The 69,643-nt window shown below is 44.1% G+C and overlaps 2 protein-coding genes across 3 annotated transcripts in view; one reads left to right on the top strand and one right to left on the bottom strand.

Moving 5' to 3' along the window:
* SLC25A18 (solute carrier family 25 member 18) overlaps positions 1-18,377 on the top strand; it is a 49,172-nt gene extending 30,795 nt beyond the window's left edge. Inside the window, exons 5-11 of one of the 2 annotated variants that reach the window (XM_073621564.1) lie at positions 2,085-2,140; positions 4,382-4,472; positions 6,335-6,453; positions 6,758-6,902; positions 6,982-7,136; positions 12,389-12,464; positions 15,487-18,377. In XM_073621564.1, the coding sequence (XP_073477665.1) occupies positions 2,085-2,140; positions 4,382-4,472; positions 6,335-6,453; positions 6,758-6,902; positions 6,982-7,136; positions 12,389-12,464; positions 15,487-15,628 (784 nt within the window). In that variant the 3' untranslated portion in view covers positions 15,629-18,377. The remainder of the gene's footprint in view (positions 1-2,084; positions 2,141-4,381; positions 4,473-6,334; positions 6,454-6,757; positions 6,903-6,981; positions 7,137-12,388; positions 12,465-15,486) is intronic. The other variant, XM_073621565.1, reaches the window with a different exon arrangement.
* Positions 18,378-37,270: 18,893 nt separating this feature from the next.
* ATP6V1E1 (ATPase H+ transporting V1 subunit E1) lies at positions 37,271-61,873 on the bottom strand. Its single transcript, XM_073621563.1, has 9 exons — positions 61,716-61,873; positions 56,618-56,683; positions 56,218-56,327; positions 56,012-56,078; positions 50,871-50,960; positions 50,720-50,788; positions 49,943-50,037; positions 38,323-38,410; positions 37,271-38,126 (listed from the first exon to the last, which is right to left on the bottom strand). Exons 1-9 carry the CDS (start codon positions 61,746-61,748, stop codon positions 38,064-38,066), a joined length of 681 nt encoding a protein of 226 aa, XP_073477664.1. The 5' UTR covers positions 61,749-61,873; the 3' UTR covers positions 37,271-38,063.
* Positions 61,874-69,643: the final 7,770 nt, after the last annotated feature.

Below are 69,643 nucleotides of genomic sequence, written 5' to 3'. Positions count from 1 at the left end.
CTCCCTCCCTCCCTCCTATCCCCCTCACTCTCCCTCTCCCTCCTATCCCCCTCCACTCTCCTCTCCCTCCTATCCCCTCACCCTATCAACTCTCTCCCCCTCCTATCTCCTCACTCCCCTCCTATCTCACTTCTCTCTCTCTCTCTATCTCCTCTCTCTCCCCTCCTATCCTCACTCTCACTCTATCCCTCATCTCTCTCCTCTCCTATCTCCCTCACTCTCCTCTCCTCCCTCCTATCCCTCACTCTCTCTCCTCTCCCTCCCTCTCCCCTCAACCTCTCTCTCCTCCCTCCTATCTCCTCACTCCCCTCTCCCTTCCTATCCCTTCACTTCTCTCTCCCTCCTATCCCCTCACTCCTCCTCTCCCTCCTTCCTATCCCTCACTCTCCCCTCTCCCTCCTATCCCCTCACTTCTCTCTCCCTCCTATCCCCTCACTCCCCTCTCCCTCCTATCCCCTTCACTTCTCTCTCCCTCCTATCCCCTCACTTCTCTCTCCCTCCTATCTCCTCACTCCCCTCTCCCTCCTATCCCCTCACTTCTCTCTCTCCCTCCTATCCCATCACTTCTCTCTCCCTCCTATCTCCTCACTCCCCTCTCCCTCCTATCCCCTCACTCTCTCTCCCTCCTATCCCCTCACTTCTCTCTCTCCCTCCTATCCCTTCACTTCTCTCTCCCTCCTATCTCCTCACTCCCCTCTCCCTCCTATCCCCTCACTTCTCTCTCCCTCCTATCCCCTCACTCCCCTCTCCCTCCTATCCCCTCACTTCTCTCTCCCTCCTATCCCCTCACTCCCCTCTCCCTCCTATCCCCTCACTTCTCTCTCCCTCCTATCCCCTCACTTCTCTCTCTCCCTCCTATCCCTTCACTTCTCTCTCCCTCCTATCTCCTCACTCCCCTCTCCCTCCTATCCCCTCACTTCTCTCTCCCTCCTATCCCCTCACTCCCCTCTCCCTCCTATCCCTCACTTCTCTCTCTCCCTCCTATCCCCTCACTTCTCTCTCCCTCCTATCCCCTCACTTCTCTCTCCCTCCTATCCCCTCACTTCCCTCTCCCTCCTATCCCCTCACTTCTCTCTCTCCCTCCTATCCCCTCACTTCTCTCTCCCTCCTATCCCCTCACTTCTCTCTCCCTCCTATCTCCTCACTCCCCTCTCCCTCCTATCCCCTCACTTCTCTCTCTCCCTCCTATCCCTCACTTCTCTCTCCCTCCTATCCCCTCACTTCCCTCTCCCTCCTATCCCCTCACTTCTCTCTCCCTCCTATCCCCTCACTTCTCTCTCCCTCCTTCCTATCCCCTCACTTCCCTCTCCCTCCTATCCCCTCACTTCCCTCTCCCTCCTATCCCCTCACTTCTCTCTCCCTCCTTCCTATCCCCTCACTCCCCTCTCCCTCCTATTTCCTCACTTCCCTCTCCCTTTATCCCCCCCCCCCCCCCACACACACACACACACACACACACACACACACACACACAACTCTTTACATCTTTGTTTTTATCTCCCATACCCACTCTCTCTTGCATTTCTTCTTCTCCCTCTTACTTTGCTCCCCCTTCTCCCCTCTCTTTTCTCTCTTATTCTTTTGTATCTCCTCGTCCACTCTTTTTTCCCTCTCTCTCTTTTTCTATGACTTTTTCTCCCGCATTCCCCTGCTTATACCTTCTATACCTACTCCCCCATCCTACTTCCTCTCTTTGCTTCATATTCTCTCTCCTATTTTTGTCCCTGTCTCCACTTTTCCCTCTCTCTCCATTCTCCCTCTACCTTCTCCTCCTCTCTCTCCTTTCCTCAATTTCTCTCATCCCCATCCCCCTCTCACTACATCCCCTTTCTCTCTCTCTCTCTCTCTCTCTCTCTCTCTCTCTCTCTCTCTCTCTCTCTCTCTCTCTCTCTCTCTCTCTCTCTCTCTCTCTCTCTCTCTCTCTCTCTCTCTCTCTCTCTCTCTCTCTCTCTCTCTCTCTCTCTCTCTCTCTCTCCTCTTCCTCCTCTTCCTCCTCTTCCTCCTCTTCCTCCTCTTCCTCCTCTTCCTCCTTACTTTCCCTCTCCCCTCTTTACCCCCCTGTCTCTCCTGTCTTTCTCTCACAGGTTTGACTGCCTCATAAAGACAGTTCGCTCAGAAGGATTCTTTGGAATGTATAGAGGTATTGAGTGGGAATCAGATCAAAGTTTTATGATGGAATGTTATTTTACTAAAACAGAGGCCCAGAGGAATCCCACAAGTCCTTGCAGGGCAAACATCAAAGACTGTGATGCAACAGTCAGCAGTTGTGTAATCCCATCTCGCTTGTTATGTGTTATATTCACTGCCGCACAACTTGTGATCCACATTTTCTACTCATAAATATTCATGTTAGTATGACAAAGGGACCCTCCACTTTCCCCAGCCATGGCAAAAGCGAACTGTAGCGGCTGCCAAAGAACTAAAAGTCCCAGCTTTTCTAGGCTGTCAGTGGTTGCCAGGTGGGACATACTGCTGGGACTTATACTTCAACAGCTAGAAGGCTGCACGGGGTAAAAATCTGCAAAATTCTCCAGAATATCAGGAAAAAGATCTCTTCTGTTCAAACACTATATACAACAACCAAATCCACACCCAACTATATCTACATGTACATACAACTATATCCATATATCTGTATACAAATATATCCTTCTATATCTATATATGAGTGTATCCCTATATCTGTATCCAACTACAGTATATCCATATACAACTATATCCTTATATCTACATACATCTACAGTATAGCCACATATCTATATTTAACTATATCCATATATATCTATATACAACTACATCCATCTATCTATAAACAACTACAGTATATCCATCTATCTATATACAACTATATATCCATATAACTATATCCCTATATCTATTCAAAACTATATCCATATATATATCTATATACAACTACAGCATATCCATCTATCTATATACAACTATATCCATATTCAGTATCTCACAAAAGTGAGTACACCCCTCACATTTTTGTAAATATTTTATTATATCTTTTCATGTGACAACACTGAAGAAATGACACTTTTCTACAATGTAAAGTAGTGAGTGTACAGCTTGTATAACAGTGTAAATTTGCTGCCCCCTCAAAATAACAACACACAGCCATTAAAGTGGTTGTACACCTGTAAGTGCTTGAGATATCTCCTAAACCTGCACAGTTTAGGAGATATTTACTAAAAATACGAGCGCCAATGTCAGTGTCATATCCAGAGGTTGTCTTTGGGAAATAGACATATGAGTGCTGCCAGCATTGCTACAGAGATTGAGGGGGTACGGGGTCAGCCTGTCAGTGCTCAGACTATATGCCGCACACTGCGTCAAATTGATCTGCATGGCTGTGGTCCCAGAAAAAAGCCTCTTCTAAAGATGATGCACAAGAAAACCTGCAGTTTGCTGAAGACAAGCAGACTAAGGACATGGATTACTGGAACCATGTCCTGTGGTCTGATGAGACCAAGATAAACTTATTTGGTTCAGATGGTGTCAAGCCTGTGTGGCGGCAACCAGGTGAGGAGTACAAAGACAAGTGTGTCTTGCCTACAGTCAAGCATGGTGGTGGGAGTGTCATGATCTGGGGCTGCATGAGTGCTGCCGGCACTGGGGAGCTACAGTTCATTGAGGGAACCATGAATGCCAACATGTACTGTGACATACTGAAGCAGAGCATGATCCCCTCCCTTCAGAGACTGGGCTGCAGGGCAGTATGATGACATGATAACGACCCCAAACACACCTCCAAGATGACCACTGCCTTGCTAAAGAAGCTGAGTGTAAAGGTGATGGACTGGCCAAGCATGTCTGCAGACCTAAACCCTATTGAGCATCTGTGGGACATCCTCAAATGGAAGGTGGAGGTGCGCAAGGTCTCCAACATCCACCAGCTCCGTGATGTTGTCATGGAGGAGTGGTAGAGGACTCCAGTGGCAACCTATAAAGCTCTGGTGAACTCCATGCCCAAGAGGGTTAAGGCAGTGCTGGAAAATAATGGTGACGACACAAAATATTGACACTTTGGGCCCAATTTGGATATTTTCAATTAGGGATATAGACATTAATGGCTGTGTGTTGAGTTATTTTGAGGGGACAGCAAATTTACACTGTTATACAACTACATCCATAGATCTATATACAACTACAGTAAATCTATATACAACTATACTGTATATCCATATAACTATACATAACTATATCCCTATATCTATTCAAAATTATCTATACACAACTATATGCACATATATACACAGCTATATTTTAGGTGTATGTTATGTTTTCTTCTTTTGTCCTTATTACATGTACAATGTTTAAAAATATGGTGCACAGCCATTTGTGCTAATTGTCACCTTTTATCTATCACTGACAGGTGCGGCTGTAAATCTCACACTTGTGACACCAGAAAAAGCAATCAAACTGGCAGCTAATGACTTCTTTCGAAACATTCTTTCTCAAGAGGGGTATGGTTTCTAATTTCCTCTGCACTGTTCTCCTCTCTTCTGCACTGTTCTGCTCTGTAAAGCTCTATTCTGTCTTAGACTATTTTCTTAGCGCTGTCCTGCTCTCCTGTCCTCTTCTCTGTTCTGCTCCACTTTGCTCTGCTTTCTTTCGCATTGTTGTGCTGTCTTCTGCACTGTGCTGCTCTCTTTTCGTCTGCTCTGATCTGTTGTGTCATGCTCCCCTCTGCTCTTTCCTGCTTCTCTCTGAACTGTCCTGCTTTTCTATCCTCTCCTTTGCTCTGTTCTGCTCTTATCTGCACTGTTCTGCTCTCTTGGCCTATAATTTGTTCTGTCCTGCTTTCCTCTGCTCTGTCCTGCTCTCCTCTGCTCTGTCCTGCTCTCCTCTGCTCTGTCCTCCTCTCCTCTGCTCTGTCCTCCTCCCCTCTCCTCTCTGCTGAACTGCTCCTCTCTTCTGCTTTATCCTGTTCCCCTTTCCTTACCTTTGCTCGGTCCTACTTTCCTCAATTCTATGCTTTTCTCTTCTCCATCTTGCCCTTTTCTGCTCTGTCCTGCCAATATATTCTTCTTCTACTTTAATTCTTTCTTATGTTCTGTTCTGCTCCCCTTTACACGGTTTTGGTCCTATTTTGACTGAACTGCCCTGCTCACATCTGTTGTTCTTTCCTGCTCCCTTCTGCTTAGCCCTGTCCTGCTGTTCTCTACTCTGTTCTCTCTTACTCCCTTCTGCTCAGCTCTGTCTTCTCTCATCTGCTTTGTTCAGGACTGCATTCCTCTGCTCTGTTCTGTCCTGCTTTCCTCCTGCTCTGTTCTGTCCTGCTTTCCTCTGCTCTGTTCAGTCCTGCTTTCCTCTGCTTTCATTTCCTATGCTTTGTTTTCCCCTCCTCTGTACTGTAGTTTTTTCATGTCCTCTACTTTGTTCTGTCCTGCTCCACTCTGTGTTGCTTTTCTGCCCTCTCCTCTGCTCTGTCCTGATCTTCTCTGCATTGTTTCACTCTCCTGTCCTCTGCTCTGTCCTTCCCTCTCCTGCTCTTCCCTGCTCCCATCTGCTCTATCCTGTTGCCCTGCTTTTTTCTCATCTCAGCTTTGTCCTGCTGTTCTCTACCCTGTTCTGTCCTGATCCAATCTCCTTCATTCTGTTCTTTTCCTTATCCCTTTGGCTCTCTTCTGTGCGTTCCAATCCAAAATTTAATTTTTATGGACAACTGTTCAAAAAAATGAGGGAACGCCCCAGACTTTTTAGGGCCCATCAACATAATATGACACCTGCCAACAGTGATACTATGATCTTATTTTTGTCACTGGCCCTTCGTAGGTAACACTTTCCTAATGATATTTTAACATGCATGTGTGGTGATATTGCTCAGGCAGGTCGGTATCATCCTGTGCAAGATTGCCATCTTTTTATGGCTGCCCACTATTTGGAAAGCTGCCCCCAAGAACCTCTTCAGTTCTACAGTCTAGAAAAATGATAAACTTTGTAACTGTGATTTTGAATTGCAGAAAAAAAACAATAGTTTTTCATAGATATTTAGTTTTTTTCCTCACTTTTTTTGAACAGTCTGTATTTTATTCGGATTTTCTCTAAATTCCTGAACTGTTGGCAATGCTGGAGCTTCTCTGTTCTGCTTCATTATGTCGATATTATTTTATCATTTTCTTTTATGTCTTTGTAGGAAACATTTCTGTTTTGTTTTATTATTTTTAATTTGTTGAATATATATATACATATATATATATATATATATATATATATATATTGTATAAGATGTCCTCTTTACTGTTCTGTTTTCTAATATAGTGCAGTATATAAAATATTGCTCCGTTATGACCTGTGGGTCTGTCGCTCCCTCTTGTGGTTGCAGAAAAGAACTGACGCTGTTCAGAGAAATGTTGGCTGGATGTGGCGCTGGCACCTGTCAGGTGGTGGTGACGTCCCCCATGGAGATGCTGAAAATCCAGCTGCAAGATGCAGGACGCCTGGGTAATCTGGGGTACGGGAGAGCCTCATGCATATACAGTGTCCCCTTTAAATTACTTTCAGGGTTGACATCATAGTAGCCATATTGCAGGCTTAATCAATATTCATGATAAATTAAGGTTATGACTACACTAGGAACTAGTGACTACACCAAAGCGTTTGGTACAAATTGTCACTATTTCCTGGCGGATTAAAAAACCGAATTGTCACTATTTCCTGGTGGACTGAAAAACCGAATGTATGTTCAGGGAACAATATGATGCTCATTGTGCTTTCTACAACTGAACTCTGGACTTTACTGTTGCAGCAACACAGAAAGTTGTAGCTGGTGACGGACAGGCCACCATCTCTCAGCCTGCCCAAAAACCCTCCGCCCTACGGATAGCAAGAGACCTTCTCCGTACCCAGGGCATCTCTGGAGTGTACAAGGGTCTGGGAGCCACACTACTCAGGTGAGAAAAACAGTCCTCTATGCTGATGTAAAACTAAAATACAGCTCTGAAAAATATAATGCTTCTCTCTCCTGAACAGAGACGTCCCATTCTCCATCATCTATTTCCCGCTCTTTGCCAATCTCAATAAACTGGGACAAAAATCGTCCCATGAAAAGGCGCCATTTTACCACTCGTTTTTTGCGGGATGCATTGCTGGATCTGTGGCTGCCGTTGCAGTGACACCACTCGATGGTGAGTGCAAAGACTTCACAATCTCAAAGCCTAAAGACTAAAGGGATGTACACATGAAGGGAAATGACTGAAAAAGGTCTGCCGAACGGCATCCGATCAGCGCTCTTAGTCAATGGCTGACTGGTGTGTTCTGGCAGAGGGGCCGTCCCCCTGTCAGAACGCAATAGCTCAGCGGGGGAGATTGCTGTACTAACATTGCATAGTTAGTACAGTGGCTCCTCCTGAACTCTTCAGTTTCTTCTTTCAGCCCGCTGGATTGAATGAAAAAAAAACTTACTAGTGTGTACTAGGCTTGCAAAACGCTTGATATTTTTAGCAATGAGGCCTGACATGAACAGTAACATGATATACAACACCCACAACAATAACATGAGTTAGCTTAGTGAATTGGGTGTTAAATCTTTCAGTGCTGATGAATACAATACAGATAAAAAGGTGGATTTTCATGAAACCAGTGTGTTTCACATGCATATTCTTATACATGATCATCCTGTGCAAGATTGGCCATCTTGTTATGGCTGCCCACTATTTGGAAAGCTGAAAACATCTTCAGTCTGAAAACATCTTCAGTCAAAGGGGTTGTAAACCCTCGTTTTTTTTTTTTCTTTTAAATAACAAACATATCATACCTCCACTGTGCAGTTAGTTTTGCACCGTTCATAGACACAGAATGCCGGACTCGGCCCCAGCCCCCGGCACCCGCGTCATTGGATTTGATTGACAGCAGTGGGAGCCAATGGCTGCGCTGCTATCAATCTATCCAATCAAGAGCCGAGACCCTGACCAGAGAGGGTGTGAGCATCTCCGATGTGGGAACGAACAGGTGAACCAATTTTTTCACCTTAACATATAGGTATGCATTAGGTGAAAAAACATGAGGGTTTACCCATTTAAATCTGAAGTTCAACCTGTTTATATTTTGCCCCGCATCAACATGCTAATTACATTTTTAAATATAACTTTCTATTTTCATTACATACCTTTTATACCCAGTGACACCATCACTAGGTCTCTGCGCTTCTCTATGCAATACAGGCAGATCATGGCTGCTATGGGGGACTGGCTGGGTGTTTACATAGATCCTTGCAAACATCACTGCACTCTGCCTCAGTACTCATCTCAAGAGCCCTCTGTTCTGATGCAAGCATTTAGCTGATTCTTGGGAGGAGTAAGTCAAATATCAAAATGCCTTTGTAGAGTTTACCTCCATAGGAGCCGTTTGATGTGTTTGGTCCCCCTGTTCCTGCCCACGACTCTGAACAGTGCCACTCACTCTGACCATGAGGCTGGTTGGGGAGTGTATACTGCAAGTAGCTGTATATACACCTCAAGGTGCAAAGACACCAGGAATGACACAGCAGCTGGTTAAGTAATAGCAATAAATATATTGCAACAGGTAAAACAAAGAAGAAATATACTGTAATGAATAAATGGTAAAATAATTATACTGCTATGATTAAACAGTAAGAAATATAATGCAACAATTATGCAATAGGAGTAATATGCTGCAGAAACAGTAATTGTTATAAAACACAACACCTGTACTGGGCAACCCTAACTAGAAATAAATACATGCATATAAATATATATGTATATGTGTGTGTGTATATATGTATATATATGTGTATATATGTATATGTGTGTATGTGTGTATATATATATATATATACACACACACATATACAGTGGGGACGGAAAGTATTCAGACCCCCTTAAATTTTTCACTCTTTGTTATATTGCAGCCATTTGCTAAAATCATTTAAGTTCATTTTTTTCCTCATTAATGTACACACAGTACCCCATATTGACAGAAAAACACAGAATTGTTGACATTTTTGCAGATTTATTAAAAAAGAAAAACTGAAATATCACATGGTCCTAAGTATTCAGACCCTTTGCTCAGTATTTAGTAGAAGCACCCTTTTGATCTAATACAGCCATGAGTCTTTTGGGAAAGATGCAACAAGTTTTTCACACCTGGATTTGGGGATCCTCTGCCATTCCTCCTTGCAGAAGTCAGGGCTCTGGCTGGGCCATTCAAGAACAGTCACGGAGTTGTTGTAAAGCCACTCCTTCGTTATTTTAGCTGTGTGCTTAGGGTCATTGTCTTGTTGGAAGGTAAACCTTCGACCCAGTCTGAGGTCCTGAGCACTCTGGAGAAGGTTTTCGTCCAGGATATCCCTGTACTTGGCCGCATTAATCTTTCCCTCGATTGCAACCAGTCATCCTGTCCCTGCAGCTAAAAAACACCCCCACAGCATGATGCTGCCACCACCATGATTCACTGTTGGGACTGTATTGGACAGGTGATGAGCAGTGCCTGGTTTTCTCCACACATACCGCTTAGAATTAAGGCCAAAAACGTCTATCTTGGTCTCATCAGACCAGAGCATCTTATTTCTCACCATCTTAGAGTCCTTCAGGTGTTTTTTAGCAAACTCCATGCGGGCTTTCATGTGTCTTGCACTGAGAAGAGGCTTCCGTCGGGCCACTCTGCCATAAAGCCCGACTGGTGGAGGGCTGCAGTGATGGTTGACTTTCTAAAACTTTCTCCCATCTCCCGACTGAATCTCTGGAGCTCAGCCACAGTGATCTTTAGGTTCTTCTTTACCTCTCTCACCAAGGCTCTCCCCCAACAGCTCAGTTTGGCCGGACGGCCAGCTCTAGGAAGGGTTCTGGTCGTCCCAAATGTCTTCCATTTAAGGATTATGGAGGCCACTATGCTCTTAGGATCCTTAAGTGCAGCAGAAATTTTTTTGTAACCTTAGCCAGATCTGTGCCTTGCCACAGTTCTGTCTCTGAGCTCTTCAGGCAGTTCCTTTGACCTCATGATTCTCATTTGCTCTGACATGCACTGTGAGCTGTAAGGTCTTATATAGACAGGTGTGTGGCTTTCCTAATCAAATCCAGTCAGTATAATCAAACACAGCTGGACTCAAATGAAGGTGTAGAACCATCTCAAGGATGATCAGAAGAAATGGACAGCACCTGAGTTAAATATAGGAGTGTCACAGCAAATGGTCTGAATACTTAGGACCATGTGATATTTCAGTTTTTCTTTTTTAATAAATCTGCAAAAATGTCAACAATTCTGTGTTTTTCTGTCAATATGGGGTGCTGTGTTAACATTAATGAGGAAAAAAATGAACTTAAATGATTTTAGCAAATGGCTGCAATATAACAAAGAGTGGAAAATTTAAGGGGGTCTGAATACTTTCCGTCCCCACTGTATAAATAAGTCAGCAGTATACTTATATATTTCTTCTGGTGGCCAACTCGTTTGGGGCCCAACCGTTATGGTGGAGCACTCTTAAGAGCTGATGTAGGCACTGCCACTGTATTTCTTGCAGACAACTACGTTCCTTTCTTTAGCAAGGTGTAATGCAGGGTTAGTCAGCAGCCTCTCACCACTCTGTCAGAAGGGGATCATTTTTTTCTGCTCACTGGCAATGTGTACCCCATTCAGTGTCCTCAGCATCCAGCTCCTAAATTGGACAGTAGGCTCAACCAACCTCCAGGATGTCCTCTGATGTTTCGGAATGGTTGCCACTGTGTCTCTTTTTCACTCAGCTGCAGTGGTCTGCTTGCAACCTCCATTCCTCTGCAAAACATCCCCTCTTGCCTCTCTCAGCCTGGGAAAATTACAACACTCCTCCTACTCTCCACCACAGTGCTGCTGGGAGTTGATGTCTCTTCCTTTAAAGCACATGTGTCAAACAAAAGGCCTGCAAGCCAAATCTGGCCTGCTAGGCTATTTCATGTGGCCCTTGCATCCAGGTTTTTTTTTTTTCAGCCGAAACGTAGCAGAACTCCATTCTGCCATCTCCGGCTCTCGCCCTCCGCTGCTTGCTTCCCTGCTCACCATTGTCACTTGTAAACAAAAGAATACCTTTGTGTTTGCAAGGACAGGTTTCTTCTTGGCAACTCTCACGGGTCCCTGTCTACCCTGCACTCTTGGCAGGGACAAGGGAGATGCAGATGCAGTGTGGGATGGAGCACCACGTGGTAAGCTGCACTGTGACCCCCATCTGTGCACAGATGCCAACCAATGATTTCGCTGCAAGTGAGAGAGGGAGGCAGAGCAGCCTACACTGTTCAGAAGTACTAGAGCTGAGCTGTTTTTTTTTTTTCTTTATAAGTGAGAGATGCGAGGAAGGCTTGGGGGGGGGGGGGGCTGTGGAGGGAGTTCTGTGCAGAGATGGGGGGTGGGGGAGACTGGTGCAGAGCCGAGGAGGGGTGGAAGTGAGATGTGGACAGCCTGTGAAAAAGATCTGAAGCCTGCACACTGTACACCCCTAAACCCTGAACTCTATACATAGTGCATCTTTCAACTCCGCACATAACAACATAACACACTCCTGGTATTAATTGCCCCTTTAAGATTCTCCCACAGTGAAATTTGGCCACATCCACCATTCAATGTGGTTCAACCAGGAGGGGAGGCAGAGAGACGTGGTTGAGATCCTGCACCTATTCTCTAAGAAAAAAAAAGGCCTGGATATAGGCCTTTACAACTGGCCCTTTTGAGGGCAACCATACTGCTGATGCCCCAGATTAAATTTAATTTGACACCCCTGCCCTAGAGTCAGACAGTCTGTAGAAACCAAACTACACTTCCCACAATCCTTCACACTTCTCAGAGTCTCTGGCAGTCCACATTCTTGGTTTGCCCCCTAGTGGATGGAGGGCAGCATAACTCTGGTTGCTATATGTTTTGTAATAGCAGTCATGCCTGTCTCCTCTGCAGCACAGACACAAGTCCTTCTCTTGGCTGCTGGCTAGGCTTCACCTTTATGGGCGGATGTCATCCTGGTGGAAAGGGTGCTCCTAGACAGGATGTATTTGTATGCAGACTGCCTCAGGTATAATAATGCTGGGGAATAAAGGGCTAGATGAAATGGTGGACGTCTTCCAGCCATGAAATGAGTTGGGCTCTATCTGACTTGCTGTAGCTTTTGAGGCACATTGTGAGATGCTCAGTGTGCAGTGAAATTAGTGTAAGCAAATAGCGTACATAATAGGAGCTGTCAGTGTTAAACCACTGCCTTGCAAGTGGTGTTGTCAGGCTGCTGTGCACACTCCTTCAGTTGGGCTGCCTATCAGGTCTGCACATGCCTTTTGAAGGCCTGATACCCCTGAAAAGCATGGTACCTTAATCCCTTAGTGTGTAGTGTTATGGTTTGGCTTTAGGTATTTTAATTAACACTTTAATAAACAAGACATTATAATTGTATATATGTGAAATCTTTCAGTGCTAAAGACGCGGATACAGACACTGAAAAAAGGAATTGGTGAAGATACGTATCATGGGATTACTGACTGCGCCAGGTAAACTTTCAGCAAGAACACTGAATTTATGGCCCTCCATCTTGAGGGGAACTACAAATTGCAGCATGCTTTGCCAGAAAGGCACAGCTTTGTCAGAGGCAATGCTGCAAGAAAGCAAGGTAGATTTTGATCACTGGAGGAAACGTCTAGTGATCCCACACCATACATGAGGAGAATAGAAGTGATAGTAATCCCACTTTATGTAGACGGAGAATAGCAGTGATAGTGATCTGATTCCCTACAGGCGGTGAATAGGAGTGATGGTATTTCCATGCCGTATTTGAGGAGAATAGGAGTGATAGTAATTTCATTATTGTACAGGAGGAGAGTAATGCCCCGTACACACGGTCGGATTTTCCGACGGAAAATGTGTGATAGGACCTTGTTGTCGGAAATTCCGACCATGTGTAGGCTCCATCACACATTTTCCATCGGATTTTCCGACACACAAAGTTTGAGAGCAGGATATAAAATTTTCCGACAACAAAATTCGTTGTCGGAAATTCCGATCGTGTGTACACAAATCCGACGGACAAAGTGCCACGCATGCTCAGAATAAATAAAGAGATGAAAGCTATTGGCCACTGCCCCGTTTATAGTCCCGACGTACGTGTTTTACGTCACCGCGTTTAGAACGATTGGATTTTCCGACAACTTTGTGTGACCGTGTGTATGTAAGACAAGTTTGGGCCAACATCCGTCGGAAAAAATCCTAGGATTTTGTTGTCGGAATGTCCGATCAGTGTCCGACCGTGTGTACGGGGCATAAGAGTTATGGTACAAGAGGAAAAGGGAAGGTATAGTAATCGCACGTTGTACTGGCAGAGAAAAGGAGTGATAGTAATTCCATGCCATACAGGAGGAGAATAGGAGTGATAGTAATGCCACGCTGTACAGGTGGAGAATAGGACTGAGGATAATTCCACACCATAGAGGAAAAGAGTAGGAGTGATAGTAATCATACACTGCTCAGGCAGAGAATAGGAGTTATTCTACACCGTATAGGCTGAGAGAATAGGAATGAGAGTTATCCCACGCCATACAGGTGGAGAATAGTAGTGACAGTAATCTCACACTGTACAGGAGAACAATAGGAGTGATGGTAATCCCACACAATACAGGAGGAGGAAGTGTTAGTAATTTCATGTCATACAGGAGTAGAATAGGAGTGATAGTAATTCCTTCATTGTACAGGAGAATATAAATGATAGTAATTCCATGTAGTTCAGAAGGAGAATGGAGTGAGAGTAATGCAATACCACACAAGAGGAAAATAGAAGTGATGGTAATCCAATACTGTACGAGAGGAGAACAGGAGTGATAGTAATGCCACTTCGTACTGTAGGAGAATAGGAGTAATGGTAATCCCACACTGTACAGGAGAATAGGAGTGATGGTAATCCCACACTGTACAGGAGGAGAATAGGAATGATAATAATCCCATATTCTACAAGAGGAAAATAGGAGTGATAGTAATCCCACACTATAATGGAAGAGAATAGGAGTGATAGTAATCCCACACTATAATGGAAGAGAATAGGAGTGATAGTAATCCCACACTGTACAAGAGGAGAATAGGAGTGATAGTAACCCCACACTGTACAGGAGGAGAATAAGAGTGATGGTAATCCCACACTGTACAGGAGGAGAATAGGAGTGATAGTAATCCTATAGGATAAGATTAGGCTTATGATTTTAATTCTACACTGTACCAGAGAAGAATCTGAGTGCTAGTAATCCCACACTGCACAGGAGGAGAATAGGAGTATAAAAAGAAGTGATAGTAATTCCATGCAATACAGGAGTAGAATAGAAGTGATAGTAATCCCAGGCTGTACAGGAGGAGAATAGGAGTGATGGTAATCCCACACTGTACAGTAGGAGAATAGAAGTGATATTAATCCCATGCTGTACAGGAGAAAATAGAAATATTAATCCCATGCTGTACAGGAGAAAATAGAAATATTAATCCCATGCTGTACAGGAGAAAATAGAAATATTAATCCCATGCCATACAGGAGGAAATAGAAGTGATATTAATTCCATGTTGTACAGGAGGAAATAGAAATGATAATAATCCTATCCCGTACAGGAGGAAATAGAAGTGATAGTAATCCCATATTGTACAGGAGAATAGAAGTGATAATAATCCCATGTTGTACAGGAGAATAGAAGTGATAATAATCCCATGTTGTACAGGAGAAGAGAAGTGATAATAATCCCATGTCGTTCAGGAGAATAGAAGTGATAATAATCCCATGTCGTACAGGAGAATAGAAGTGATAATAATCCCATGTCGTTCAGGAGAATAGCAGTGATAATAATCCCATGTTGTACAGGAGAATAGAAGTGATAATAATCCCATGTGGTACAGGAGAATAGAAGTGATAATAATCCCATGTGGTACAGGAGAATAGAAGTGATAATAATCCCATGTTGTACAGGAGAATAGAAGTGATAATAATCCCATGTTGTACAGGAGAATAGAAGTGATAATAATCCCATGTCGTACAGAATAGAAGTGATAATCCCATGTCGTACAGAATAGAAGTGATAATAATCCCATGTGGTACAGGAGAATAGAAGTGATAATAATCCCATGTGGTACAGGAGAATAGAAGTGATAATAATCCCATGTTGTACAGGAGAATAGAAGTGATAATAATCCCATGTTGTACAGGAGAATAGAAGTGATAATAATCCCATGGTGTACAGGAGAATAGAAGTGATAATAATCCCATGTTGTACAGGAGAATAGAAGTGATAATAATCCCATGTTGTACAGGAGAATAGAAGTGATAATAATCCCATGTTGTACAGGAGAATAGAAGTGATAATAATCCCATGCTGTAAAGGAGGAAATAGAAGTGATAATAATCCCATGTCGTACAGAATAGAAGTGATAATAATCCCATGTTGTACAGGAGAATAGAAGTGATAATAATCCCATGTAGTACAGGAGAATAGCTGTATTTTGTATTTTCTCACACCAATTGCTATCTTTTGCCCCTTCCCTCTATAGGAAGATCTGGAGGAATGAAGGTCCATCCGCATTCATGAAGGGAGCCTGGTGCAGAGCCCTGGTCATCGCCCCTCTCTTTGGAATAGCACAAGTTGTGTATTTTATTGGAATAGGTGAATTTATTTTGGGATATTCCAAGTAAATATCAGCAGGAAATCTGAAATCTCTCATAGAGAACAAACATCAACAGAACATTCTTAAGAACCTGAATGATTAGAGAGAAGAGATGGAGCCATCCAGTAGCTTGTTTTAGAAGAGACTTCTTTTCATCTTCAACTTTCTGCATTTATTGATGTTGTCTCGAAGGTAATACAGTGGCTTATTCAGAGGTGGGGCCATTTTATCTATCTGAAGCTGCATCACAACAAATATGAAAACATCTAATAATTTCTGATTATTCTGCTTATTTCTTCTACAAATACTCAGCCTGAGTTCCTGAAGTAAATGCTCAAGCCACCCAAAAGTCACATTTCATTGGTTGGTAAATGCTGGAGCATTACACTCCTGCCAGTGTCTTCTATCCTTTGGTGACTTTGCTGGTGGGATTTCTGCATCAGGGTTCCCTCCATTCCTGTGCTACAATCCTGGGTTTTCACACCAGCTGTGCCCATTAGGGTGGTCCCCACTATCTCTGTGCTGAATTCCTAGATCTGGACACCTGCAGTGACCATTATGAGTGGTTTCTACCATACCTGCTTTGAGTTGCCAGGTCTGCATACCCCATGTGACTATTGTGAGGAATTCCCAACGCAAAACTGATATTTCAGTGGTTGATGAATGGTGGAGTGTTACACCCCCTGACAACCTCTTCTATCCTTTGGCGAATCTATTTGGTGAGATTTTTGCGCCGAGTTCCCAGGCCTGCACACCTGCTTTGCCAATTATGAGGGGTTCTTAACCTCCCTGCACTGAGTTCCTGGATCTCCACACCCACTGTGCCCATTGAGGGGTTCCCACTATCTCTGTGTTCCTAGCTCAGCACACATGCTGTGTCCATTATTAGGGGTTGCCACCCTTAATGTTAGTGTTAGAGAAAACAGCAGCCCAGCAGGCTCTACCTGCTAAATTCTATTGACTGCTTTTATTTAGTTCTGATTATTGCAGCAAACTCTTTATAATTACACTGTCAGTGAAATTATTTTTAAACTGCAGTCATTGGCAGTATAATTAGTATTATTAGGCTGCAAAGATTGCTGCAGCCTTGTTGGATGCATTGTAGTGAAAATTAAATACTAAATTATTTAGGATGGAACTTTATATATTCAATACATAGATATTTTTACATTTAAAATGTTCTTTTCCAATTTATTTGAATGTGCAAGTAACTATTTGCTGAAATAGAACGTTTGCAATGCTTCCATCTTGTGGCAGAAATTGATTATTGCAGGTAGTAAAATATTACAAGTAGGCACCTTTGTGTTATATGAAGATCTACACAGAAACTTACTATTTGTCATCAAACCTTGCCTGATTCTATGCCTTTCATCTCCCGTGCTGTTGGTCCACCAACGTGATTTATGGCTTTGCTTATAGGTGTGGTAAGGGCCAATTTCCACTTTAAGATTCCATTTGCACAATGGGACTTCTTACAGCCATAAGGTTGCACAGGTTCCTAATTTGCAGTTAGATTATGATTTTTTGAGAGGCATATTTTGATAGAAGTGGTTTAAAAGATAATTTGCTTCTGTTTTATATGTATAGAAAATACACATTTTTTACCATTATACAGCAATATACAGTATATACTAGACATTTTAGGCCTTATTTACTAAGTTATCTGCTTTGCCGCATACTAGTTAATTGATGTCAAACTTTCTAGCTGCCATGTTTTAGTGGGGTTTGTATTTGGCTATATCATTTTTTTCTTAAATACATATTAATAAGGTTCTTCCTTGCTTTAAAAAAATATCATGCAACTACATAAAACACCTTTTTTGCAGCTGGGATTTTTTCAGAAGCTTTAGTTTAATCAGTGGCATTATCTGAACTCAGTATTTGTGCTTACTTGCCACATGCCAGCTAAAATCTAAAATAAGGCTTGGAGTGGGAGTGGCTGCACTGTAAGGCAGGAGAGGGAGGGGCTTGTGTAGGTTTATAGGGGAAACAGGCTTTGCAGACCTTGAAAAGCGAGTTCACCCTCCTTATACTATGTGACTGTAGAGAAAAGCAGGGCTGGGCGGCGCATATACTGTATGTGTAAATGAATGTGTATGTCAAGACAAAAACATATTTTTTTTAGTTTTGGATAAAGTAGGAAATGATTAGAACAACTACTAGGTTTTTACTGGTATTTGGGATTTTTCTCACCTTCTGTCCCATTGACAACCATTTCACCATACATGAAGAAAAGGGACACAGTGGTTACAATTGTTTCCTACTTTATATCTAAGACTAAAAAAGAAATTTGGTTTGACTTTAAATTACAAACCTGGCAGGTTAAATACATTCATTGTAGGTTTCAGTTGTGTATCTAGCTGTTGTACTGCAGTTGCCCCTCTTAACTCTCCCTCAAGATTTTTCTGATCTTTTATTGCATTTACAACAAACATGTTCATATTTAATGGAAGGGTAGGCTGCAGCATTGTCACTTTTTCATAGACTGAATATTGTTAGACATCACAGACATGAAAGTAGAAGCAGCGCCCCACCTTTCTGGTCACTCTTTCATCTGGTCAGGTACATCATTAATAGAATGATTCTTCCCAGCTGTAAGGCACCAGGCCTGGGGTAACAGATTGTCCTTTGTTTACAGGAGATAGAGGTGCAAAAACGTCCATTTTAAATGTAAATTTTGGTCTGTAATTTCTGTAAAATGTATTGATGTCTAGTATATAATATACATAGTACTGTCTGACTTTATTTGGAAATCAATAATACATTGTTTAAATCTGTGAAGGGTCCGGTTTCTTATTCATAAAAGTGGTGTTATTCTGAACCCACACTGTCCGTATGTTTGGGCCAACATGAGATGAAGACACTACATAGGTCACCATGTCACTTTGAAAAGGGGAGCCTGCAAGGCCCCCAAAAGATTGGCATTCTTTTGATCTATGTGATGCTGCCTTCACAATAAATATATGAAATACATTTTTCTGCAGTGCTGGTGACTTTGCATCTTGTCATCTGAATCTGTCAGAGCTCAATCTGTAGCTATCCTCTTTCCCTAAAAATAAGACCTAGCGTGATTGTCAGTGATGGCTGCAATATAAGCCCTACCCCTCATATAAGCCATACCCTGTTTCCCCGAAAATAAGCTCTACCCTAAAAATAAGACCTACAAGGACTTTAACTAGGGCTTATTTGGGGGGTAGGGCTTATATTGCAGCCATTAATGACAATCACGCTAGGTCTTATTTTTGGGGAAACAGGGTATTACTATTTATCCAAAGTACAACTACTGTCAGGAGTGGAGTTTCCAAATTGGAATTTATCATTTAATTATCTGACATCAATCTAGTGGAGGATCACTGATGACTTTGTCAAGTGTGCTCCCACACACTCACTGATGACATCGGCCGCAAAAAGGTGCAGGAGCCAGGCAGGGTCCCGTGTTGTGTCACAGACATCATAATACAATACACATGCCATACATCACACAATAAAGCTTTGCAGCTTCCTATGTCATCTGCTTATGAAACTGAACAGATAAATTGCAGACTGGCAGATGGGGGGTTGTGGAACCACGTATCAAGAACACTAAATAATTACCTTGAATGTGTTTGAACACACCTGAGAATGTAAGAGACCAGACAGTCTTAATACAGTGATAAAAACTACAATGTTTTATTAAATCAACCACAATACACTAAAATAATAAAATTCATTTAGTAAAATCCCTTTTTACAAAAAGGGCATTATTTCTACACATTACGTGATACATACGTATATTTTCATACATATATTTTCTAACACATTTCTCAATATGACTAATCCCCTTACATATTACAACTTGTTCTTAAAAATATAATCCCCTTTTCAGTAGTCCACTCATCAGTTTACGTGAAGGAAGAAGGGGAGTAGTCTTTCCCCAACAATCTAGCTTTCTCAGGATCATAGAGAGGTTAAAGTGTAACTAAAGGTACAACTTTTTTTCTTTTAGTTTTGGATAGAGAGGAAATGGAACACCTGTCAGGTTTTTATTGTGGTCTATGCCCGCATTAGGGAGATTCAACCTCACTATTTGTCCTGCTTACCGTTATCACCAAAAGTGAAAGTAAAACAAAATCCCAAATTTTGGGTTGGCACCGGAACAGTAATAGAGATGAAATCTTCCAATGGGGACACTAGTTCTGGTAACACCCTGGTATTCCCTCACTTTGGAGGGATTTTCTCTCACTTCCTGTTTTGGCTTTGGGACAGGAAATAAAGGGAAATCCCCCCTCGAAAAAAAAAACTAACCTCAGTTATAACCCTACTAACATCAATTATAACCCTACCTTACTCTATCCAAAACGAAGGAAAAACGTTTTGTGCCTATAGTTCTACCTTAACATTAAACCATTGCCTGTCCAAACATCACACTGAGTCAGAAAACCAGTCAGACAGTGGAAGCACCTGGGACACTTTGTGGAAATCTGAGGTCAGTGAGCATGCACAGTCGGTCTATTGGGATACTGCCATAGTGGGTGCCAATGTAGGTTACAGGCATAAGTGGCTGTTTTTCCATGGATGTGATGTCTTTGTATTGGATACTGTCAGCCAGACAAGATGCTCTTGAGTTACACTTTGGTGTTAACTCAGGTTGCTTCCACCAGAGGCATTAGCTGGCTTGCTGACTCCTTAGTGTTATGTTCATAAAGATAGGGTTGTAGTTTTTGATCTTCTTCTGTCCTCTCAAGGAAGCTAGATTGTAAAAGGCATTTAGGAAAGACTACTTGGTTCAAGTAAACTGATGACTGGACTACTGAAATGACTATATATCATACAGTGGATATAAAAAGTCTACGTAAAATAATTTCAGAACTTTTTCCACCTTGAACAAGAAACTGAAAACTTTTAGGTGGAGGGAAGTAAAAATAAAAACGAAAAGAATATGGTTGCATGAGTGTGCACACCTTTGAACTAATACTTTGTGGAAGCACCTTTTGATTTTATTACAGCACTCGGTGCTGGGTATGAGTCTAACAGCATGGCACATCTTGACTTGGCAATATTTGCCCACTCTTTTTTGCAAAAACACTCCAAATCTGTCAGATTGCGAGGACATCTCCTGTGCACAGCCCTCTTCAGATCACCCCACAGATTTGTAATCGTATTCAGGTCTGGGCTTTGGCTGGGTCATTCCAAAACTTGAATCTTCTTCTGATGAAGCCATTCCTTTGTTGATTTGGATGTATGCTTTGGGTTGTTTTCATGCTGAAAGATGAAGTTCCTCTTCATGTTCAGCTTTCTAGCAGAAGCCTGAAGGTTTTGTAGCAATATTAACTGTTCATAATTCCCTCTACCTTGCCTAAGGTCCCTGTTCCAGCTGAAGATAAACAGCCCCAAAGCATGATACTGGCACCACCATGCTTCACTGTGGGTATAGTGTACTTTTGGTGATGTCCAGTGTTGTTTTTGCGCCAAACATATCTTTTGGAATTATGGCCATAAAGTTCAATCTTGGTTTCATCAGACCATAACACATTTTCCCACATGCTTTTTCGGAGACTTCAGATGTGTTTTTGCAAAATTGGATGTTTTTCTTCATAAGAAAAGGCTTCCGTCTTGCCACTCTACCACATAGCCCAGACATATGAAGAACACGGGAGATTGTTGTCACATGTACCACACAGCCAGTACTTGCCAGATATTCCTGCAGCTCCTTTAATTTAGCTGTAGGCTTCTTGGCAGCCTCCCTGACCAGTTTACTTCTCGTCTTTTCATCAGTTTTGGGATGTCCAATTCTTGGTAATGTCACTGTTGTGTCATATTTTCTCCACTTGATGATGACTGTCTTCACTGTGTTCCATGGTATATCTAATGCCTTGGGAATTCTTTTGCACCCTTCTCCTGACTGATACCTTTTAACAATGAGATCCCTCTGATGCTTTGGAAGCTCTCTGCAGACCATGGCTTTTGCTGTAGGATGCGACTAAGAAAATGTCAGGAAAGACCTACTAGAACAGCTGAACTTTATTTGGGGTTAATCAGAGGTGCTTTAAATGATGGCAGGTGTGTACTGACTCCTATTTAACATGAGTTTGAATGTGTTTGCTTAATTCTGAACACAGCTACATCCCCAGTTATAAGAGGGGGTGCACACTTATGCAACCACATTATTTTATTTTTTTATTCTTATGCCCCCCTAAAAGATTTCAGTTTGTTTTTCAACTGAGTTGTACAGTTTATAGGCCACATTAAAGGTGGAATAAGTTCTGAAATTATTTATTCTTGTCTCATTGTTTTACATCAAAGAAAACCTGACATTTGAACAGGGTTGTGTAGACTTATATATATATATATATATATATATATATATTTATTAAATATTAGGGGATTAGTCATATAGAGGTTACTTTGCACTATGCCAAAGAAAATATATGTATTGTGTAAAAATGATCCCCTACTAGATTAATCTTGTGATGTTAGTGTATCACTTATGTTAAAGATAAATAAATAAATAAAAAATTGTTATCAGTGTGTTGAAAGACAAGTATGGGAATCATTTTTTTTTTTCATACTAACCTAGGTGGCTGCAGCATCAGTCCGAGAACCAGGGCTGGTGCAAGGATTTTTGGCACCCTAGGCGAAACCTCATTTTGCCGCCCCTCCCTTGGCTCCACCCCCTTTGCCCTGCCCATGTATACCCCATCTACCAGCGCCCATAAATGCAGCCTCACCAGGGAGGGGGCCCCTCGGTACACCACACATCAGTGTGATTGGCAGATCATTCTTATACACTATATCTCATCTGTATATACATTTACATGCGATAATGCAATCATAGTGACAGTTTTTAAATTACTCAACAGGTGACGGTTTGGGGCTCTGCAGACTGTATCTGTATCTCTGTATACTCTCTCTGCATCCGCCGACATGACCCTGCCACTGACAGTGTGAGGAACGTACAATTTTAATTGCTGCATTGGTGCCTGCCTCTGTGCCTCCTCCAGGCAGGCCGCAGGCTCCACTTGTCACCAAGCCTGGAGTACCGCCAGTGACTCCACTGACGCTGCCATTGTTCAGGAGGACAGGCCAGGTTAGGAGGGAGCGCGAGCGGCCTCCACGACGATGGGGGGTGGCGTCAGGATTAGGAATTGTGTGGACGTGGCGTATGGGCACTGCACTGGGCAGAGGTGGCTGGTGACGACATGACCGTGCATGGTGTGAGAGCCAGACAGCAGGTCACTGACACTGATGATCAGAAGCATGCAGTGGCGCAGGGGATGTTTCCTTTCCTTCCTCCATCCAGTCAGGACGCAGACACAGTCCTCCGCCGCCGCTGCTCCTCTGACACTATGTACGGAGGGACTCGGAGAAGCTGCCTAACTGTTGAGACTGAGTTAGTTGCTGGCTTCAGAGAGAGGGAGTACCTTCGGCCAGGCACCCTAGGCGGCTGCCTAGTTTGCCTACTGGTAGCGCCGGCCTTGCTGAGAACGAATCACAGGAGTGCAGAACAAACTGCACTCCTGTGATCCACAGGAGAAGTACAGCCAAACTAGCTTTGCCTGTACTTCTCCTTTAAGACTACTATGAGGGACCTGTTTCCTCACTGTCCAATGAGCTGACTCATAGGAAGGCAAATGACAAAGGAGGTCAGTAGGAGGAACCAGTGAGTGCTGCATGGGACCTAGAAGATCAATGTTCCCAGCGGACTTCAAGGGACCGTTTCTCAGCATTGGAGCAGTGTACACTGGTGCAGGTGGCGAGAGGTAAGTGTTCAGTTATTTCTTTACAGTTATGTGCTTTATTTAAACAATTTATTGATATAACAGGATCTCTTTTAATAAGTGCATTTATCCTTTTTGCCCCCTGACCTACCCTAATGCACAACTCCCAGGTGCAAACGTACCTCCAGCTAAAGGCCTCAGTTCCACTGTTTGTTTACATCCAGTGTTGCAAGTCCCCACTATCCTGGCCACACCTGCACACTACTGCCCCAAAAACTTCTATGGGTTTGTCTCGAAGCCGGAGACAATTGAAGACTGTCTCGTAGGAGTCTATTGGGCTGTAATGAGCAGTCACGACCAGGACAGTGAGACTTGCACCACTAAAATTACAAATAGCAGAACCAAGGTCATCACATAATAAATAGGTAAGTATGCATTTGTGGAGAGGGTGGGTGGGTTAGGTCAAGTCAGAGAAAGGGGGCAATAACAATATCTGTTTTAATTGATTGTACAAAACAACAATGGAGAGGGAACACTGACCTAGTGCATTACCATAACTCAATTTTATATATTTTAAGATATATAAAAAGTGAATACTCACAAATGCATGTTGTGCACAAGTATATATAAAAATACAGATGAGACCGCCTCCAAATCCACCATACTCGGCTGATGGCATGGGAAAACCTCACAGCGTCCAAGAACGGCTAATGCATTTTGAGGGTCAAGGCTTCTTCCTCAGAGCCAAAAACAGAGATGTTAGAACACCAACTTAAATACTATTCAGACTCCCTCTGCCCTGGTGAGGGGGGAGACACAACACATTCATGAAGATCAAGACAGTGCACATGCATGGGGTTAAATAAAATTTTCAAATACAATGCACACCATTAAAAAACTGATGTTGTTGTTTATTTATATCTTCTCTATTTTCTGTGTGCCTGACTGTATAGCCTCAAAAGCCCTTTAAATCTTTATTATCGATCTAAGGTGGCTCCTAATGCCGCCTGATGCATATACACTGCTCAAAAAAATTAAAGGAACACTTTGAAAACCCATCAGATCACATTGGGGAAAAAAAAATCATGCTGGATATCTATACTGATATGGACTGGGTAATGTGTTAGGAACAAAACGCTGCCACATCGTTTGATGGAAATGAAAATGATCAACCTACAGAGGGCTGAATTTAAAGACACCCCAAAAATCAAAGTGAAAAAATGATGCAGCAGGCTAGTCCATTTTGCTGAAAATTTTATTGCAGCAATTCAAAATGGTAGTTTCTATGGCCCCCACGTGCTTGTATGCATGCCTGACTAATAAGATGACGGATGGTGTCCTGGGGTATTTCTTCCCAGATCTGGACAAGGGCATCATTTAGATCCTGGACAGACTGAGGTGCAACCTGGCGGCGTCGAATGGACAGAAACATAATGTCTCAGAGTTGTTCTATTGTATTTAGGTTTAGGCGAGCGTGGGGGCCATTCAATGGTATCAATTCCTTCATCCTACAGGAACTGGCTGCATACTCTCGCCACATGAGGCCGGGCATTGACGTGAAACCAGGAGGAACGCAGGACCCACTGCACCAGCGTAGGGTCTGACAATGGGTCCAAGGATTTCATCTAATACCTAATGGCAGTCAGGGTGCCATTGTCTAGCCTGTAGAGGTCTGTGCGTTACTCCATGCATATGCCTCCCCAGATCATCACTGACCCACCACCAAACCAGCCATTCTGAACGAGGTTACAGGCAGCATAACGTTCTCTACGGCTTCTCCAGACCCTTTCACATGTGCTCAGGGTGAACCTGCTCTCATCTGTAAAAAGCACAGGGCGCCAGTGGCAGACCAGCTAATTCTGGTGTTTAATGGCAAATGCCAATCGAGCTCCACAGTGAGCACAGGGCCCACTAGAAGACGTTGGGCCCTCAGGCCACCCCCATAAAGTCTGTATGACGGAGTCACTGTTGGGCGCAGGGTGACCAAGAAAAGAATGAACCCTGAGAATATGATTGGATTACTTAAAATGGGACAGTAATATTTATCCACAATATCTCCCAGGATATATGTAAAGACTATTATTGGTTTGTTTGATTCTGAACTCAACATGTTAGTTGAGAGAGCTGATCACATTGGCCTCTAGAACTAGGTAGGAGCCAGTCTACTCATACTATAGTTTGTTGCCCACTAGGCTGAGGAGGGGGGGAGATCACTGTATTGCTAATTGTAATTAGCTCCTGCTATTGTGAGGTGTCCTGTGTGTATACTAATGTGTGAAGCTTGGTGACAACAAGTCTGTCCTAAAGGTCATGTCTCTGAGTCACCTAGGCTGTCTAAAGGATTAGTTAATGAGCTCATGTTAATTAGATTTCTGATCACAGGTGTATTTTCAGAGTAATATGAGCAGGAGGTATACACCTCCTCTTTTTACTGTATATAAGACTTGTATGCCTTTCAATAAAAATTCATTCCTGTTTAACCCTCAAGACAGAGCTTTGTCTTGTACATGGGGGGAGAATTATTCGTATGGGTTTCTTGTTCGGCTAGTTGGAGTGTTCAGTAGCTGCCTTTGTGTTCAGGAATGGAATGTCTTAAACGGCTTTAACTCCTTTCATACTCGGGGTGTTGTCACAGTCTGTTTCTGATTGTTTGGTCAGAGACATTCACACCAGTGGCCTGCTGGAGATCATTTTGTAGGGGTCTGGCAGTGCTGATCCTGTTCCTCCTTGCACAAAAAAAGCAGATACCGGTACTGCTGATGGGTTAAGGACCTTCTATGGCCCTGTCCAGCTCACCTAGAGTAACTGCCAGTCTCCTTGAATCTCCTCCATGCTCTTGAAACTGTGCTGGGAGACACAGCAAACTTGGCAATGGCAAGTATTGCTGTGCTATTCTGGAGGAGTTGGTCTGCTTGTGCAGCCTCTATAGAGTACAGGTATCAACTCATGCTACCAGTAGTGACACTGACCCTAGCCAAATGCAAAACTAGTGAGAAACAGTCAGAAAAGATGGGTAGGGGGAAAAAAATGTCAGTGGCCTCCATCTATAAAAACCATTCCTGTTTTGTAGGTCATCTCATTGTTGCCCATCTAGTACATCTAATTTCATTAACACCAAAGCAGCTGAAAGTGATTAACAACCCCCTCTTGACTTGATTCTACACTCTGATTAAAAAGTGTTCCTTCAATTTTTTTTTATGCATTGTATATGGATCACAGGCGGCGGCGATAGACAACATGAGGCTCAAGTATTCATGCATTAAAAAAAAAGTATGATGCATATTTGAACATTATATTTGACCTCATGCTTGTGCATTGTCCTGGGTCTAATATGATCTTCATTAATGTGTTCCCACCCCTCCCAGTGGTGAGGGATTCTGGTTATGGCTAATCGCACAGTAGAGTATTTAAGTTGATGTTCCAACATCCATGCGTTTGGCTCTGAGGAAGAGGGCTTGACACTCAAAACGCATTAGCCGTTCTTGGACAGCCATGTCATCAGTCGAGTATGGTGGATTGGGAGGCTCGTCTATATTTCTAAATATACTTGTACATGACACGCGTTTGTGAGTATTCACTTGTTATACAGTGGGGAAAATAATTATTTGATCCCCTGAAGATTTTGTAAGTTTGTCCACTTACAAAGTAATGAATAGTCTATAATTTTTTATCATAGGTGTATTTTAAATGATAGAGACAGAATTATCAACCAAAAAAAAACAGACAAAAAAAAAAAAACACAATAAAAATGTTATAAATTGGGTTGAGTTCAGCTCCTACGGACCAGCTACAGTATGTGGTACACAGATTAGTTCTGTCAATTGAAGAAAGTGCTCCTAACTACAACTGGTTATGTTTACAAAAGATACCTGTCCACAGAATCTCTTTATTCCATTCAAACCTCACCATCATGGGCAAGACCAAAGAGCTGTCAAAAAGACACCGGGGACAAGATTGTAAACCTGCACAAGGCTGGAATGGGCTAAAAGACCATCAGCAAGAAGCTTGGTGAGAAGGAGACAACTGTTGGAACGATTATTCGCAAACGGAAGAAATACAAAATAACCATCAATCGCCCGTGGTATAGAGCTCCATGCAAGATTTCACCTTAATGGGGTAAGGATGATCATGAGAAAAGTGAGGGATCAGCCCAGAACTACACCGGAGGAGCTTGTGAATGATCTCAAGGCAGTTGGGACCATAGTCACAAAACAATCCATTGGTAACACAATACGCCGCCACGGGTTGAAATCCTGCAGCTCCCGCAAGGCTCCCCTCTTTAAGAAGGCACATGTACAGGCCCAAATGAAGTTTGCCAATAAACATCTATATGGTTCAGAGAAGGATTGTGAGAAAGTGCTGTGGTCAAATGAGACCAAAATTGAGCTCTTTGGCATTAACTCGACTCACTGTGTTTGGAGGAAGAAAAATGCTGACTATGACCCTAAGCACACCATCCCTACAGTCAAGCACAGAGGTGGAAACATTATGCTTTGGGGCTATTTCTTTGCTAAAAGGTACAGGCCTACTTTGCTGCATTGAGGGGCCATATATTGTAAAATCTTGGATGAGAGCCTTCTTCCCTCAGCCAAAACACTGAAGATTGGTCATGGATAGGTCTTCCAGGACGACAATGACCCAAAACATACCACCAAGGCAAGAAAGGAGTGGCTCAAGAAGAAGCACAATAAAAGGTCATAGAGTGGGGCCTAGGCAGGCTACAGACTTTAATCCTATAGAAATTTTATGGAGGGAGCTTAACCTTGATTGCCAAACGACAGCCAAAAAACCTTAAGGATTTAGAGAAGATCTGTAAAGAATGGAACAAAATCCCTCCTGAGATGTGTGCATACCTGGTAACCAACTACAAGAAACGTCTTACCTCTGTGCTTGCCAGCAAGGGTTTCTCCACCATGTACTAAGCCATGTTTTGCTTGGGGATCAAATACTTGCTTGATAGTCTATATCATTTAACCACTTGCTTACTGGGCACTTAAACCCCCCTCCTATCCAGACCAATTTTCAGCGATAATGCACTTTGAATGACAATTGCGTGATCATACAACACTGTACCCAAATGAAATTTTTATCTTTTTCCCACAAATAGAGCTTTCTTTTGGTGGTATTTGATCACCTCTGCGGTTTTTATTTTTTGTTAAAAAAAAAAAAAAAATTAAAAAGACCGAATTTAAAAAAATAATTTTATATTTTTTTATAAAATTATGCAAACAGGTAATTTTTCTCCTTCATTGATGTACGCTGATGAGGCGGCACTGATGGGCACCGATAGGTAGCAGTGATGGGTGGCAATAATGGGCACTGATTGGCACCACTGGTGGGCATTGATAGGTGGCACTGGCAGGGGGTACTGGTGGGCACAGATGAGGCAGAATTGCCTCTTCCTCTTCGGGACCGATGTCCTTTGCACATAAGCCGGTGATCGGCTTTTTTTTTTCTCCTCACACTGTCAACATGAGGGAAAAAAAGAAAAAACGATTACTGAGCTTTTGTTTATATCATGTGATCAGCTGTCATTGGCTGACAGCTGATCACGTGGTAAGGGGCCGGGATCGACCCTTACTCGGATCTGTGATCAACCGAGTCTCAGCGTCAATCACAGCGCGCGCAGGGAGCGTGCAAAGGGGAGGCTGTTATATGACGGCCTCCCGGAAATTCAAGTCCGCGCTGTGGCCATCATTCGGCTATAGCGCGGACGCCAAGTGGTTAAAATACACATGACGGGGAAGTGTCCTGGACATGGAGCAGTGAGGACATGTCTGGTCCCAGCTCCGCTCACACCAAAGCTACAGCAGCAGCACACTGGCGATCCTGAGCCTAAAAACGGCTCAGGACATGTCTCAGAGGCGGCGAAACACGTCGCAAGACCCGGGGGCAGATAAATCCTGTCAGGAGCAGCTGGAAACATATTTCCCCGGGACCCGCGGCAAGGCCCCAGAAAAATCCAAGATGGCACCAACCAGGAAAACCTCTAAGCAGTATGCGGCGCTGCTAACACAGCCTACACCGCTGGCAACTTCACCTCAGCCATGGCCTGGATCGGTGAGTGACTCTGTCCCCCTGGCCTCTCCTGGGTCCACTGCCTCACGAGCTGAGGGCTCTGACACAGCAGACCTAATTGAAGATGGGGACACAAAGCGTCATATATGGTCTCTACCTACTAGGGAAGACCTAGAGAGGTTCACAGCTAGGGTGGAAAAAGCTTTTAAAGAGAACATTGCCCAGCTTAAAGAAGACACTACACAGCTAGGTACAAGGGTAGAGACACTGGAACAAAGAATGAATTAAGCCCTCCCCACTATAGCAGCCCTACAGATGAGATGTACTGCCCAAGATCAGAAGCTGGAGTCATTACTGTCCCAACTTGATGATTTTGAAAACCGTAGCAGAAGGGCAAATATTCGCATCCATGGCCTGTCTGAAGCCACTGCGCCCAAAGACATTATACCCTCATTACAGGGGATATTCAAGGAAATCCTGGAACTCCCTGACACTGCGACCATTGAAATCGATCGAGTCCTGAGACCACCTTCTCAAGATGAAGACAACCCGAGAGATATTATATGCAAACTGCACAAATACACCCTTAAAGAGTGTATCATGCAAAAGATGCGCAACAGGCCCTTTTATGATTTTGATGGTGCACACCTCTTTTTCTATCAGGACATTTCCAGGTGCACACTCATGCAACGCCGGGCCCTAAAGCCTGTTTTGATGGCCCTCCAAGAAGTCGGCCTACCTTATCGCTGGGGTTTCCCATTTTACCTGCAGGTGACCAAAGAAGGCCGCTCGGCCACACTACGCACCAGGGAATGACCTCCCCCACTTCCTTTCAGCCCTTGGACTGGACACAGTGGACTTCCCAGACTGGTGCGGAGACTTGGAGGCAGCAGGCTTCTCAACCATCCGACTCCCCCAACCCTGGGTACCAGTCTCGCAACGTCGCAGTCGCAGATGTAGCCGCCACCATCAAGATATGGACACTTCACCTGGCCCTTCTGCACCGAGAGACTGAGGATCCAACCCAGACCTTAAACTCCATCCTTCTTTTCAAACTGAGATGGGTCCCTAATGTCAACCTACAAAGGGATAGATGGCAGGGCATGCAACCGGGGGCCTGAGACTTGACATGGAACAAGATGTGAGCCCAGATGGCCCTGATAGACTGCCATGAACTTACACTAGCCGTTCACTCACCCCATTTTGGCCCTATCCCTGAGACCCTTCATACGAAGCCCCAACCCCGTGGGACTCACTCATTCTCTCGCAACCCCCCCCCCTCCTTTTTATCTTTGAACCACTTCCAGGACATCCGCTGTCCCAGAACTGACAGTATGCGGTGGAAGCGGAGCATACCATCCCTACTACCCCCCCCCCCCCCCCTTCATGCCGGCCCACGACCCCCCTGTAGGCCACCCATATATGGGTTTAGATCCCATTTGGGATGGCAGGGGGACTCCCCAGGCCCAGACTGCAGTTAATTCGAACCGTTGTTTGGATCGCTCTGCTTGTTCCTCTTATGGTTATCACTTTTTAACATTTGTCTCCCCGCCCTCTCCTCCTTTCCTACCCTCTCCCTATCTCTGTTTCCCCTTCTCCCCATACCATGCTCTAGCAGGACGCACCTGGATCTTCACGGCCCACACCGGACCAAGCCACAGAGATCGATGCTATTTAGCAACACCACACCACCATGGTGGATATCAAGGTAATCTCGTACAATGTTCATGGTCTCCCCCCGTATGCATAGCAAATTATGGTGGGAGCTGAAGAAACAAAGCACAGGTTGTCTTCCTACAGGAGACACACTTCACACACCAATCAAAGCCTAAACTGCCCACTCACCTCTACAACCAGTGGTATATCGGTACCTCCCCGTTAGTAAGTCCAGAGGCACTGCAATAGCCATCTACAAAAACTGCCCTTTTCAACACACGGGTAACATGGTTGACCCTCAGGGACGATATGTCTTTCTAAAAGGGAACATAGCAGGTACAAAATACACCTTCGCCACTATCTACGCCCCTAACTCAAATCAACTGACCTTCATTGACACGTTCCTGGAACACCTGGCGGAGTTCCAGGAGGGCACTCTGATACTAGGAGGTGGCTTTAATGTGAGCCCTGACTCCTCATTAGATACATAGCACAGTCAACCTACAAAGTCACATGCCTTCCTTAAACATTTCCGCAACTCCCTTCAGAATGCAGGTTTAGTCGATAGCTGGAGAGTTCTTCACCCCACGGACAGGGACTACAGCTACGTTTCCAAGGTACACAAGGTGTACACTCGGATAGACCTGCTATATGTAGATCGCCCCACCTTGGAGCTCCTACAGGGTTCGTCTATCGAAAGTATTACCATATCAGACCATGCTCCGATCACTGTAACCCTCACCCTGCCCTCAGGCACCCATAGGGCCTGGACTTGGTGACTTAATGAAAATTTGCTGGATGACCCTATAGTAGAATCAAAGATCTCGGAAGCATTGAAAAACCATTTCCTGTGAGAACACCGCTGAGGGCCTTAATGAAAGCATGATCTGGGAATGCCACAAAGCAGTGATACGAGGAGAGCTTATTGCCCGAGGCATCAGGTTAAATTGGGAACGGCAGGCAGACTACAATAGAGTTTTTTCTGCACTTTAACAAGTGTAACTTAAGCATAAAGCAGGGGGAAACCCCAAGGCTTTAAGGGAACTGACTGAACTTAGAGAGCTGTTCTCTCTCTTTTCTGATGAAACGACAGGCGCGACGACAGCTGAGATACCCGTTACACAGGTACTATGAGCATGGCAACAAATGCAGACGTATGCTAGCTAGAGCCTTACGAGCGAAACGAGCCCAGATGCAAACACATAAACTCAGTTCCCGCTCCGGGGAAATGATGTTTCAGTCCTCCAAGATAGATTCAAGGTTCCGTGATTTCTACGCCGTCCTTTACAATTTAGATGCCAATATGACCCCGGACGCTAAAGCAGACAGACTGACGAAAATTCACAAATACCTGTCCACAAATGGGCTGCCGACCCCAACTACAGACCAACAAACAGACTTAGAATCTACCATCAAATCACTGCCCAACGGGAAAAGCCCAGACGGGTTTACTAAATTATAAAAAAATTTACCCCGGCACGCGTGAGCCCTATGTGCAGATACTTCAACTCCTTGGCAAAAGGCGGCAACGTTCCCCCGGAGGCCCTATTAGCACACATATGGTATCAGTTATACCAAAAGAAGGTAAGGACTCCACTGCCCCACAGAGTTATCCCATATCCCTACTGAACACAGACGTAAAAATACTGGTTAATATATTAGCAAATAGACTGAAACACCTTATACCCCATGTAGTACATCCCAACCAAACTGGCTTCATCACAGGACATGAGGCTAGAGACAACTCCATACGGGGGATCCAGCTTATACACTGGGCTAAGAATAGAAATGAACCTCTCCCATACTTGATCCACAGATGCCGAGAAGGCATTCGACTGTATTGATTGGTCCTACCTATGGGAGGTCCTGAACGCACTAGGGATAGGCTCCAATATGCTACCCTGGATACTGGCCCTTTATACAGGGCCTAGCGCGCAGGTCAAAGTTAAAGGCATTTTCTCACCCAAATTCGCAATCAGGAATGACACGAGACAGGGGTGTCCCCTCTCGCCACTTCTCTTTGTACTGGCCCTTGAGCCCCTACTGAGAAGAGTGAGGGCAAACACTAATATCAAAGGCCTGAAAGTGAGCAACGTAGAACACAAACTTTCAGCCTACCCTGATGACGTACTATTTCACGTGACAAACCCCCTGATCTCGTTACCAGTCCTGATGGAGGAACTTCAACATTTTGGGACACTCTCAAATTTCAAAACTAACTACACAAAATCCGAAATCCTGCCCATACAGTTATCCCTAGCCTTTACAGATAGCCTAAAAAGCACAATTTTCCTTCACGTGGGCCAAGACCTCCCTACGCTACCTAGGCATACAACTAACAGACCGATAGGACATGTTATGCACAACGAATTTCCCCAGGTTGATAACTGCTGTCAGACCAGACCTACTGGACAACACTGGACGAAAACTGCCTTTACATGAAAGGTAAACATAATAAAAATGAATGTACTCCCTAGGATACTATATTACATGCAAATGCTCTCTATATCCCTACCCAGAACTTTCTTTGCCCAACTGTCCAATATGCTCATCAAATTTTATATGGAACTCACGAAAATCGAGTGTAGCCCTGAGAGTCCTGAATCGCCCAAAGCGCTCTGGGGGTCTGCGTTCCAGACCTACTCAGATACTACCAGGCTATTGCCCTCCAGAGGATTCTAAACTGGTGCTTCCACGACCAGTCTAAGCTCTGGGTTACCATGGAGAAGTGCATGGCAGAGAGGAATTTATCATAGGCCCCGTGGCTCAAGCGGGAACACAGGGGGCTGTCAACAGACACATCCCCTTTGATGTGCGCTATGCTCAGAACATGGGGCCATCTCAATGGAGTACTGGACTTGGCCCCCCCCTGTTTCCCCGCTAGCACCTCTGGGAGGGTTTCTTTGGTTTCCCCCTGGGGAACACGCAGGCTTCTTTGGAGCCTGGGTAGACGACAGGAATGCTAGTTGTGGAAAATTTCTGAAGGATGGCAAAATGATTCCCTATGAATCTCTGATGGCCAGACCCGGGAGACCGCAGATGAACTTCTGGAGGTATAGACAGTTACACAATTTTTTCGGAACACACAGCAGTTATATAAAATACATCACATCACTCAGTCCTTTTGAGGAATTATTCATAGCAGAGGAGCCAATCCCCCAAATGGTTTCAGAACTTTACTCACTACTGGGAACCTCGGCCTCCAAGCCCATCTTCAGTCACGCCTGGGAGAGAGACCTAGGACAGGCCTCAACTGACATATCTTTCAGCTCACCCACTCCAGCTCCGCAGATTCTAAAATGCAGGAGACTAATTATAATTGCTGTCACGCTGGTACAGGGTCCCGGCTGATTTGGCACGGATGTACCCTACAATCTGAGTGGTGCTGGCCGGGATGTGGAGGCCGAGGAACCCTGTTACACTTGTGGTGGGAATGCCTACTGATAGCACTTTTCTGGCAAGATGTTAAAAGTCAAGGAAGTCCTGGGCATAGATGTCCCCCTCTCACTGACCCATTTTCTTCTGCATATCCCTCCCATGCCAATCACCCGTTACCAAAAAAAAAAAAAAACGCACTACCCCTCCCTGCTAAATGCTGCAAAGCGCCTTCTTCCAATTTATTGGAAGAAGGCGCAGGTAACGAACAGAACAGAGTGGATACGCAGGGTAAATGAGATTGAGAAGCAGGAGCAATGGATTGCAACATGTAAAGGCACTAAAGAGAAACACACAGCCATATGGTCACTATGGATGGATTATTTTTCTGACCTCAATCGGGTATCATCAAGCCTAGATGTGTCACTGTTGAAGCTAGCAGACCCAACTTTAGGTCAACGTCTAGCTAACAGCCGAAGTCCTGCGCATGCCACAGTTGAAAGATAGGAGCAACAGGGCCATATACCCTGTACAAGAGAACAACCTTACTAATGGTGAAAATGTCTTTATTCCTCCCTGCTCCCTTTCCTACTATTCCTAAAGAAATGATAAATGTTGGTCATTGTTGCACATGTGATATACCTAATTGTACTGCCATGACTAAACTCAAAAAAAAAAAAAAAAAAAAACCCCCCACACACACCACACCCCACTAAAGATGCTATGGAAAATTGGTAGGTGCAAATATGAGCTTGAGTTCAAATAAATCAATACCAATGAATGCTCATGGCGCTGTGCAAAATACAAATATGATTCTGTGCACATAAGATGATTTCAGTGTAAAAAAAAAAAAAAAAAAAAAAAAAAAAAATATATATAAATATCAATAATAAATTCATATGCATATATCAATGAGACACATGTAATTATTATAGATGAATGTAGCAATAATCCGTATAATCTCTTTATCACACTGTTGACACAACAAATAGTGGTGCTGCAATAGTTCATGAAGTGAAGATAAATAAAGTCTATGCCAAAACAAAGTGCAGACAGTGCTTCAATAAAATCGCCGGTGTGTCACTCTTCGTGTGTATCACTTGCTACATTCATCTATATAAATTACATGTGTCTCATTAATATATTGCATATGCATAGGAATTTTATTGATATTTATATTTTTTTTTTTTTTTGCACTGAAATATCGCCATGAGCATTCATTGATATTGATTTGAATACAAGATCATATTTGCACAGCATCTTTAGCTTTTTATGCACAGATTATCGCACAGTGCTAAATGATCTATATTTATAATATTATATTGCGCTGATCACTTATTTTATACCAATTCAGTGCACTCATACACTTTAGATCTAGCTGTAATTTATCAGAGTACTATATTATACATTCACTTTGATAGCACAAAGGACCTTACTTACATTTCTATATCCTGGATATGCTTATTTTACATCCTATGTACACCTATCCTTATAATAATGATTGTTTCCTGGCTGGCTTAAGATACTTTGTCACTGCACTGAAACAAGTAGGCAGATCAGAACTTGTGATAGTTGTTGTGAGCTCAATGACTCAGAAAGTACTAAAGATATTGGATCAGCATCACATCCAGGCAGATAGAACTTCACAAGGAGCGATAAGCCTCCATATCACTCCTAGTACCAATGCCTATTAGAAAGGGAAATGGCTGAGGCTGATAATTATAGGTCCATGTGACCAAACCTCTTATATACAGTGTTCAGGCACAGACTTGATCCTGCAGCTTTCTACCAGCTGTGTCCCTCCTCCCACTAAAGCAGGATTAAAAGATAGATAGAAGATTTATATATAAAAATAAATAAGTGAGAGAGAGCATTGGTGGCTGCATCAGTTTTCATTTTAGTCTCCCTCAACACACATCTTGTAGTAGAATGGCCCCCACTCTGGGTGGGGGGGTGGGGCTAAATGAACTAGCAGATTTAAATACAACAAACTGAAGCCAAACTCCAGCACACATTATAAATCAATGACAGCAACTTTTATATGAATAAAAGCCAATCATTGTAATCACCTGTGTTAGCGAGAGATTGTTGGTCTCATCTCTGTAACATGTAACTGTAGACATTCTGCAGGAGGGTTTGTTAGTACCTGAATTTCATCCCCCGCGTAATCTACAGACTATATAGCACCAGTTTGCACAGCGCTTAAAAAAAAAAAAAAAAAAAAAAAGGAAGAAGGGGAGAAGGGGTAGACAGTACAAGAGGAATCAGATTAAACCCAAATAATCAAAAACTGTCAATATATGCTATATTACATGGTGCTCATACTCATTCATCCTGCTGTTCCCTGGCACTCCCTCCTTCTGTGTGTCACCACTGCAGCCTGAGATTGTGTATACTAGATGTTTACTGCCAAGAAGCAAGCTCCAGTTCCTTTCCAAGCTGTTCATGCTAATTTTTCCAGCCTATGTGACTCTAGAGTAACACATCTACAGAGTGGTAAAAGGACAATTCTCTCCCCTCCCCCTTGTATTGCTAAAATACTACCAGGGCAGGATAAGATGGGGATTAATGGAGGCTTTACCTCCCTGTTAGCCCCAGCACATACACACAGGCTGGGAGGGGTATAAAAGAGTCTGTGCTTGTCAGCACCTTCTCCATAGATCTTTGCAATGTGAAGCTAGGAGCAGTCGACTACACCATGTTACTACAAATAAAATAAACAGTTGCTCTAAAATATAGATATGTAAATCAGCATTAACACTTTGTTGCTATATTTTAATTCTCCATTCTGAAACTTTTTTGTATGAGACTGCTGTGCACATACATACATCAGCAGGAAAAAATAGAAATGCCTCCCTCAGATCCTCACTAGAGAACAGGAAGTGTCATGTGACCTCTGAACAGCAATGATTAATGAACACACACACAGCTGAATATTTTTTTTATATTACATTAAAATACAGTGGCATGATCTTTATACATAAATAGAAGGGATGACAGCAACTAAACATTGTATGTCTAGTATCACTTTAAGCAAATACATCCTCCAATCTGGATTTTATTTATGTTAGTTCTTTTAGCCATTTGGCTGGAGTTACTTTGTGAACACATCTAGACAAGGAGCGGATCAGACAGTTTCAGGTAATGTAATAAATAAAAGACAAAACTCACATATGACTGCTGCTATCACAGAAGGCCAGACTGGGACAGGCCTGTAACACAAGGGCCAATTCAGGGCAGAACACTGACAAAAGCACCGAAGGAAGCAAAAGATGACGCAGCTGTTATTACAAGGCACAACCTGTCCTACAGCTTGTGCTGGACCACATAGCTCCTTCCTCATCAGAGCACCAGCAGACGCAAGCTGGTACATATTATATGCTTTCATAGGAGGCACAAGCTTTGGGGGGGGGGGGGGGGGGGGGGGGGGGCGCGTTTGACCAAAGCTACAAGGGAAGCCTGACCTCTTTAATTCTTCCATTATAGAAAAGAGGCTTCAGACTCACTGTAAAACATAGGACAAAATATATATATTAAATTCTAGGAATGTGATCACAGCACCTGTCAGAGGCCACTTCTATATACAAATAAAATATGCCAAGCTCATAGACTGCAACAACTGAAAAAAAAAAAAAAAAATATATGACACAAGAAAGAACATTAAAATATTGAGGAATTTCACTTTTCTGTACACTAGGGGGCAGTATATAGAATCACTCAGTCCAGGAACTTGCGGTTTGCATTTGCCCCAAACAAAGCAACTCGAATTTCTGGCATCATCTGAAAGAAAGGGAAAAGCAGTATTGTTACTATAAAATCAAGGTCACAATCCTCAGACCTGTCCTACATAAGGAACTCTTCTCTCCTGAAATATACTCTGCACTGCTGGAAGACTCTGCTCCTTCCTCTCCATTCAATGCTTCTCTCCTGAAATACTCCATAGATAAAAGAACATCTACTATCCAGAAACACGCACCTGCTGGGCGATGAGGTCCAGCCGGCTTTCCAGTGTGTTCACCACCTTGATCTTGCCATCTGCGTTGTAAAGCTCTATACCTCCAGCACTATAAAAAAAAAAAAAAAAAAAAAAAAACGACAAGAAAAAGTACTCCAATGAGGGAGAAACACATACAACTCTTTCAGGTTTATTCAGGCTGGTGATGCAACAACCGACCAGGTTTTAAAGTGACTGAAGTCCTCAGAGAGGCCATTCCCAATTGCCTAGTATAGTTTACAGCACACTTCACACACCATGGGTTACTTACTTTACATAACAGCTTGCTATTATGGCAAATTGGATGTGAACATATTTCTTTGTAAGATCATGCTTGCCTGGCTCAGACCAGTAGTTTCAGCACCATGATCTCTGCACGCTGGAGTGCCAAATGCTGCACCCTATAAGTACAGGATCCCAGGGGTTTAATAGGGTTTGGTATCGGAGTGAAAAAAAAAAAACCTTAGTTAGACTTACCGGTGACGGTATTTCTACGAGCCTTTCAGGACAGCACCTTGGAGAGAGCGTAGCTCCACCTCTTAGACAGGAAACACTGCGTGACAACGCCCCTTTAAAAAGCAGCTGCTTCCACCATGCCATCAGTTGTTACCGAGAAATCCTCCGACATGCTGGAAAATATAATCAGACAATTACCAGGTCCTATAATTATACTTTACATATGATAACCAAGGGAGGGAAGTAGGCTGCTGTCCTGAAAGGCTCGTAGAAATACCGTCACCGGTAAGTCTAACTAAGGTTTTCTCCCTTCGCCTTTCAGGACAGCACCTTGGAGAGGATAACCGAGAAACTTACTTCAGGGTGGGACTACTGCCTGCAAAACCTTCCTACCAAATGATTGGTCCGAGGCTGATAGTAGATCCAAGCGGTAGTGCCTTATGAAGGTCGAAAAACTGGACCATGTGGCAGCCTTGCAGATTTGCTCAGGAGATGCCCCAGCCCTTTCTGCCCATGATGCCGCCACTGCTCGAGTAGAATGAGGTAATACCCCTTCCGGAGGTTCCAGACCCAAAGATATGTATGCCTCTTTGATGGCCTGCTTTAACCATCTTCCAAGGGTGCTTTTGGAAGCTTTACCTCCTTTGTGAGTACCTTCCATTAAAACAAAGAGTGAGGATGACTTTCTGATTTCCTTTGTTCTTTCCAGATATTTAAGCAGGCACCTCCTGACATCAAGGGTATGGAAAGCTTCTTCTCCTGCTCCCGAAGGTACAGGACAAAAAGTAGGGAGAATGATTTCCTGTGTACGGTGAAAAACTGAAGCCACCTTTGGTAGAAATGCTGGATCCGTCCTTAAGACTACCCTATCCTGTAGACATCTCATGAAGGGCTCTTTAATTGAAAGGGCTTGTAACTCACTAATTCTACGTGCGGAAGTTACTGCTACCAATAAAATAGTCTTTAACGTCAAGAAACGTAATGATGCTTCTTCTATGGGTTCAAACGGTGCCATAGTTAGACCCTGAAGAACTAAAGATAAATCCCATTTGGGAAAACTAACAACAGGTCTAGGCTTTACTTTTGCCATTGCCCTAAAAAATCTGATTATTAAAGGTTCCCCTGACAGGGTTCTTTCCAAAAAAACTGATAAAGCAGCTACCTGCGTCTTGAGCGTACTTGCTGCTAACCCCTTCTCCAATCCCTCTTGAAGAAATTCCAAAACTGAAAATGTGGTACGAAAATCAAAGTTTTTACTGGAACACCAAGAATTATAGATCTTCCAGACTTTAAAGTAAATGTCTCTCGTCACTTTTTTTCTACTTGCAAGAAGGGTAGAAATAAGCCTCTCTGATAAACCCTTCCGTCTTAAGATTTGTTCTTCAGAAACCAAGCTGTTAGTTTGAGGTAAGCTGGATCTGGATGGAGAATTCGGCCCTGACTCAACAGGTCTGCCCTGATTGGTAATCTCCAAGCAGGTTTCACTGAGAGGTTCATCAAGGTTGAAAACCAGGGTCTTTTTGGCCAATAAGGAGCTATTAATATTAGCTCCGTGGACTCCAATCTGAATTTGGCTAACACCTTTGGTATCAGTTGGAACGGGGGAAAAGCGTAGGACAGATGGAAGTCCCATTTGTGAGCTAACGCATCTACTCCGAGAGCTTGATCCTGTCTCTGAAGAGAGAAGAAGACTGGTATTTTTGCATTTTCCTCTTTTGCAAAGAGGTCCACTTGGGGATGACCCCAACTCTTGGAAATCTTTTCGAATAATTCCTGATTGAGAGACCACTCTGCTTCCCTTATTTCTTTCCTGCTGAGGAGATCTGCTAAGGTGTTTTCCGTCCCCTTTAGATGGACTGCTGATAGAGAGGCCACATTGTTCTCTGCCCATCTTAGGATCTGATGCGCTAGACCCATTAGGGTTTTGCTTTTTGTGCCCCCTTGCTTTGTTAAATATAATACTGTCGTCATATTGTCTGACAATATTTGGACATGTTGATTCACTAGAAATTCCTGGAGGGAGAGGAGGCTTAAGTGAACAGCCTTTAACTCTCTCCAATTTGAAGATCTTCTTGCTTCTGGTTTGGTCCAAACTCCCTGAACCGTTTTTTCTTCCAGGTGAGCTCCCCATCCCCAGGCGCTGGCATCTGTAGTCAGCCTTCTGGTTACCGGAAAGACCCAAGGAAGCCCTTTTGAAACGTTTCCTAGGTTCCTCCACCACCAGAGAGACCTTTTTGCTCTTGCCCCCAAGTTGAATTTCTTCTCCAGAGGTTCCTGGTATGACCAATTCATCAGGATATCCGATTGCAGAGGACGGGAATGCAACCTGGCCCACTGTACCGAAGGAATTGCTGCTGTCAACAGACCCAGAGCAGACATGGCTTGTCTTACAGAGATCTCTGCGTTGGATTGAAGTGTTATCAGGGTCAACTGCATCTTCTCTATTTTCTCCTGGGGTAGAAAAATTTTCTGTTCTATCGAGTCTATTTCGTACCCCAGAAACCTTACCCTTTGAGATGGAATTAAGTTTGACTTCTGAAGATTGAGAAGCCATCCCAAACCTCTTAAATGTGTTTGAACTGTCTGTAGGTTGACCTCTACTTGACCCCTTGAGTCTGCAAACAGTAGCAGATCGTCCAAATAGGGTACTATTGAAATCCCCTTCAGTCTCAGGGGCTCCAAAGATTCCGCCATCACTTTTGTGAATACCCTGGGAGAAGAGGAAAGACCGAAAGGCAGAGCCCGAAACTGCAGGTGCCAAATCTCCCCTCCCCCCAGATTGACTGCAAGACGCAGGAACCTTTGTGATGGGGGCGCTATTGGTATATGGAGATAGGCATCTCTCAAATCGATGGAAGCCATATGACATTTGGGGGTTAGCAAATTCCTTACTGAGAAAATCGTATCCATCCTGAATTTTTTGTATTTTATGGATCGATTTAGCACCTTTAAATTGAGAATCAGGCGGAACTTTCCTGATGGCTTTTTGACCATAAAAATGTGGGAGTAAAACCCCTTCCCCTCTTGATCTTTCGGAACCTGGGAAATGACCTTCTGTTGCATCAGTTCCTGTAACAGAGACTTCATGGCCAGAGCCTTTTCCCGATCCTTTGGCAGGTTTGTGATGTAAAACCGACTTGGGGGGCTTTGTGAGAATTCCAATTGATAACCCTTTTTGATTAACCCCAGAACAAAAGGACTCTTTGTTGTTTTTTCCCAGATTGGTAAGAAGTCCTGTAGTCTCCCCCCTACTAGATGGTCATTGTTTTTTAGGGGTTTGTTCTGGGGTTCTAAAGAGTACCCCACCTCTACCTCTTCCTCTCTGAGAAGACCAGGGTCTCTTCTGTGTGTGGTCCTTTTCCTTATCGGTTTGTCGAAAAGGACGAAAATTTTTCCTCTGCTGTACCGTTTTCTTCTTCTGTGGGAAAGCTTTCTTCTTGTCTGCTGTCCTGTCAAGGACAGTCTCTAGTTCTGGCCCAAACAACAGGTCTCCTGAAAAGGGAATTCCGCACAGTTTTACTTTAGAAGCTGAATCCCCTGACCAGGTCTTTAGCCAGAGTGCTCTTCTTGCTGAGTTAACAAGCGCAGAGGACCTGGCTGACATCCTGATAGATTCTGCAGAGGCATCTGCCATATATTTTACTGCCTTAAGCAGGGTAGGGAAGGACTCCAATAAGTCTTTTCTGGAGGTACCTGCCACAACATGATTTTTAAGTTGCTCTAACCAGCACTCCAGATTCCTAGCCACAACCGTAGCCGCCATTGCTGGCTTAAGATTAGCTAGAGATGAGTCCCAGGCTTTCTTCAGTAGCCCATCTGCCCTCTTATCCATAGCATCTTTGAGAATACCCATGTCCTCAAAAGCTAAATCAGTCTTCCTAGATACTTGAGAAAAGGCAGCGTCTATTTTTGGTTTTTTATTCCACAATAGTTCCTCATTCTCCTCAAAAGGAAACCTCCTTTTGAGGGTTTTAGAAAAAAACTGTCCTCTCTCTGGGTTCTTCCATTCCTTTTTAATAGTGTCTGTTAACACTTTATGCACAGGGAACACCCTGTGTTTAATTTCCTCCAGCCCCAGGTACATCTTATCATGCACAGACAGCTGAGCCTTTTCTTCCTGGATCTCCAGGGTAGTATAAATTGCCTTGAGTAATTCATCCACCTCCTCAAGTGACAGCTTATATCTAGATGATCTTGACTCTTCTTCCACCTCCTCCTCCTCAGAATCAATGGTTGAGGGTGGAATGCTTTCCCTTTCCTCCTCCGACTCACTTTCCACCTGTCTGGAAGTGGACTGAGGGAAACTGGAGTGAGAACTCTGCTCTTGGCTGGAACTCTGGCCGTGCTTTACAAGGGAACGCACTGTCCCTAGGGCCTCTGCTAACTCCTTCCTCACAGAAGATAAGAGCTCTTTGCACTCTTGTGAGGATTCTTCTTTTACTAAATCCACAATGCAGGATTTGCACAGTGGTTTGGGCCAAGAGTCCCTTAAAGGATTTTTGCATGAGGGGCACTTTCTCCCTGTTCTCTCTGATTTGGCAGTAGCTTTCTGAAACAGAGAAACAAGAAAAAACCCAGGTCCTTTAGAACTAAGGCTTCAGAGAAAAGTAGTACCTCCAGCCAACACCCTAAGTGCCCAGAGTCTCACTCCTTTGCTGAACTGCTAATGGAAACTGTTACCCCATAGCAGACAGCAGCAGGTTTTGAATAACCACATCAAAGATAAAACACCCAGTGATATAAAAGGAAAGAGGTGCCACCGCACCTCTCCTACCTGGGCCTGGCCGGGAACCTGGGCGCCTGCATCCGCCATTGCTTCTGACGATTCCGCTGTCTCCATAGTGCAATCCGCAGCTGCTGCACTGTGTACTAGGCTCCATGTGCCAAACAAAAGGAAGTCCCGGCCAGAGGACCCGCCCCTTCCTCCTGCGTTCCAGCAGCAGGAACCAATCGCTGCTACGCCCCGCCGGAAGTATCCGCCCACCGGAACTGACATCACCTGCTGTCCGGGATTCGGCGCCGCCATGCAGAGGCCTGGCATGGACGCTCTTACTGAGCACAACCGCAGCCCCCCGAACACCCCGGGTGGAAAACTTCCGGCAGACCATTACTCCTGTGAGCCGGAGAAGGAAGGGACACCGGAGCACCCTCCTCACGTAAGGGAAGGAGCTGGGTTGGTCTGAGTATCCAAACGTGGAGGTCCTGCCAAAACCCTCTCCTTGGAGAGAGCGCAGCCCCTCTGGTTCCCCAAGCAGTGCTTCCACCATGGCGGAGGAAACACTAAAACTGATGGCATGGTGGAAGCAGCTGCTTTTTAAAGGGGCGTTGTCACGCAGTGTTTCCTGTCTAAGAGGTGGAGCTACGCTCTCTCCAAGGTGCTGTCCTGAAAGGCGAAGGGAGAAAAACAACCCACCACACACACAACTTTTGTTGCTGCCTCTTCCGTGTTTAAGTACCGTTGAGGCACTGCCCCAGACCAACTGAACTGTATGCTTTTTTTTGGTGTTGGTGACTTAAGTGGTTCTAAAACTAAAAGGCTCAACTTTTTTTTTTTTTTTTTTTTAACCCACTAGCCTTACTGCCCCCTCACCACCCTTTATACTACCTGACCCAATGCAGTAGCTCTCATCAGCATTCGTCACAGGCTGCAGTGATAGCAGCAGGAGCCATTGGCTCCTGCCACTGTCAATCAAATTTTGCGAGCAGGGGCCGGAGCCAAACCATGCTGCGTACCTATTGATGCACACAGCCCAGTGGTGTGCCACCATACAGAGCAGACAAGAACTCTTTCATACACACAGGCCACTTTATTATTAGGTAAACCTGTTCAACTGCTTGGCAACACCAACTTGGCTGCTAAACAGCTAATCACATGGCAGCAACTCAATGCATTTAGACGAGATGAAGACAACTTACGGTCAAACTGACCATCAGCATGGGGATCTTAGTGACCGAACATAGCATCGTTGATGGTGCCAGACAGGCTGGTCTGAGTATTTCAAAATCTGATCTACTGGGATTTCTTGCACAACCATCTCTAGGGTTTACAGAGAATTATCCGAAAAATAGGATTTTTATAACAGCTTGCCTGTAAAAATCCTTTTCTTTGAAGTACATCACAGGACACAGAGCCATATTAATAATTACTATGTGGGTTATAGGCCACTGGCACACCCTAAGACAGGAGGTCCACTCCCTATATAACCCCTCCCACTACTGGGAGTATCTCAGTTTTTGTAGCAAAGCAATACATGTGTATACCAGAAAGAAGGGAGGGACCTCTGTGTCCCGTGATGTACTTCAAAGAAAAGGAGATATAGATAATATAGATATAGATTTTCTTAAAATCGTACATCACAGGACACAGAGCCATAGTAATTACTATGTGGGATGTCCCAGAGCAATGCCACATGAGGGGAGGGAGACAACAAAAGTAGGGCACCATGAGATCAGAGGACTTTTACTGCTGCTTGCAGCACACTGCGCCCATGTCTTTTTACATCCACCTGATAGAATCTGGAAAATGTATGGACTGAAGACCAAGTTGAGGCCTTGCAGATTTGAACCATGGAGGCTTGGTGATGCACTCCCACACAGCACCAACAGTGCTTTGATTTGAGAGGGTGGAATCTCCCTCTTTAAACCATAAGCCTGAACAGTTAATTGCTGAATCCATTTAGAAATAGTAGATTTCAATGCTGCCCATCCTTTTTTCTAAGGTCTTCAGGCAACAAAAAAAAAAATCTGTTTTTTTTTTTCTAATCTGAGCAGTCGCCTTCAAAAGTAGACTGAGTGCCCTCACCACATCAAGAGAATGTAGTAATTTTGCTTCAGTAGAACAGGGTTCTGGGAAAAGTGAAGGTAGAACAATATGCTGGTTTGGATAGACACTACCTTCGGTAGAACGTTAGGATGAGGACGCAATACTACCTTAGCCTTGTGAATAATCAAATATGGCTATTTACAGGAAAGAACAGCCAACTGATACTCTTCTTGCAGAAGATATGGCTACCAGAAAATAGTTCTTGTCAAAAAGGGCCAAGGGAATATGCTGTATTGGCTCAAAAAGGCCATTTTAGCAATGCTGACAGAAATAAATTCAAGTCCCAGGGTTCTGGGGTGACTAACCGGAGGATTAAGCCGTGTTACCCCCTGAATAAAGCTACAAACCAAGGAATGCAAATCAAGTGGTTGTTGAAATACCGACAAAGCCGAGACCTGGCCTTTGACAGTACACAAGGCCAGCTTCATTTCTAACCCCATCTACAGAAAGTCAAGGATTCAACCTATGACATACTTTCTGGGGTGCCAACACCTGTATTCACACCAGGAGACATATGCTTTCCAGACTCTAATCTATGATTCTGGAAGCCAGCTTCCCTGCTTAAATGAAGGTAAATATCACTGGACCCGACAGCCCACGTGTCTTCAGAATGTGGGACTCTATAGCCAAATCGTTAAATTTTGCATTTGTAAGGTAGGCTGGAATAACGGACCTTGCGAGAGAAGGTCTGGATGTGGTGGTAGGGTCCATGGGTCCCCTACCACCATCCTTATGATCTCTGCATATCTTCTGGGCCACAGGAATCAGCGATCTCCTTTCCTGCTTGATCCTGCTAAGCAGTAGAATAGGAGGAAATGCATAAATTAGTAAGAACTGATTCCACAGGAACACCAAGGCATCTGTTCCGCATGCTAGCGGATCCCTTGTTCTTGACACAAAGTTGTCGGTTTTCTTGTTGAACCTGGACGCAAACAGATCAAAGTCTGGGATCCCCCATCTTTGGCATATTGCCAGGAAGATAATCGGGGTGAAGGGAGTATTCTCCCGGAAATACAACTGCTGGCGACCCAAGTAGTCCGCCTACCAATTTTCCAGAAAGAAGACTGCCGATAGGCAGGGTACCTTGTTTTCTGCCCAAGTTAAGATAGGATTCACCTCTCGGGGCCGCACGACTTTTCATGCCCCCTTGGTGATGGATATAGGCCACTGCTTTGGCATTGTCGGATTGGATCCTGACAGGACAATTCTGTAACCCGAACATCCAGGCCCTCAGGGCCAAGCGCGCTGCCCAAATCTCCAAAAATGTTGATGGGCAAGGGTCATCTTTGATCTGGACTATTTCCCCTTGGACAGTAACCTCTTCCAGGACTGCTCCCCAACTCAAAAGCCTGGCATCTGTTACCATCTTCCAGGTAGGAAAGACTTTTCCTCTTCTGCAGATTCTTGGTTATCAACCACCAACTGAGGCTCTGAAACACTCTGGAGACAGACACATTGGGAAATCTAGAGCCTGGACCCTCTTGTTCCAAGCCAATAAGATACTGTTTTGCAGCAGCCTCAAATGAAACTGAGCCTAAGGAACGGCCTTGAATGAAGCCACCATCTTTCCCAACAACCTCATGCAAAGTCAAATAGAAGGATTCGCCTTTGCCTTGACCACCTGAATCAGTTCCTTCATGGCACTGATCTTCGTCTGGGGCAAGAATTCTGGGCTGTAGCAATATACAGACCCAAGTATTCCAACCTCCTTGATAGTTATTAAAGGATGATTTCTCTAGGTTGAGAATCCAACCTAGGTATTCCAGGTAGTTGACGGTAGATCATACTTTGGTCTAAGCGGGCTACCGACTGGTCTATCAAGAGCAGATCCTCTAGGTAAGCTTTAAATAAATAGTTATACCTTGGGGCCCTAATCCAGCTACAGGAGGGGCCAGGACCTTTGTAAATAGTCAAGGTACAGTAGCTAGACCAAAAACAGAGCTATAAACTGAAAAAGAAGATTTTCGACCTCGAAACAGATATTTCTGGTGAGCGGGAAATATAGGCACATGGGAGGTAGGCATCCCCGATGTCTATTGATGCCAGAAGTTCTCCACCTTTTAGGATGGAGACCACTGATCAGAGTGACTTTATGCAAAAAGAGCAGATATTCAGAAACCAGTTTAGATCTAGAATGGGTCCAACACACCCATTTGGTTTTGGTACCGTGAAAAAGGTTTAAATAAAACCCCAATCCCTGCTCTTGCATGGGAACCACTAAGATCAATCTTTTGAGACAAAAGATGGTCCAATGCTGGAAAGACATCTTTTCCTCTGGAATCTGAGTAAACGAGGAGACAGGGACTTTTGGAACTCAAGTTTGTACGCTTGAGTTCTTGAAGATGTCACCCATCTGCAGCCTACGGTACCTGATATTCCCAGGCAGTCTCCCATCCAGGTACAACCCTGCTTAGCCTCTGAGATCAGACAAGATCGGGCGCTTTCAGGGTGATGTGGCTGTAGGCTCCGACACTTCCTGCCAGACCCCTGAGAATCGCAGAAGTTTTCCCCCCCCCACTCAAGTGAGCAGGGGTGCTCCCTCATAAGGAGGCTTCAGTTTCCCTCTTGAACTTGATGGCGAAGGCCGTCATGACTCCCTGGAGGCAGATGCTCCTGGCACTGGAGAAGGAGCCCGTTTAAATGAAATGTTTACTTCTCTTCCTAACTAGCAAAGGGGTACTTTTTCCACTAGAAAGTTTTGGCATGTATTTATCCAAATCATCCCCAAACAGCCATTCAGGGTGAAAAGGAAAAAACTAGCTAGAAGCTTTGCATGACGCTTCAGCTGACCAATTTTTTAACCATAAGATTCTATGCACCAGCCCAAGCGTAAGGTGCAAGGCTTGAAGCATAGAATATCACATGGCAGCTATTTCCAAACATAATGCCGTTGGTACTACTAAATCCTGGGCCTGCCGATCAGGAATAAACTTGAGCACCTGTTTAAACTGGTCTCTCAAGGATTAACATACACCAATTGCTGCTAGTGCAGGATGAGGAGAAGGAAAAAAAAAAAAAAAAAAAAAAAAAAAAAAAAAAAAAAAAAAAAAGCAGCTCATCTGGGTGATCCCACTCAGAATACATAAGCCTTTCCAGCAATGAATGGACAGGAAACAGGAAAGACATGTGCGGCTTTAGTGAACCCAACAAAGAGTGGGCATATCAACTGACTTAATAAAGAATAGTAAAAATGTGGAGCGAATAAATTCAGTAAGAAATGCACCATCAATCTTTCAGATTGTGAAGCTGATCCCCCTCCCCCCCGCATTTGACCCCTCAGAAGAGGAGTAGTCAGCCTTTTCACGGTCCCCTGAGGGAAATTCAGCCTTCTCCCACCCCCAGATCCTCAGTTTGAGGGTCCTGGGTAATAGAAAGGGGTCTGTTGCATTTTAGCCCATTCTGGGATGCGATAAAAGCCGCTAGCCAATCCTATCATGGCTTGAGGAAAAACTCGCTACAGTAATAGAGAGGGGCTGCAGTGTTGAAAACAATTGCAATATTTCATAGCCCTAATTGCTTACTCTGACCGGCCACCCCGGACTCTAAGGGGAGGATGCCATTGTAGAGATGAGTTTAGGCTGTTTAGAGCATGAAGGAGTCCCTTTTAAGCCCTTTTTTGGGGTGTTTCTAACCTCCCCTTCTAACCATAGCCTGATGCACAAATGCAGAGGTACTACCAGGGGGGAAAAAAAAAAAAAAAAAAAAAAAAAAAAAAACCCAAGCATTCACTGCTTGAGCAAATAGTCCAGCAACTGTTGCTGCTATTAATGCTCAGCCTGATGCTTCAGTAAATGTGCCAAGGGAATGCCTGTGTCACCACTTACATGCCCCTTTTTGCATCTGACAGCTGCAGTCAGCCAACTCCGTATTCCCACTGTGCCGTCTGCCCCCCCCCCCCCCCCGAAAAAGAGCGCCGTACAGAGGCGGCGGAGAACGGAGCGGCATCCGCTGATCCTGATCCTTCCGACTCCTCCCCCTACTCAGGGAGAGCTTTTGTTCAGGTGGGGGAGAATGACGCAAGTCAGACTCTCATAAGCGCCCCTGCAGCCCACTAACTCCATCGTGGCAGCAAACGGTACTTATATTTTATTAATTCCCGGGAATCTGAAGGATGCAGCTGCGTGGGCAGAGCCACACTGTTTTTAAACCGTGACAAAGGGTGTGTGGAAAAGAACCCCCCACCTGCTGTCAGAGGGGAGGCGTCAATCCTGCAATAGCAACACTTGTTCTAGTGGTAACCGTCCAAGGGAATTTTTCTAAAAAGGGGACTGAAGGGTGTGCTATCACTACCATAGTCTTATTGAAAATTTGCAGAGTTCTTACATCTCAGGGGCCAGGTATCCATCCTGGTCAATGACCACTTCCACGTCTCTTTTCGTTGCTGCCTTGTAGATGGGAATATTTTTCTGTACTGAATTCTAGAAGAGGAAGATAAGCAGCACATTAAAGACACAAAACTTTTGTTTAAGAGAGCATGATGGAATAACAGTCAGGCTTTCCAGTTGCAATGATTCATTCCCTCCCCATCTGTTTCCATGGTAGTGTAGAAGAGTGACTGGCTACTGAGACATCAACCTCCCCTATACTTGTTTCACAAAAGACACACTGCCAAGGAAGTTACATTTCAGTGTTTGGGAGATGCTGGAGGAGAGCCACCACTCCCCCAGTTTGTCTCTTGGGATTTTAAGAAGTTTCCTGTATCAAGTTCCTGGATCTGCACACTTGCAACACTCATTATGAAGGGTTCTCACCAATCCTGCGCCGAGTTCCCAGGTCGGAAAAAAATCCCACCCATTATGTGGGATTGCCATGATCCGTGGTCTGCATACTGGTTGTGCCCATTATGAGGGGGGCTCCTTGCACTACACACCTGCTGTGCCCATGAGGGGTTCCACCATCCCTGTACAAGTTCCTGGGCCTGTATGCCTACTGTGCCCAATACCTATCTTACATTTAGGATGAAAGCCAGCACAGGGTACACAGCTAATTGGGTATCCCCATGCATGTCAAATGACCCATTTCTCCATCACTGTATAACTGACAAACTAGCACAATTTTCCTTGTACAACCCATCTTCTGCCCCATCTTGTTGGCTCTCACCCTGATAAGCGGCATGTCCTCCTTGCGACATCGGATAATGACCTTGGATTCCAGCAGCTGGTACAAGCCCTGAGGACAGGCAGGAGATCAGTTAGAAATGGAGAACTTCTATGCGTTTATAGAGTATAGATAAATTACATCCAACCTTTACCTGTAAAACAAGTCCATCAAGCAAGGCCTGGTACCGTGCTGGGTCCTTTACCACTCGTGATAGCCGCTGCTTCGCCTCATGTAGGAGATCCTAAGAGAATAATGAACGGTTAAAGAATGGACAACACGGGACATAAAAGTCTGGTGTGTTAAATCCAGTGAGTGAACATGCAAACGCAAGTCAAACAGTGGCCATACACAGCTCAATTAGGCATATTTGGCTCTTGATTACCAGTAAAGCTCAGATCACTGAGGTACAACCACGATTATTTTCAGCAAAAAGCTAAAATTTATTCTGTTTCAGCTTGCCATTTCTGGTTCATTTTTTTCCCGCCCCCAAATCAACATTCTAATGAAATTTTTAAAACAAAAACTTGTTCTTATTACATACTTTTTTCAGACCAAGTCATCACTGGGTCTCTGTGCTTTTCTATTAAACACAAGCAGATCATGGCTTGTGGAAGAGAGGTAAAAGGATACTATACATAGCTTTACAGCACCCTGCCTTAGTACTCCTCTCAAGAGCCCCCAGCCCTGATGCAAACAGTGAGCTCGCTCTTGGAGAGAGGGGGGGATGCAAATATTGAAATGCCTCGATGGGTGGATGCCAGTCTGAAGAAGTGGGGGTTCACTGTCACAGTCTGCATGTATGACTCACCAGGGACAGAATGCACCTCTTGCCTACCGACTAAGAGCCCTGGCATTTGAAGAAGAGGTTCTGTCATGTAATGCAACAAAGACATTGAGGCCATGATGGTCCCTGCCAGCTTGAGACTCAGTGGACAGATTTATGCGAAAACAAGGCTGGTTAATGAGATCTGGACAACCCTGGGTCTCCTGTGGTCTACTAGTCTGAGATCACTGTTTGTATTGTTAATTGTGCTAATTAACTCACCTACTTCTGCAAGCAAACTACTGTGGGGATGTGTTTATACTTGTAATGTGTATTGTATGTTGTGAGCTTGATGCTGAACAGTCTGACCTGAAGCGGGTATATCTGATTAGTCACAACTTTGTCCAGGTGACTAGTTGTTTAACGTAATGTTTATAGTATGTTGGTTGTTGTAATTATATTCCTTCCAAGGTCCAGATACCAGCTGCCATGGAAGAGGAATCTGGAAGGAGGTTGCATGAGATGCGGATACAGCACAGGGGGGGGAACCCAGTGTCAGTGCAGACCCTGCTGGGATGGTATGATTCTGGCTGCTGGGAACTCTAAGGAAACACTAGCCCGTGAGCAGTGACACCAGCAAAAGAATTCTCCAGGAAAGGTACTGGTCGCAGTATGAACTGCAAATGCTGTTATAGGGGAAACAACTGCACAAGGAATGAAAAGCAGAGTTAAGCAGGCTGGTCCAGGCAGAGATGCGGTTGGATGAGAGCTAGAGCCCTCCACTGGTATGTAGCCCAAGTGTGCCCATGGACAGCCCAACAGCAGGCTTTGGCTACGGTGGCCTGGGGCTGTTATTAGAGAGGCTGCCCAAGGACCCTGACTTTGGGAGCGGTTTGAAGTGGCGTTTAGAGGAAATCTTGAGTACAGAGAGCGGATGCTGAATGTCTCAGAAGTACCCTGGAAGATTTGGAGTTTCTAGCCAATTAGGAATGGGAGCTGGAGATCACCTACAGACGGCTGATGGGCTCCCTTTGCCTGGGACCATCAGAAAGTACCAGCTGACAGCTTTGAAATACTGGCAAAATAGTCAGCAAAGTAACAGTGTGCTTTGCTCACCTGCACCTATGGAAGCAGAGCCCTTATGGCAGATGTAGCAAGTGCTGACTGACCTTGACAAACCCGTTTCTGCACAGATGAGCTTGGCTGGAGGAATAAGTCAGTCCAGCAGCCGGGGGGGAAAAAATTATATATATATATTTTTTTTTTTATTAGTATGGGAAATGAAGCGGCCAGCTCATCCTTCCAGCTGCAGTTCGAGGCTTTGGGAGAAGACCAAGTCATACACATTCCCCAGCCACAGCAAGCATGAATTTAATTGGACTTTCTATTGGGATGTTACGGATTAAAATGTCACCTGCCCAAGTGCAGACAGCCCGTGTCCTGGACTTTTAGAAATTCCCAAGACTTTCCTTCTGAGCCTCCAGTGGAAGAGCTGGCATCAGGGCAGATCACTGAGCTCTATCCAGCACCAACAACTTCAGCCGGCCTGTCTACCACACCACTGACAAGGACATGGGATTTCCCACCAGCAGCATCTGTGGAATTACAAGAAACTTCTCAAGCTGAAGCACTGACAACCAGACAGAGGATCCAAGACCTCTGCCCAACACCTGCAGCAGTTCCAGGGGCCAGGGTGAGAAGGTGAGCGAGGAGGTGGTCATCCTCCCTCCCCAACAGTCAGGCAGAGCGGAGGAAACCATCTTCCCTCCCAGACTGGATCTGCCGCTGGGGAGGGAAGGAAGCCGGCCTTCCTCCCCAACAGTTAGCTGGAGTAGATGTGGGCTCCTCAGCTGAAGCGCCAACAAGGCAGAATACTACAGGCCTCTGCACACATCAATCAACTATGCAGGAGCTCCAGGGAGAGAATGCAATCAGCACCTCACAACTGTAGCTTGGCCTGCGGTCTCCACTGACAGCAACCCAGCAGAAGGGCAGGCAACAGGGCAAAGTGCTGCTGGTCTCAACTAACAAAAGATCAATTTCCTGTGGTAGTGGATGGGACTATGGTCTCCACCTGTATACCCCATGGATGCTGGGCAGTCAGCCCAGATCCTCATCAGCATGATGGAGTGAGTCCAGCCACCCTGTCTTTTCAGCGGCTGAAAGGACTCCAGGGAGAAGGGCAGACTGGCAGCAGGTATGTTATACGAGAGAGGCAGAGGTTGGCTGGGTGAGTAAGGCTATGTTCTGGACAATTTGTTTGGGGTACAAGTATTGGGGGACTGGAACTACAGACTAACTTCAAAGTCAACCCATCTGGGGTCTCCTGCCAAAATGGGAGAATTGTGACACTCACCCAGGACAGAGGCTTTTGGAGGGGACAGAATGCTATCCTCTTGCCTACAAACTATGGGCACTGGCATTTGAGGGAGCTACAAGCATTTATGAAGAGGCCCTGTCATGTAATGTCAGAGGACATTGAGGCCATGGTTGTCCCCACCAGCTTGGGACTCAGTGGAAAGAAAGCTGGTTAATGAGATCTAGACAACCCTGGGTTTCCTGTTGTCTACTAGTCTGAGAGCAGTTTGTATTGTCTGCTAGCAAACTACTGTGGGGATACGTTTATACTTGTAATATGTATTGTACTTTGTGAGCTCGAAGTGAGACTACCCGATTAATCACAACATTGTCCAGGTGGCTAGTTGTATAACCACTTTAGCCCTGGAAGGATTTACCCCTTAACGACCAGGCCATTTTTAAAAAAATTTTTTTGAGATAGGGAACTGTGTTGCTTTAACTGACAATTGTGCGACATTGTACCCAAACAAAATTGACAACCTTTTTTCGCCACAAATAGCTTTCGTTTGGTGGAATTTGATCACCTCTGCGGTTTATTTTTTTGCAAAAAAAAAAACCCCCACCACACACCTCATCAGTTTACAATTTTACAATTCTTGGCAGAGTTTTCACTATAAGCGTATATTGGTTTGCACAAAAGTTAGTGTCTACAAAATAGGGGATATTTATAAAAAAAAAAAAAAAAAAAAAAAAAAAAAAAAGCCATAAACTAGTAATGGCCGTGATCAGCGATTTTTACCGGGACTGTGAAATTGAGGCAGATGGAGCAGACACTTTTGTGGGACCACTGACAATACAGTAATCTGAGACAAAAATAGCCACTGATCACTGTATAAATGACATTGGCTGGCAAGGGGTTTACACTAGGGGGCGATCAAGGTGTTAAGTGTGTCATTGGGGAGTGGACTAACTGGGAGAGGGAGAGCTGTTCCTGATCATTAGGAAAATCTGATCTCCCGCTACTTCCCTGTCAGAACAGGGATCTGTTTGTTTACATTGACAGACTGCCGTTCTGGCTCTGTGGGAGCGCTTGCAGGTGGCCGGCGGACAATGCGGCCACGTGCATCGGCACAGGCCTCCAGCGGCTATAGCCAAAAAAATAAAAAAAAAAAAAAAAGACAGATGAACACCTACGGCAATTTGCGCAGCCGAGCCAACTTGCTGCAGTATAACTGTCTTCCTGTAGTGGAGTTTCAAATGTCTGTCCTTTGGTTTTTACCTCACATCTCATCTGTGTACAAATGTAAACAGTAGTGTTTGGGGTAAAAAGGCCTGTATTAGCTCGGAACGGTTTGGAGAGCAGGAAGCATCTAGTCGGGGTGCCCAAACGGTTTCATCACACAGACTACACCCACGTATGCTGTTCAGCCTTCATGACTAAAATAGGCAGGACAAGGAAGTAGATGCTGATATGCTATAGCCAGGCAAGGGACATGCGCTTTGACTCCCTGCCAACTTCTAATGCACATTATGAGAAGCTCTTAGGGGTTGATTTACTAAAAGGCAAATCCACTTTGCACTACAAGTGCAGTCGCTTTAGATTTGAGTGGAAGCTCTGCTGATTTTATCATCCATTTTTTTTTTTTTTTTTAATTTTCCTCGCATGCCCCCCTAAGATCTACAGCAACTGGACTTCCAAGTGCAATTGCCTTTAGTAAATCAACCCCATAGCCTGCAGTGAAAAATCAGACCTAATAGTTTCAGCAGAGGAGCCTGTACAATGGTAGAGTTTATACATGGGGAAAGTTTGGGGACTGGCTATTGGGGAGAGGGAAACAACAACAACAACAAAAAAAAAAAAAAAAAAAAAAAAGGGAGCAGTAGACAGTTCTATTTGGTTCTGAGAGGAATGTCTGGTGCAAGATGTGGAAATCTGTTCAGAAATCTTAAGCATTACTGCCATCAGAGCATTCCTCTTTCATGAACTCCGAAAACAGACTTGCGCAATGAAGCGACAGGAGGAGAAGACAGAACATAGCAGAGCTTTAGATGATTCTTCCCACCAGAGGCAGAACAAGCCACCCACACAATATGGAGTCTCCAGTCTCAGTACATGTGAGCAGAGCCAAAACTGACTCTACAAACACCATGCAGTACAGAGGCTGGTGATAATCTAAGGGGGAGCTCCACTTACATCAAACTGTGCTGGACAGAAAGGAAGATCTACTTACACTGATCAGGTCATCTCGAGCTTTTAGAACCTTCAATCGGGCTTGGTTCAGCAGATTGGACATCTGACTGAAAGACAAAATGAGAGAAAGGAATATGCAAGGAGAACAAGGAGGTAAGGGGGGGGAACACCACACATCACATATCCAGCAATCTGCAGAATTAAATCAGGTGAAGGGTGCACTCCTGGTGGCCATATTATACTCACATTTTTTTCTGCTGCTCAATCTGCTTCTCCTTCTTCTCATAATACTCCATGATTTTTAGCCTCTGCGTTTGCACAAGACGACCCTTTTCAATGTTAAACTCCTCCTCTGCCTGAGAAGAGTCACAGGTTGCAGTTTAAGAATCAAAAATTGTATTCTTAGATTAAAACAGCGTTTCACACTAGAAAACTCTTCCTCCAGCCAACTCTCCTGAAATACTCTGCACTGCTGGGGTACTTCATTCCTTCCTCTCACTGTCCTTTCCTAAAAGACTCTGCTAGAGAACACTACTTCCTCTATCAAATTCTCCTGAAATACTCTAAACTACTGGACCGACTATGTGCCTCGATAAGCAGAGTATGTTACAGGTGGTAGCAGCCCTGCTCTTCCTTGGACACTCACCTTGGCATCAATCTCTTCTGCCTTTTCATTGGCCTCCTGCTCGATGAAAGCCATCATGTGCTTGATCTAGAACACAGAACATAAGACATCAGCATGAAAGACACAAGGCATGGCTTACACACTGGAGGTTATCAGATAGGGACATGGCTTTTTAGTCATTTCACAGGCAATGATCATTTTTTTTGGCTAAAGACTAAAATAAAGACCATCTGGATTGATATATTAAAGTAATTCTTGTTTGATTAAGAAGGGGGAGGGGTGGGGTCTCAACAGGTCAGAGGGAGACGAGATCTGTGACACTGTAGCGAGGAATGTAACATCGACATCCTCATTTCCTCTGTACTCAACACCAGTGTGGAGGTGATGGATCAATCACAACAGACCAGAGGGTTAAACACTCATATTGGTTCAGGCCATACAGCCACTGAGATTCAGATCCACACATAATAATCCCAAATCTAAACTGGTGTCTATGGGATGACACAAGGTTTCTGTTCAATAGAACAATTTGGTAAAAGGACAGCAAATGCACCCAATGGAATGTTGATCAATGATGAACGGAGAGCAAATTTGATAAAAAAAAAAAAATAAATAAAATAATTATGACAGCTTGTTCAATAAGCACCAACAAGACTCATTCATACATTTAAAACAGGATTTTCAGTCAGTTTCTTTTTGGGGCAAATGACTACAAAACTGCACATTTAACATAAAACAGACTGAAATATACTGATTGCCGTTACACTTGTGGCCACTGTTCAATCACTGAACAACTGTTTGCACAGAAAAGGAACCAATGGGCATGGCAGATCACAATTTCACCATATTGTATGCATCTAACAATCAAATCGATTTACTGTAGATGTATGACCAGAATTATCCTGTAAAGCAGGGCTTGACAAATTTGCTTGGAATCTAGAACCCAGCAAAAAAAAAAAAAAAAAAAAGTTAAGAGCCAGGTTTTTTTTTGGTTTAACCACTTGTCTACTGGGCACTTTCACCCCCTTCCTGCCCAGGCCAATGTCAGCTTTCAGTTCTGTCAGACTTCTGTAGCATGATCGTGCAATTGTCTTTCACTGTACCCATATGAATTTTTTTTTTTTTTTTTCCCCCACACGGGTAGAGCTCTTTTGGTGGCATTTAATCACTGCAGGTTTTTAATTTTTTGCCAAATACATGAAGGGGGGGGGGGGGGAAGTACACCACACACCCCTCTTCTTCATTTTGGTTATAAAATTTTGCAAATAAGTCTTTAGTCTTCACTGACATGTGGCACTGACTGAGCTGTCCAGCTCAGGGCCAGCGCCACCGATTACTGTTCCCCACACAGCTCGGCCTGGACCAGAACCCAGTGATCCTGTAGGAGGATCCCAGAGTGGGAGGCTCAAGTCTACACCGCCATGGTCTCACTGAGAGCCACTTCCTGCCAGGGGTTCCACTCCACCCGTCAGCTCCGCTCCTCCCCTGACCCACTCCTATTGCTCTACAGCCCTGCATCTCCCTTAACCTGCTCACAGCCCTTCCCCACTCCTAGCCACAGTGATGCCAGCAATGACAGGACTGGGGTCTGTCCATGACTCCCATTGCACCCGGCTGGGATGGCAAGCCCAGATCATGGATTGCCGGCCCACCATACCAGAGCATCAGTGTTGTGAATGAAGCCAGCGGTTGAGGAAGCAAATGGCTGCGGAGCAAAGCTGCATAAGCCCATCGAGTGCCAGCTCCTATCACAGAGCGATAATGTCCACTGTGTAGCAGTGATGATGCTTTAAAGTTTAACAATTAGAAGTTTATATGCCATGCAGGTCTTTGAACAGAGGTGCCGTGCCCTGTGCCATAGCAACTTCCAGCACATTATAGAAAGATGCAGCAAGGCTGCATTTTTCCCCACACAACACCAGCATTGATATGTAATTGAAGCCTATAGAAAGCAATTTTTTCATAGTGGCCTGGAAGAGACCTGCATTGATCCTGTGTAGAAAAACACCATTCACCGCACCATGTGTGAATGAGCCCGAAAGACCAAAGTTTGCGCTGTCTGCCATCAATATCAGTAGATGATCTTTGACCTGATATCCTGTAATGAAGGGGGGGGGTAAAATTATAATATATACACACACTTTGAATGCATTGCCTACCTCCTGAGGCTTAATTGATATGCACAGTGTAGGATTGGAACCTATAGTCAGGTCACAGATCTACCAATTAGATTTTTAAAAAAGGATCAGAGGAGAACATTGAAGTGCAGGTGGCAAAGGTGTTAAAAAAAAAAAAAAAAGTAAAGTTTGAAGATGGTAGGAGGTGGAACCCACAGCAAGTGTACGCTCAGCAGAAGACAAGGCTGGTGATAGGGCAGTGACAACACCTCCTTGTAGTCACTCACAACACTAGATATTTAGGAAACAGAAGACACTGAAGGTCACTCACAGTACAAACCAGGCCTCACAATCCCTGGTCTGTGGTCAGACAATCCTCAACAACATGAACACCAAGAGACCACTTACCTTCTCCCAAGGCACCATGACTGAACCAGAAGAATATTGCTCCAGCATTGCCCACCCATATCCAATAGAAGGCAATATACCGCTCAGGTGTATGTACTTATAAGAAATCAGGCAGGTACAGGCCCGGCTCTCCACCGTGCAAGACCAAAAGAAAAAGCAAAAGCCACACACTGCTGACTCCATTTAATAAAAGTCCTTTATTCCTCTGACATGGGACAAACAGCTCAGGTACTTGGCAAACAGTTAACACAAAAAAAAAAAAAAAAAAAAAAAAAAAAAAGTGCTTAATCCCAATTAGGATTAAGCACTTAGTGTGAAACGCGTTAACTGGTTTCCCAAGTCCCTGAGCCGTTTGTCCCATGTCAGAGGAATAAAGGACTTTTATTGAATGGAGTCAGCAGTGTGCAGCTATTTTTTTCATATGGCTCACCCATACACATTTGAGCGGAGTGACAAGTTTGGAGCAATTTTTTTGTGCATCTCTACCCTAATTTTTAGAGAGGAGGAACTCTTAATTTTATGAATTTGCACTCAGGTGTGAATGGACACCATTGAATTAAACAGAAATCTTGAGGTTTGTGAAACACTTCAGGAAATGCACTTGAAATCATTCAGGTGTGAATGGGGAGGGGGGGGGGGGGGTCACTCTGTAGGTCCTACAGCATTTAATGAGGGAATGGCACTGAAAAAAAAAAATAAAAAAAAAACAACCGCAACAGTGTCCCTGGCGAGCGGTTGAGGATCACTCTTGTGACTTTGGCCAGGAATAGTCAACAACATTACTATGCCAATATCTGTGTGGCGTCACAGATATGGAAAAGGGTCTCTAGTAAGGTTGAGGACAGCACCCTGACAAGTTATCTTTAAAGTGCACATCCAGCCAACCTAAGATTTGGGATGGTGAGGAAATGAGAACCCCGGTCAGTTTTACTTCTCTCTGGGGCTCCATTTTAGTGATTTCCACTCACTTCCTGCTTCACTGGCAACAGTTTACCATAATAGAAAGTGATGACAAAATTTACAACAGGGAAATGTATAGCATATTTACTATAAACCTTTCTGTAATAATTGGGGTCTCATCTGGTGCACAGAATTCTCAGTTCTACAGACATTACACAGGTGAATGATGGGGGTCAGTCTGCACAGTAGATTCTCCTTAATAAATCGAATACTGCCAGTGATAAGAATCTTCTATGATGGCGCTGTGGGAGGAGCCAGGAAATCACAGGTTGCTAGAAGCCTACTAATATCAGCGTCATAAAGAGGACCTGTCTGTACACCTGAGATGCCCATCACAGCGCTGTGTTTACAGGAGGGACAGACTCTGTTATTACCTAAATAAAGAGCCGGCCTCATCCTACATGCGATTCCTGCTCCAGCCAGATGTCATCTTAGCTCAGGCTGACGGTAGATCCAGCCAGGAGCAGAGTGAGCTGACATCACTGTTTACAGTCAACAAGAGGCAATCTGCTCACCTGGAAATGCAGCCCAGAAGACCAGCATTCAGCTCGGTGCTGGCTTGGCAACCTACTGACCCTAATCTATCAGGGAGCCGAGGCTCCGAACTCATGGCTGCCCTTTCCACGTTCCAATTAGAAGCTTCCAATGTCATCTAACGCGAAACTGTCTGAGTGTTATGGATCCTCCCACTGCTCAGATCTACTTCACAGAAGATCCATTCCCTGGCTGTCATGCTGATCCTTTATTCTTGAGTTGCTCATCAGGAATAAGCAACAAGAGAAGAAATTTTGTCTTTTCTAGGTGTGGTTTACAACACACTTAATTGGGTCCAGACACAAAGCCAAACAGCCAGGAACTGAGCATTTTCTAAAAGAGGCCAGCAATGGCAACCTTTAACACTACAGAGCCCTACAAAGGCTGCACTCCCACTGTGTTTACTGATCAGGTGATATCAGCAGCCATGTGTAGGATGTGTCAGCATGCTGGGAGCTGTAGTCCTTCAGCAGACAGAATCAGCCCAGGGCTGGGATCACAGAAATACCTCCAGGGGGAGGAGGGCCGCACCAAGAAGAATGATACATTGTATGACCACAAAGGGGAACCTACATCATGTGACCGTCACCAATTCTCACTCCGATCACATGACACCGACTCACACAGAGCCACACTGTGATTGGGCGGGGGGCTTTATAATGTTCATGATCTGGAATTACAGTGAGTGTGTTGACGACCCCAAAACAGAACCACTATCACCCCTCACTCTGACATCACCATCATACAGAGACGACACAGGAGATCCCCATACAGATACAAGGAACACCCCACCCACCATTCTCAGAGGTATCCAGTCTGCCCTTCCCCCTCCCCGGGGAGACCCCATGTATATCTCCCCCCCCTAGGATAGACATCACCCATCCCCCTACATTCCGGGGTGGTGGCAATTATCCATTTTTGTTTTTATCAATTTGACAATGTGGAGGATCAGGAAGAAATGTATTGTGACTCGCCCGCTCACCTCCGGGCCTCACTGCAGGGATCCCCCCATAACATCATCTGACCCACCAAAAAGGAGAGCTCCCCCATCATCCATCCCCCATCATCCATCCCCCACCCCAGGCCCTGCACACACTCACCTGCTTCTGGACGTCGGCATCGCTGAGCGCCATGGTGAACAGACGAAGAGTCAAAGATCTACAATGATACAGAGAGCCGGGCACTCGTCTTATACCGAGATCAGCTGACCGAAGAAACACCCACTTCCGGGTCAGGTGACCATCACCGGGAGAAGGAGGCGCGCCGCAATCTGAGATTTCCCCGCCTACCTGTCAGCCTGATCCCGCCCATACGCTGGATCTCCTCTGCCTGGAGCAGCAAGGTCACCAATGACACCTCCTCCTACCTCTGTATACCAACACTTCCCTATATATACCCCCTCCTACCTGTGTATACCAACATCTCCCTGTGTATACCCCCTCCTACTTCTGTATACCAACATCTCCCTGTATATACCCCCTCTCCTACCTCTGTATACCAACATCTTCCTGTACATACCCTCTCCTACCTCTGTATACCAACATCTACCTGTGTATACCCCCTCTCCTACCTCTGTATACCAACATCTCCCTGTACATACCCCCTCCTACCTCTGTATACCAACATCTTCCTGTATATACCCCCTCGCCTACCTCTGTATACCAACACCTCCCTGTATATACCCCCTCATACCTCTGTATACCAACATCTCCCTGTATATACCCCCTCCTACCGCTGTATACCATCTCCCTGTACATACCCCCTCCTACCTCTGTATACCAACATCTCCCTGTATATACCCCCTCTCCTACCTCTGTATACCAACACCTCCCTGTATATACCCCCTCCTACCTCTGTATACCAACACCTACCTGTTCAAATCCCCCCCCCACCTCTGTATACTAACACCTCCCTGTATATACCCCCTCTCCTACCTCTGTATACCAACATCTCCCTGTGTATACCCCCTCTCCTACCTCTGTATACCAACACCTCCCTGTATATACCCCCTCTCCTACCTCTGTATACCAACACCTCCCGGTATATACCCCCTCCTACCCCTGTATACCAACACCTTCCTGTACAGTTGTGCTCATAAGTTTACATACCCTGGCAGAATTTATAATTTCTTGCCCATTTTTCAGAGAATATGAATGATAACACAATAACATTTCTTTCACTCATGGTTAGTGTTTGGCTGAAGCCATTTATTATCAATCAACTGTGTTTACTCTTTTTAAATCATAATCACAACACAAACTACTCAAATGACCCTGATCAAAAGTTTACATACCCTGGTGATTTTGGCCTGATAACATGCACACAACTTGACACAAAGGGGTTTGAATGGCTATTAAAAGATAACCATCTTCACCTATGATTTGCTTGCCTGTAATTAGGGATGAGCCGAACACCCCCCGGTTCGATTTGCGGCAGAACATGCAAACAGACCAAAAATTTGTGCGAACACTCGAACCCCGTTAAAACCTATGGGACTCGAACGTGAAAAATCAAAAGTGCTAATTTTAAGGGTTGATATGCAAGTTATTGTCATAAAAAGTGTTTGGGGACCCGGGTCCTGCCCCAGGGGACATGGATCAATGCAAAAAAAAGTTTTAAAAATGTCAGTTTTTTCGGAAGAAGTGATTTTAATAATGCTTAAAGTGAAACAATAAAAGTGAAATATTCCTTTAAATATTGCGCCTGGGGGGTGTCTATAGTATGCCTGTAAAGTGGCGCGTGTTTCCCGTGTTTAGAACAGTCCCTGCACAAAATGACATTTCTAAAGGAAAAAGAGTCATCTAAAACTGCTTACGGCTGTAATGTAATGTTGCCCACTCCCCCCAGCCCATTACCCTTTGGGTCTGGTATGGATATTAAGGCGAACCCCGCGCCCAAATTTAAAAAAAAGGCGTGGGGCCCCCAGGCCCTATATACTCTGATATATAGGCATTTCCCTGGTTACAAACAAGACAGGGACTGTAGGTTTGTTCTTATGTAGAATCTGTTTGTAATTTGGAACAGGTACATTTTGTAAGTGTAGCTCCAGACAAAAAATCTATTTTTAAGCTTTTTGGATAACACAGGGAAGGGTTATCACCCCTGTAACATTTGTTTTGCTGTCTGTGCCCCAGTTCAGAAGATTTCACCTCACTTTCTGTCCCAATGACGATTGGATTTTGAAAATTTTGGGTTATTAGGGAAACAAGGATTGGTGATAAAGCATCAGTGGGGAGACACCTTTTTCCCATATTAACTCTTACAGGAGAGAATTTCCCTTCCTAGGGGTGGATTTCTTCTCACTTCCTGTTGTCTCCCTCCGTTTGTAAGTAGGAGTCGTTTGTAAATCGGATGTTTGAAAATAGGGGACTGCCTGTATATACTATACGGCCTGCCCTATACACTCTGCGGAAAATTGGGCCTTAGGTATTGGTGGTACCAGAACACTGTAAGTCCTCACAGTTATTCTTCGTGGGTGCTGGAACGGGCCCTGCTGTGAAATACAGTCAGGTCCATAAATATTGGGACATAGACACAATTCTAATCTTTTTGGCTCTATACACCACCACAATGGATTTGAAATGAAACAAACAAGATGTGCTTTAACTGCAGACTTTCTGCTTTAATTTTAGGGTATTTACATCCAAATCAGGTGAACGGTGTAGGAATTACAACAATTTGTATATGTTCCTCCCACTTTTTAAGGTACCAAAAGTAATGGGGCAGATTAACAATCATCCATCAAACTTTCACTTTTTAATATTTGGTTGCAAATCCTTTGCAGTCAATTACAGCCTGAAGTCTGGAATGCATAGACATCACCAGACGCTGGGTTTCATCCCTGGTGATGCTCTGCCAGGCCTCTACTGCAACTGTCTTCAGTTCCTGCTTGTTCTCGGGGCATTTTCCCTTCAGTTTTGTCTTCAGCAAGTGAAATGCATGCTCAATTGGATTCAGGTCAGGTGATTGACTTGGCCATTGCATAATATTCCACTTCTTTCCCTTAAAAAACTCTTTGGTTGCTTTCGCAGTATGCTTCGGGGCATTGTCCATCTGCACTGTGAAGAGGCGTCCAATGAGTTCTGAAGCATTTTGCTGAATATGAGCAGATAATATTGCCCGAAACACTTCAGAATTCATCCTGCTGCTTTTGTCAGCAGTCACATCATCAATAAATACAAGAGAACCAGTTCCATTGGCAACCATACATGCCCACGCCATGACACCACCACCACCATGCTTCACTGATGAGGTGGTATGGTTTGGATCATGAGCAGTTCCTTTCCTTCTCCATACTCTTCTCTTCCCATCACTCTGGTACAAGTTGATCTTGGTCTCATCTGTCCAGAGGATGTTGTTCCGGAACTGTGAAGGCCTTTCTAGATGTTGTTTGGCAAACTCTAATCTGGCCTTCCTGTTTTTGAGGCTCACCAATGGTTTATATCTTGTGGTGAACCCTCTGTATTCACTCTGGTGAAGTCTTCTCTTGATTGTTGACTTTGACACATATACGCCTACCTCCTGGAGAGTGTTCTTGATCTGGTCAGCTGTTGTGAAGGGTGTTTTCTTCACCAGGGAAAGAATTCTTTGGTTATCCACCACAGTTGTTTTCCGTGGTCTCCCGGGTCTTTTGGTGTTGCTGAGCTCACCGGTGCGTTCTTTCTTTTTAAGGATGTTCCAAACAGTTGATTTGGCCACACCTAATGTTTTTGCTATCTCTCTGATGGGTTTGTTTTGTTTTTTCAGCCTAATCATGGCTTGCTTCACTGATAGTGACAGCTCTTTGGATCTCATATTGAGAGTTGACAGCAACAGATTCCAAATGCAAATAGCACACTTGACATGAACTCTGGACCTTTTATCTGCTCCTTGTAAATGGGATAATGAGGTAATAACACACACCTGGCCATGGAACAGCTGAGCAGCCAATTGTCCCATTACTTTTGGTCCCTTAAAAAGTGGGAGGCACATATACAAACTGTTGTAATTCCTACACCGTTCACCTGATTTGGATGTAAATATTCTCAAATTAAAGCTGAAAGTCTGCAGTTAAAGCACATCTTGTTCGTTTCATTTCAAATCCATTGTGGTGGTGTATAGAGCCAAAAAGATTAGAATTGTGTCGATGTCCCAATATTTATGGACCTGACTGTATTATATCAAGAATTGTAATTACATGTCCCTGTTAAACAGGGGAAGAAAAATTGGGCCTTAGGCGGTGGTGGTGGTGGTGGCACAACACTGTAAAGCCTCACAGATACTCTTGTTGAGCGCAGAAACGGGCCCTGCTGTGAAATATTAGATCAAAAATTGTCATTACAATACAGTGCAGCCGTAGTGCAGTTTCTACTACTTTTCTGGTAGTGTACACAGTACACAATACAGTGCAGTGTGGTGTTGCAAAAGAAAATATACATCATGTCTGGAAGGCCACCAAGGAGAGGCAGATGCTCACAGGCCACTAAAAGAGGGCAAGCAGGCTCTGTGTCTACAGTCAACAGTGCTGGTCATGGACATGGTGCATCCTCTGCCGGTGGCTGTGGGGCACACTTGTCCTTTTTTCCTGCTGCTGGCCGTGTTATTGAGCCAGAACATGCAGAAGAGTTGGTGGAGTGGATAACAAAGCCGTAGTCCTCATCCTCCTCATCCTCTGTCACCAGGCTCAGAGTAGTTTTCCTTCCTATGCAACTGCCAAAGCGGCCTATTCCACCGGCTCCTTGTCCACAGTCACTCCTTCCGTAGATCCACCATCATGCACAGAGGAGTCCCCCGAACTATATAACCACAGTGTCGGGTACATGCTGCTGAAGGATGCACAGCGATTTGAAGGCTCCGATGTTGGTACCCAGGTTGAGGAAGGGAGTAACGTGAGCCTAGAGAGAGGGGGTGCCCAAGAAGGACAAGAAACTGGCAGTCATGTTCCCCCTGCTGCAGCATAGTGCCAAGTTTGCTCCAGTGACGAGGAGGGAGGGGATGATGAGGTCACTGACTCTACTTGGGTGCCTGATAGAAAGGAGAAGGAGGAGGTACAACTCCAACGAGGCAGGATATCCTCTAGGGGGCAGTTTAAGGGCAGCCACCCTACTGCATCACACCGAAAAGCTCCGCAGGTGGAGGGTGCTGCTGACTCCCCGCTGATTTTGAAAAGCTCCTTGGTGTGGGCCTTTTTGGACACGTGTGCAGCAGATCGCACCTTTGCTGTTTGTAACCTATGTCTGAAGCAGATCAAGCGTGGCCACAACAGAAGCCGCTTGGGCACCACATGCTTGACCAGACATATGACGACCTCCCATGTAGTCTTTTTCCCGTATACTATATTTGAGATTTAATATCTCTCAGATATGATTTGGGTTAAATGAGAGTTCTTTGACCATGAGTGAAAGCTTTAACACAATAACAACATTTATTGGTGAGTAGTTGAAAGTTGAAAGCCCCAGCAGACGTCCTATGACGAAATGCATAGGGCGGGACTTATCCACGTCTTGCGTCATCTCCAGAGAGACGAGTACAAATCGATCACCGCGGACTGTGTTTTTTATATGCTTACCAGTATCTTTAAAAATGTGAGTACAATCTTAATATATGGCACAATAAAAGTTTTTAAACGGGTTCACGCTATGGACATTCCCTCTTTTCTATGGTGAACATATCCTAAGCCGGCATAGCAACACTCACAGTACGGACCAGAGACATCCAGGGCTGCTACACAGTGGCAAACACTGTGACTGCTCATACCCCTGCAGGGGTGTCCCTATTCGGTGAGTGCAAGCACAATAAGACCCCGGTTAAGGAGCACCATCACAAGACCAGCACTTGAATATGGAATGGTTTCTAAACACCATCTTATAATGAGAATTTAACCCTCTCCAAACCATAATTCAAACAAAAACTTTCTGAACCACTCAAAAGACCTTTTCACCATAATTACGTACCTTTACAGCAAGTACTGAGCTTATGAAGCACAAATCACTCGGTTTATAGTATAAGCACAAGTCACTTTATGATCTAGTATAAATAGCACGTTTTTTGCATGTTTTTTGCACTTAAATTAAATGATATGTGACATAAGTGTTCACATATGTGTAACCACCAAGTAGTTTTTATTTTTTATTTTTTATTCTAATTTTGGTTCATGCGACACCCATATGTGTTTTTTTTGTATTTTTCATTCTGCATATTTTTGTATATTTCTATATATTTATTTTTCTCACCCACATTTTCACCCATTTTCAACCACAAATAACATTTAGAGGAGTGATTTACATTAATTTTTTAACCTAACAACACATACACCAGAGGGTGTAACACAATTGAATAACAAACACTAAGTGGAAAACAAGCACTAATCGGCCTTTCTAGGCCACATCACGTATTACTTAAAATTTTTGATTTTCAACAGTGTTATTGGGTTTAAGTTATGCTTCCTGTAAAGAAGTCATTTCATTTATGAAGTTTTCATTTTTGTATATTGCAACATATATAGCCAATAATTTTTAATTAAGTCATCACGCAAGGTAACCATAAAAAATCGCATCACAGCAGAGCAGCGCCACGCCTACATCTCTATTTTTTTACCGTTGAAAGTCTATCTAATACACAACCATCTATCTATAGTCTACACCAAGGAAGAAAATATTAGGTTAAAATAAGAGAATTACATGAAGGAATACAGAGTATATTCCTGAAAACATTAATCTGAAAAAATATTTAGTTACAAGTAAAATGCAGACCTTTCCCATAATTACCCTTTGCACCAAGGTTCCATTCTGATGGTTGCTCTCCCATAAAAGTGTGTGTTTCCCTCCCATCTAGTCTGTGTATATCATTACATGCTGATGCCTCATTGGTTGGCATAGCGTGGCTCTGATTGGTGAGCTTCCCTATTCCCGGTTAAGGACTGGCTACATCTCCAATCCCTATACTTTGCATAAGTCAGCCTCCTTTAATGCAAATCCTTGTGACTATTCTGAGCAGGAGCTTAACTTTAATTTTCCCGTGAAGTTAAGTATTGATTAAGGGTTGGCCTCCCTTCATTGCATATCCCAGCATGGGATCCTTTGAAGTGAGTATGTGTAAAACAATGAGCTTTGGATCCCATTGTTTGTATGCACAAGCCTAGGCACCGACTTGTCTGGTCTACCAGAGATTTCTGTGAAGATAATATGTTCCACCCTACATAGATAAAAGCTAAATTAAATATATTCATTAAATATAAATTAAATATAAAATATATTAATATAAATAATTCAATATAAATTAAATATATTCATATTTCCAATATTTTACAGCCATTAATGTAGATTTCAAATAACTCATAAGGCAAAAAGTCCGTAGACTTACATCAAAGAAAAAGGTGGATTCTCCTTGCTCCTCACCTGGGATCTCCAACCCTACTCCAGTCCTCTCGAAAACCTGCACTGAGAGGAATGAAGGTATAGCAATAGGTGTCCCAAGTACTTGCAGCCAATCTGCTAGCAGTACACCACCAGCAGGCAAATTTCTCTACTCCAGATGCTAAACCATAAAAAGAAATTTGGTCCCAGCCATCCACATGCTCACAGTCTGAATGCTAGCTTGAATGCCAGCCTGGCCAAATCGCTAGCATTGCAACTACTGCCTTTTCAGCTGTAGACTCTGCCCCCTTTCGTGAATTTATGGAATGTGCTGTACCTCAGTTGCAGGTTCCAAAACGCCATTTCTTTTCATGGAAGGCCATTCCAGCTCTCTACCGGCATGTGGAAGGCAATTTTTTGTCTTATGAAAGGAACAAGGTAAAGGGGACTTTTACGGTGCCAACAAAACTCATAAGAAAATTTAGAATAAAAGATTAATTTTTATTTGTACAAAAAAAGTTTAAAACAGATTTGTTTACAAAGAACATCTGAATTTTCATAGTTAGCAATAACAAGGTGGTTATAAAATGTGGAGGTTTGAATCAAAAAGAAGAAAATTGCACACTAGCCCAACATGTTTCGCTGATTGCTTCTTCCGGGGATGTGCAATTCAAAGAAAGATTCGTATTACAGAC

Source organism: Aquarana catesbeiana, linkage group LG03 (assembly GCF_042186555.1).
Source record: "Aquarana catesbeiana isolate 2022-GZ linkage group LG03, ASM4218655v1, whole genome shotgun sequence".
Taxonomy (NCBI): Eukaryota; Metazoa; Chordata; class Amphibia; order Anura; family Ranidae; genus Aquarana; species Aquarana catesbeiana.
The sequence above is the reverse complement of the archived record's forward strand: the minus strand, read 5'-3'. Positions and strand labels throughout refer to the sequence as shown.

Bases quoted from the DNA above. Each gene is read 5' to 3' on its own strand.
- ATP6V1E1 (XM_073621563.1), bottom strand. From the start codon at position 61,748: ATGGCGCTCAGCGATGCCGACGTCCAGAAGCAG. The intron at 56,079-56,217 runs GTGAGTATAATA...TTTGTCTTTCAG, and splicing joins ATTGAGCAGCAGAAAAAAAT to TCAGATGTCCAATCTGCTGA. The intron at 50,789-50,870 runs GTAAAGGTTGGA...GCCTGTCCTCAG, and splicing joins TTGATGGACTTGTTTTACAG to GGCTTGTACCAGCTGCTGGA.